This window comes from Anoplophora glabripennis, unplaced genomic scaffold (genome assembly GCF_000390285.2).
Source record: "Anoplophora glabripennis isolate ALB-LARVAE unplaced genomic scaffold, Agla_2.0 scaffold98, whole genome shotgun sequence".
Lineage (NCBI taxonomy): Eukaryota > Metazoa > Arthropoda > Insecta > Coleoptera > Cerambycidae > Anoplophora > Anoplophora glabripennis.
This window is the reverse complement of record NW_019416280.1, coordinates 921646-993734: the sequence shown is the minus strand read 5'-3', so window position 1 is coordinate 993734 and position 72089 is coordinate 921646. Positions and strand designations below refer to the sequence as shown.

At 29.5% G+C, this 72089-nt stretch overlaps 1 protein-coding gene across 1 annotated transcript; it reads left to right on the top strand.

Moving 5' to 3' along the window:
• Nucleotides 1–13808: 13808 nt before the first annotated feature.
• LOC108904953 (protein lin-28 homolog) lies at nucleotides 13809–68007 on the top strand. Its single transcript, XM_018707681.1, has 4 exons — nucleotides 13809–13872; nucleotides 56918–57060; nucleotides 65782–65954; nucleotides 67677–68007. Exons 1-4 carry the CDS (start codon nucleotides 13809–13811, stop codon nucleotides 67909–67911), a joined length of 615 nt encoding a protein of 204 aa, XP_018563197.1. The 3' UTR covers nucleotides 67912–68007.
• The last annotated feature ends 4082 nt before the right edge of the window (nucleotides 68008–72089 follow it).

Genomic DNA, 72089 nt, shown 5'->3' with positions numbered 1-72089 from the left:
TTCGAAAGTACATATTTGGTATTGTAGAATAGTTGTATGTTGTGTGTTGTTCGAGTACTTAAGTAACCAATCAATATTCGGAAAATGCCTGATATTTGGTTAGATATCAGATAAATAAAACACAGTTAGTATCAACAAAAATAAAAAAATAAAAAGTACACCAATCTTCGCATATAATCTAGATATCTCATATATTCTTCTCCATGTGTTATTTCAGCAAACTTTCTTACACAACGGATACAGGTACGGCTATTATTTTTGGTCAATTTTAATATCGGTAACTAATATCAGATATTATCTGAGATTAACCATCCATAGTATAATCCGTACGATATTTGTTGAGATTTCCAAAAAGACCGCTGCGTCACTTTCTTGGAATTAACCGCATTCGACACCTAAAGTAGAAAAACATTGGCACCGTAGCAGCTTGTAGTGCATCTTGTGTTTTGCAGTTATGAAAGCGTGTTTCTTCGGTTCCTTTCTTGGAATTGTATATCAGCATATTATATCGTACGGACTGTATCCGATCTTAAGTGTGGATTTAACCTAATTTTTAAAATACCTGACGTTTTGCTGCTCTTAATTAGTTAACAAGTTGTAAGTGAATTTCATTTCTAATTTAAATGCTAAATTTTTGGCAATAGCTGCACCTTAGTTATTATATTATTTACTTCCTTAATTTTCATCGGAGATAACCATAACATAGACACCTTCCAATTCTGAACTTGTCTAACAATGAAATGTGAATTAGTTAGGGGGATAAACAATATTTGAAGCAGGCAAAAAGGCTTGTGAATGAGGAATTTGGAAACATTTACTTAGATTTATGTAAAAATGTACAAAATATGGGATTTCTTATGGTACACTTAAAGAAATTCACTCATTTCTGATGCAATAGTTTCACTCAGTTGTACTCATACTAACAGAGTGACAGTGTGGACAGAAATTGATATATTATTGAATGAAATTGAGTGAAATTTGAGAGAATTTTTTTTACAGTGTACCATTTCATAAAGATCGTTAACAACATTGTATACTAGTTAGTTATACAATAATTTAATAAATAATATATGTAGTTTATAGTCACTATACAACAAGTATGTTGGCAATATCCAATCCAATATCCAATATCCACCTGTTTATCTGTCACATATAGTATACTTACAATATTCTTGTAATGGCATTTAGAATTCTAATAAAGAATAAAGCACATTTCTTTCAGTGTATGTTTATAATCATCGTTACATTATGTAATTAAATAGTTTTAGTTCAAATACATAGACGAATAAGATTGCAATAATGCTCAATACTAAATGAAAATATACTTAGTTAATAATTTGACTTGGTGGATTTTCTCAGAACTTTTAATGTGTTCACACCAATTAACAATTTATAGCATAAAAGAACAGGTGCAAATTTTGAGTATCCTATTGTATTTTTCACTTTTTTCTCAGATAGTTATTTAATTTCTGACTGAAGAAATTGTACTAAAATATACATACTTAATTTGAACATAAGTAATCATTATTGAAGTGATTCTTCCGAATAGTAGGTACGTACTTATCTAATATTAGTAATGTATTGTCAAAATTGCTCTGTTATTCTTTGAAGGACTTTTTTTATCTTAACCGTGATATGAATAACATCTAGTTCTAGTACATACCTACTAAATATAAAAGTGATAAAAATAAGTTCTTCGAAATTTCAGTGACACACTGTTTTGGAGAAGTGAAACTAACAAGTTAGAAGGCCACCTAAGTTCACATATTACGCTTTTACCGCGTTCCCCCACCGCCACTGAGGCAGCGAGTGGATTAGAATCTCCATTATAAACATCGCTGATTCGCGAATGAGTAAAAAATGACGCGCCATTTTGTCGGGCGCGTTGTTCGTCGCAATTTCGATGTTTATGTGGCGTATCGGAGATCTACGCTTTTGATTTCCGCTGCTGTTTCCTTCATTAATGCTGGAAATTGCGTCAATATTTAGCATATATCTGTAGAAGGAATAATTTTTTTTTAAAATAACGGTACAATCTAGTTTTTAATCAACTTGCTGTTAGTATTAAGTAGATACTATACATTTTCAGGTAAATATAAAATTACAAGTATTTAAAATTATTTATGGAATAATTCAGAATATATTTTTTTTATGTAGGTACCTACTTATGCTCAGGCTGGCACTGAAAATGATAACAGGTTTTTATTTTTTTCCATACCTATACTTAAGTATATAATAGCGTTGTATTGTATATCTAAATCTGGAAGGCAAAATGGTATTGTTGTACTTTAAGAAATTTATATGCTGAGTGCAATAGGGTTGTTGCTACAAACTTAAAAATAATCATAAAATTGATTTGCCAGTATAATTTAATATTTTGCGATTGTAATACCTACTTTGCAATTATACAATACAGAAAGTGTTTTTATAATGTAATTTTTACAATTATTTGTAAAATTCTAAAGTAGATTGTCAATTGTAAAATGTTCTAGTAATTTTTTCTTATATTTTACAAAATAACCACCATGAAGTTTTCCATTTCTTGTACAGTCCGTTTTAACGTTAAAAGATATATCTCGTTTATAATGCTCTAATTTACTAAAAGTTGTTTTGACATACCTACTTAATATATTCCATTTTTTCTGGACATTCCACAACTATGAAAAGCATAAAAGATTTAGTTATTGGACTTTTTTTCACTCAATTTCACTCAATAATGTATCAATTTCTGTCCGCACCCTAATGAGTGAAATTTTCTTATATTAGTATGAGTAGGTACAACTAAAATTTTATGAGTGAAACTATCGGATTTAGTTCAAATATCATCAAAAATGTGTAAAATTATTTAAAATTATCAAAATGTTGACTTAAAATGTACTCAATAATGTTAGTCAATAAATTCACTCCGCACCTTTATTACTTTCAATCAGGTCGATTTATGTCTAATGTAACTTATTTTTATCGAAAAAATATATTTCGTTTTTGTACAAAAATGTTGAAATAATCTAAAATTTATACTTATCAGGGTGGTTTCCCATCTTTAGTAATTTATGTTCCAAAAGATTTGATTAGGAAAGGTATGCAACACTTATTTTGAGATTTCCTGTCTTTGATCATTACTTACGTCTTAAAAAATATATTAGATATTTGCATATTAGCACTATGTTCCTATAGTAAAGCTGTTAAGCAATGGATCTTAGGATTTTGATACAATTTTTTCAGCTTACGATTCGTCAATAGTGAAGTATTTGCACTGGCGTTTCGTTGCGATTAAATACAGCGCTTTGTAGTTTCACATTTATTAAAATACGACGATTTTTCTGGTTATTGTTATGAAGTGACCTGAGTCCTGTGTATCTATTCGCCGCCAGTTGCAGAATAAAATTTCAGTTAGCTTAGCCAGACTTGCCCTTGTTGTTCTCGGACCAGGCTCTGTGGGGGAGCTATTAGAACCCCTGGGTATGCCCAGATGTTCATTTCTGTTCTTATTGGTTTCAACCCTGCAACTAAGCGCATCCAATTCTGCCAAACGTTTCACCGTTCTTCACTGTTGCCATCTTCAGTGGTAACTTTTCTAATTTGGTATGATGAAATGAATTAACCCTGAGAGATTGTTGTAACGTTAGCAGTTGGATATAAAGGCTTATTACTAATAAGGAATGATTAAGAACAAACTTATTTTTACAAAAAATGTTTAGTGCCTGCTTATTTCTGATTTAGATTTGAAGACTAATGAAAATTTAAGTACCTGCAGGAACATCTACTTCATAGTTATTTATTTCTTCATTTGAAAACCAAGTCTAACTAACAGAGCTGTACACTTTGATATCATGTGCATATACTTAAAAGAATACACAAGAAGTTTTCACAAATATTAATAATAATTTTAAAATTAGTAGATATAATTTAGTGTATTAACAAAAACAACTAATTAAATACTAATTCGAAGTAGAGTAAAAGCAGTTTATTAAAAGTGTATATTATATGACCTACTTCTTTGTCTCAACAAATAGATATACTCATGTTATCAAGAATTCTAAAAATTTTATATCTCACATACCTACTATAAATTCTCAAGTAAAATTAACCTGGATATCCTCCCACCTTTGAAATTACAGCGGCAGGTTTCACTTTAGTAGATATCAACTTGATGAGTGTATAAATCAGCAACACAGCGTTGCAATATAGTGCGATCAATAAAGAACTGATGAATAAAAATTTGAAAAAATGTAAAAAAGTGAACAAATTATATCTTTGGTTCATATGAAATCTACAAAATTTTACAGCTAAATCACATTCTCTATTTTATTTAATACCTCGTTGATCTTTAACGTGTTTCTGTATTGCAAAAGTAGAGTAGGGTTTAATTTTTCATAAACATGAACTTAGGTATCTACAGATTTTAGGCTTTTATGAATTCTATGCCACCCCGTTGGGTATATATGAGAAACTGTAGATCTACTACTATGTGTTACTATTACTTAGGTTCTATAGGATTAATATAAAAATTAAAACCATGGGTATAAAAAATCTCATTTCTCTCATTTTTTTCGATTAAAAAAGGTAGGCTTAAAAAAGAAGTCAAATTGGTTTCGATGAGAAATAAAAAAATATAGGAACAGATGGAACTAAGGAACATATAAATTCACAAAATACAATAGGTATAAGCTTGTGATTGTAAGAAAGGAGGAAAGCATTACACAGAGTGTACTAAAAAAGCAAAATTAAAACATGAATTATATATAAGCCATAAGCACAATGTGAAGTTTGTTTTTATTTGTCTAAATTTGAGCACCTTCTCGTGTGGTTGGTTGTTAACTATAAAATAGATCAATGCGTTTCTGTAAAACTTATTTTATAAAAGGTTTTATTGTATAAAAGATTATGTATGTATAAACTATTGACAAAAATTTTGCTATTCACAGATGGCGTGTTATCTGTAATAAGTAGTCATAATTAAATTTGTATGCAATGAAAAAAGTTACGAATTTTGTTAAATTTTTTCCAATTCCATTTGTTTAGGTCAACAGAATTGTAGCACTTATTAGCAGCATTAGCTTGATTCAGGTTTCGTCTCATCATCGAAAGTCAGCTTGGATTTTACAAGCTGAATGTCCAAACTTGGACATTTTTTGCATTACGTTAATGGAACATATGACTCATTACGAATTTTCAAATTGCTGCCTGTAATAGAGGTTTTTCTACTATTTTTTAGAGTCAATAAAGCTATTATAATACATATTACACTTACATAATGTCTATAGCTTCTCATAAGTAGGTATATTCTGAAAACTTTTCGGTGTATATGTAAAACAATTTCATTGTGTCTTGTGCAAAACAGTAAAATATTTTCTTTTTATTTATCTGTCTGATACATCAGAACCAACTTTTGCAAATGGAGTATAGCTATCACATATGGATTAATTATTCAGCTTACGTTGGGCATCAAGGACAGAACCCTAAGGACGTAATGGACGGTAATGAGGATCCTTTTTCATTTTGGCGATAACCGGAATTTTATGATTATAAGGGTTTGGGACAGCTAGGAAAGAAGACGGCTACAAAGCTGAAAGTTTCTTGGTATCTTTTTAGATACCTAAATTATATAGTTATGCTTTGCTTTAAAAAGTGTTAAGACTTCAAGATAATATATCCTTTAAAAAAATGAAATTTTAGTAAGAATTGACACAGTTAACGTTTCAAAAATCCTTCTGTATTCATTTAAAAATTCAAGTTAACAATGTCAAATGTTACAGATAGATATATAAGATATATAACATTTATATTCTGCTCCCTCTTTAGAATACTCGACAAATAACAATCAAATTTTAAAGAATGGAACACTTTTTATTATATAACAAAACAAACGTTTAATAAATTAGTTTTCTTGTTACCGAATTACTTTCTTCTTCTCGAATTCCCGATTTGTCAAATTCCTCATTTCTAATGTAGTACCAGTATTCTCCGATTTGAGCATTTATTTATTTATTTATTTATTTATTTATTTAGCATACACTACTCGACAACCTAAGCCAATTAATTGGTGGAAATAATATTTAAGATTAGTAGAAAGAAAAGAAAAAAACACTTAAATATAACTTGAATATAAATGAAGACAAAAATGTATCCGTAATTATAAAACAAATGAATTGCAGATAATCTTACAAACTAAGAAACCGAATAAATAAAAAAGAAACAAACATATAAATACACAAGTATAAATAACAAGATTTACTAATTTGTAAAGACTTTTCTGTTTGATGCATCTAATAGTATCATGAAAAATATCCACAGAATTTTATATCTGATGATAATTAAGATTCATTAAGCACAAATGTTAAAATTTAAACATATTAGTTTTAGGGGTGGGAAAATAAAAAGGTCTTGAAAAACGGGTGGCATAATGAGTATGACAGTATAATACAGCTACTAAGTCTGGACAATCGATTTTTCCGGTTACAATTTTATGTACAGTGACCAATGAATTTACACATACTCGTACGTCGTTTGCTTAAGTCATTCAAATGGAACCGACTTAGTAAAGTGTTTTGTGGGACCCCTTGACGTGGTCCATTTTGAACCATAGGCATTTAATATATGCATTTACGCTGAATGTCCCCCAACTTTTTAATGTGGACACCAGTGATCCATTTTCCAGGTTCGGCAAAACGAATGCATTGAACAATAAGGAAGTACTTACCAGTTTCAGAAAACTGTCTTGAGTTTCTTAGAAATATTGTATTTCCTAATGAGCTTACTGTCGATGTCATAATAATTAAAAGTAATAGGATTTGCTTTCCTCGTGGAACCCAAGATTGTATTTCGAGAAGTTCAGAGGTAATATATTTTCAGAGCATCAATCAGAACTTATGTCCAAGTTAGATTGAAGCTTGAGACAATCATTAATATCTGACACAGACAGATACAATTTGAGATCATCTGCATAAAGAAGGGCCTCACAATTCAGGTTCCGGATAATGTCATTAATAAAGACTAGAAATAATAGCGGACCGAGAACCGATCCTTGAGGCACCCCAGAGGTGACATTTATTTCTATTGATCGGAAACCACGATACTCCACTGTCAATTTCATTTGAGAGAGGTATGAGACGAAAAAATTAACAAATGGTTTATTTAAGTCGAAGTTTGATAATTTTGACATATACATGTCTGGAAGTTTAGTTGATGAAATGATGATGAAATTCACAGGAAACATTGCAAATGCAGCTCAATAGCTATACCAAGCTCTAGTGAACAATGAAATTGTAACTCAAGAGCGACACAATGTCGTGTGAAATTAATCTCAAAGTGAAAAAGTGTAGCTCTAATTGAAAATTGTAGCTCAAGTGTAAAAATGTTCTCTAATCAATAATCTACGATGAAATGGCTATCAAATAGTGACGTTACTAGTGTAACTCGAGCTAAAGCGGCATTGTAACTCTTGTCTTATATCTTACCAAGTGCGGGAACTTTCCGTTTCTTTGGTCGCGTCCAGAATTCGAACACTTCTTCTAAGGCCAGATTCCAGTGCTTGTCAAATGCTGCCAAGTAACCTATGCAGTAACCACGGATTCCTTTTTGATTTCTGGTAAATACCTGTAAAAAAGTAACTGTTTACGATTACGTTATGGAGAAAATTTACGTGAAAAAAAAAAAAAAAATAAAAATGTGCTTTTATGCTTGCTTATATTCTTACTCTAGCAAAGATTCTGCTGTTGCTAGAATTTTCTGTTATTTTTGACAGTCACAGGTTTGATTGCCCGGTAACAGTTATTAATTCTGTTAAACTTTTGTCAAGGCGTTTCTTTTTTATCCCAATCAGTTAAATTCGATGTGTTAATTGTGTAGTACGTATAGTATAAAACTTTGTATATCATTTTCCGGACGAGTTTTTCATAAAATTGTCTTTAACTTATTACTGATTTAGAAAACTGTCCTTAATGTAAAACTGTTACCAATTCTCATTAATTTTTCAGATAAAGTTTGTTGTCTTTGGGAATTACTTTTATTCAAGGTGACCAACTCCTCAAAGTGATAATCCGGGACACATATGAAACCAAAAAAAAATTGTCAAACATGTTGCTTCATTATATCAGACCACTAAAATAAAACTAGGTACGTAACAGGTAAAGATGTGTACCTGGCCTAGTATAGGTACTTTATTTAAATTTATATTTTGCTTGGGTGTGAATAGCTTTTAACGCTTTTTTGTTTTGTAATAAATATCTATAAAACAGGTAAAATTATTACGACATCTTGTTATAATTATAGACTTTACTGTCTCTACATTAACTTCAGTTTCTGAGATTTATTTCAGGTTATATAGCGAATACTATTGAAAACGTCATTCCGGTACAAATCGGTACGAAACAAATAAATCCGGTACAATTCGGGAACATTTTATTGGCACGCGTTCTAAAAATTGGAACCTGTCCCGGCCAATCCGGTACGATTGATTGGTCACCTTGTTTTATTTTATCAAATATAAATTAATAATTTTGTATATTCATTATCTAATAATAAATATTTTACGAATTGTCACTCATTTTTGTAAATTTGATTTTTCCAGGAAATAAATATTGCATTATCACATACACACTTTACTACACCTCTCTTTCTATGATGATGTATCTATAAATCTGTATGTATATCATATTTAGATAAATGTGGGGATCATGGGATATGAAAATGGAATTTTAAAAAAGCGATTTATTTAACTCGTTTTATTCTTTTAGTGAGGCAAACATTTATTTTGTCCAATTGAGTATTTCCACGGAAAATTAAACTTTCAAAAACCGTTCCAACATTAATTTAGAATAAAAAAGACAGATTCGAAGAATCATTATTTTTATTTGAACCATATGTAAATAAAAGGAACGTAGTGTTTTGAACACATACTTTGTAGGTATTTATACTTAGGTATATGAATAAAATATATTTCCTTCTGTTTGATATGTATATCAAATAAATCGACATTTTTCATTTTAACATGTTTTTATTGCGTTGCTAATGTTCTTTAAAAAAGCGTATATAAATTACTGGAATCGCATTTATATAGTGTTTTGCTAGTATGCATTCCAGTTCTATTGTTTTAATTAAAACAAACGAGCACATAAATGAACACCTGTAGGCTATAAATAAAGGGCGAACTTCGCGTAGACTGTAGGCTGAATATTTCCGAGACTGTACCGGGATAGATCCCTCCAGCTTTCCGGGCGAGAGAACTTGGAACAATTATCGAAATCTACGCTCAGTAAGTCAAAGTATTATGAAGAAGATGTCTAAAACGTGAGGGGCAACATTTCAGATAAAATCTCGGAGTTTTTGAGATTGGGGTTGCCCACCCCCTGCGTGTGGAGGGGAGGGGGCGGTCGCCGGATTAGTGCGTACACCGCGTGTGCCAACTAGCCTCAAGTTTACAGCATGCCCCAGTTGAATGTCGGCGAAGAGTACCGGCAACTTTTCTTTCTTTTTTACCCGCCTCTGCAGATTTGGCGATCTTAATTTTTTCTCTCATCCAAGTGTAGTGTTAACGTAAACTGGATGTGACTGTCACGTAGCTGGGTTTGTTATTCAGTGGTGAGTGGAGAGCCGAAAGAAAAACATTCAAAAGTGGTATATGACATATTTATTTTAAATTATAAATTTTTTCTTGGTAAGAGCTACTTTTACGATCAAAGATATTAAGCTAACTGCTATTTATTCTAAATATTTCCCTAAATTCCCTTCAAGGAAGTGATACAGTGTGTTTATTTTCTCATAACGTCTCTGTTAACAGTTAACATTTACTAGTCAGTTAGATATCAATTTTTCAGCACTTTCTTTTAAAACCAATCGACTATACGGATATTCAGATGCTTCCGTGGAGCACGAGACTTCCATATTTTAAATGGACACCCCATAGATCTTTTGCAGATTTGCAAAGACATTATATTTTGTCAGAGACATGTGCCATACCGCTTTGTGTAAGTTTTAAAATAATATATTAAAGTGTTCTAATTTTTTAATTATGTATATTTCTCAATTTCAAACCGGGAAAAATATCTTTTCAAATAAAGCACTATTTCTTTTTTATGAAATTGGATTTGTCTTTCTCCGGCATGCATATTGTAAGTGATAAAACTATAACTCTTTTTATATACTTTTTAATCAATTAAAGTGACAATTCTTGTTCATAGGTATGAAATGCAAATAATTGTTTTCAATATTTCATGAAAGTATTTTTTCACTAGAACGTACAATTGGGATAGAATTTACCATTTTTAAATAATTATTTACTGTTATTGTATATTTAGTATACTGGGATATTTGATATCAGATGGTGTTATACTTATAACTTCATTAGACGATAATATAAAAAACTTTTTGATTCAAATGGAATTAGATAAACAGATTTGAAGTAATGTAAAAGTAAACATAATCCTGCTTGTTCAAAAATTTAGTTTCCTTAATGTGATTAATTTAGAATTTTTGTATTTCTTATAAAATGCCGGTATGGTACTAGGCTATTTCAAAAATGCCGCCGACCTTGGCAGTTCCTCAGTTCTGGCAAATTATCAGGGATCACTTTGACAGAACCAGGTTCTATTGGATACGCGGGGCTAGCCAGTACCGCATATAGAGAATGCAGAGAACAGTGCACAAGACAAGAAGGGAACTATTTTTACGATTGTTAGATGAATAAGTGTAAACATCTGGCGTGGCGCGAGTAGTCTTCCTCTGGAAATTTGAGAGCAACTCAATGTTCTTTCTTTCTCCTTATAGTAAGTAAGCTGTTGCCAACAAGCTATATTTCAAAAATAACGTACTAGTCGTCAAATATGTAGTCAACAGAATTATACAAAAACGCGTCGCATATTTAAAAATTTTAGAAACGCCTAGCTTTAAACTTTATAATATGACAGTTGACAGACAGGCTAAATGCAAGAAGTAAAGTATTTCATTTTATTAGTTGCTGTTTGGTACCATGCTCATCGTTTTTTAAACTTTACAAATACTTTGCAGTCACCTAAAAATTTCCAGGAGAAAAATCGTAAAAGCTCAGTTTTTTCTCTGTACTATTGAATATGTAATTAAAGAAGGATGCATGGGATATACCTATTTCGCATTTTTAATGTAAAGTGCAATGAAATACATACGTACCTACACATATAATAGCTCCAGAGTAACAGTAGCTCTTGAAATATGTTTTAGTGTGCTGTGATGGATATAGTTTCAGTCAATTTAATTTAAGACGACGTTATTTCTTTCGATGCTTTGAAATAATCTATAGCTCAATTTATATTTCAATTATTATTAATATGCCCATTTTTGTATAGAGTGGTAAATATATTTTGNAAAGTATTTCATTTTATTAGTTGCTGTTTGGTACCATGCTCATCGTTTTTTAAGCTTTACTAATACTTTGCAGTCACCTAAAAATTTCCAGGAGAAAAATCGTAAAAGCTCAGTTTTTTCTCGGTACTATTGAATATGTAATTAATGAAGGATGCATGGGATATTCAATTATTAATATGCCCATTTTTGTATAGAGTGGTAAATATATATTGGGAAATAATTTTTTTCTTGAAAATGATTGAAGGTAATTACTTAAATTGCTGTTTTGATGCGGCTTGAAAGAAGTGTTATTTGTAACTACTGTCTACTTACCAAATTTGATGTTTTTAACTGTTTTCGAAATATTAATAATTGGAAATCAATTTCCTGATATTCAGTGTCTTGGCAATCTTGGCATTCGAAAAAGCGAATGGAGTTACAAGAATGTTATAAATTTAGTTAATTCTGCAAAATAATTTTAGATCATCTCATCGATCGAAGATCGAATAAACACTTTTCTAACCCTGTTTATTATTCATATGTAAAGGTTGAAAATTTTTGGAAAGTGATTTTTAATAAAAGAAAATAGAAAAGTATTACTACTAAGAGTTCGTTTCAGTGGCATCAATACAGGGATGTGTTTCTGATAATACAATTTATTAGAGCACACCACGGGAACAAAAAACAGCATTGATAACAAAAACGATAGCGAAAAAGTTGAATCTTAAAAATAAACTAGCACAAGTTAAAGAAGATAAAAACAAATTCAATGCAAAACTTCGTTTATCCTCCATTGTGGAGGAGAGGTGGATAACTGGTTGGGGAATATTCGTAGTCAATCTACCATCTTGTAGCATGTTTTCGACATAAGTTACAAAAATTTACAAAACTTGTACACCTTTCTTACATCCACTAGCCGGATATATGGTCTTAGTCATTCTATTCTTTTAAGCAACTGACTCATTAGTTTTCATCACCAAGATTCCTTATCTGCTGTGTCATTCAGCATTAAATATTTTTGTCAGATGAGAATTACGAGAAACGCTGGCGCTTTTTTTGTTTTTGATTGTTTAAAAATCATTTATCTTCAACAGGAAGGAGATATGGACGATTGTATTGCTAAATAGTGATACCATTTTCCAAGTTACACACACTCTGTGTTGAGTAAAGGGTTGACTTCTTAAATCTGTATTTTTAAAATACAATACAAAATCTTGCAAAATTTATCTCGCCGCATGTTTTAGCACGTTTTAGCATGTTATAAGTAATACAATCTAAATATGGTTCAAGCAGTGACGTCTTCTGATAAAATATTAATAAACCATCTCTCCTACCTTTCATATGTTCCACTGAAAATATTAGCCTTCAAAATATAATTATCTAAAAAAACACATTTCCTATAATATATAGATCATTCTTTAGTTACTGTGTATTAAAACTTAAAATATTTAAAAGTTAAAAGATGTCACATTTTATTTAGAAACTGAAAAAATATGTCATGGAAATATCAAACACTGACTTATTTCTTTAAAATTAGGAATAGACGAGCCTGTTGTATGACACGTCCAAATTAAAACAACTGCCAATTTTGTATTAATACAAATTTAAAAACATTAACTTTATTTTCGGTCTAAAGCAAATGAATTTAAGACATAAAAGTTTTTGTTTAAAAATGGCGTGGAAAATGCGACACACCGCATGCGCTGCGTGACACGTTCATCAATTCCCGTCCAAATGGGGCAAAGAAATGCAAGAAATATGTTTGATTTTACCTAATGTTTTGTTTGTCCTTGATTTAAGTGTTAATGAAATGAATCCAGGTTAAAATTATATAGAAACAAAGATTTATTATTAGAGTACGGTGTTGATAAATTATTTATTATATTGTGTCCTGATTAAATTCCAGTACCGCTTCTATGTGCCTTTTATCGTTCTAATCCGTTACTGTTCATGAAGCTGACATTTGGAGAGTAACACATTTATTTTAGGACCGTGGTAAATCAAATGTTTCATAACCGAGAGAGATCTGGATTAATCGAGATTGTTCTGACCATTATAGTTAGTTTTAGAAGTTCTTAAAGTCTCCCCAATAGAAAAGATATTTTCGAATTTTCGTTTGTTTACATTGTGAATGTTTCTTTTCTGGATTTATTAAAACAGTTTTAACTAAGACACAGGGCAATGTTTTTATTTCAATAATTGTTCTAATATAGGTTTCTTTATAGGATATTTATCAACGACCTAACATGAAAATGATTTCTTTGAACCAATTTTTCTCTTAGTTCTGAAAGGAAAGTCTATTAGTTCCTTTGCACAATTCCAGTTTGGATATCCCATGTTCACACTTACTATTCCAATTCATTATATTTATTGCAATAAAAAAAAACAACAAGAGCGGAAAATTTGTCATATCCCCTGCGTTAGTTTGATTTTCTTGACAAGATTTTCAGATAAGCCGTTTATTCTAAAACTGAGTTTTGTTTTAGGTACCTATGAGCGTGCTAACTGCAGATGAGGACAGTGGCGTGGAGATGTCTCTTTCTCGTGGTGATAATGGTAAGTTTTCCAAGAAAAATATCTAAAATCTATTTTTTGGGAAACTAATCTAAAGTGGAAAGTAACTAAGTAAAATACTATTTAATGCAGTGATGAAGAATATAATAAGAAGTACTTACTGAAATAGAACATGCGAGGTAACCAAAAATAATGATTGTGTGTTACTCTCAAAATAAAGATGATCACACAGTCCCACAAAAAAAGAAAAGTGGTCTGTTCCAAAGATTAGACCCATGTATTCTTTATGTATCGTGAGACTAAAAATCACTGTAGGACCATATGACCATGTTTATATGTACTTTGGTATAATGAATCCAAATTCGAATTCAGAATTGCTCCATCCCCCCCCCCCTCAGATTCCCCCAGAGGTAGACAGAACTTCAGCCATTTGATGCCCGGAAAGAGAGAAGAGGGCATTCGATCGTTTCCAGATAAAAAATGATGTTTCTTTGCTCCTTCTTCCTTTTGCAAGGAACTCCTATCTTAGAACGATTTATGCATCTTTCTCTTTTCTGTGTTTTTGCGTCGTTTTTCCTTTTAACCATCCAGCAGAAATCTGCCATCATATTAATATACTTATCACCTTCCTTAATACGAACGCTCCATTTCCTTCATATCATGATGAAACCGTTCACCGTGTTCTTCGCTGTAGTCTTCGAGGTTCTCCGGAAAGTAGTCAAGATGAGTGTCTAGTAAATGCAATTTCAAGTTTCCCAATAATTACTCAACTAAATTCTGGTAATCCTCACCCTTGTGATTCCTCAAGAAATTATTTGACTTTCTTGAAACTTAGTCATGCTGCTCTTACAGTATCATTCATTTTTGTGACAAATTTTTCGTCTCTGAATACGGTATGGATTTTAGGATCATTGAAAATACCTTCTTTAAGGTTAACATCACTTATTTCTGGAATCTTCTCTCCTAAATATCTAAAACAGTCGCCATCTGTGTCCAAAGCGTTAACGAACTATTTCATGAGACAAAGTTTAATTAGGAGAGGTGGAAGTAGAATATTTGAAGGATGGAAATTTATCCTTTTCGGCCGTAGTTTCTGTTTATAGTAATTGTTTCTGTTTCTAATATCCCATAAACATAAGAAACAGGGATGAAAGATGAAGTTGGCCTCTTGTTTTGAAAAGTATAATTTTCCATATTTTCTGTATTTATGGGCGGTTTTCCTTTTGGATTTAGAAAAAATGGAGGGTAATAGAGCAATTCCGGGATCAGTGTGTTAAAATACATAAAGATACATGGGTCTAGTCTTTGGAACAGACCATTTTTCTGTCTTTGTGGGATTGCGTTACCAATGTCTATTGTTAATTTTCAACGCAGTCTGACATTTAATTAGCTGAATTCATATACAAGATACTCGCATAAAAAGGAAGAAACAACACTAAATGGTTAATTGGAAGTTTTAAAAATGTCCGTTATTTAAATATATTTCAAGAAGCATGACAACTAAGTAGTAAGAAGTTGTTGGTAAAGAAAGTTGTGAAGTTTGATGTTATTGCACCTTCAAGGGCCAAATAAATATTAAGTTAATTTGAATTAAGGAAAATTTACCAGAGAGCTAACTAAACTATGCTTAAAATTCAGGCTAACTTTTTAAACTGCATTTCGCTGAATACAGTTGTTATGTTCTATCGTTCGTACTGCATCAATTGGAGATGGGATAAAATATAAATGTGGAAGGAGAAACCTTATACGCTGTGTTTACAACATCGCTATAGAATATATGTAATACGTTGAACTGCAAAAATCTTAAGAAAAGTATTGATGGAAATTGATATAAATATAAATCCTGAAGATAACTTCGCATATCATAGTTGTTGTTTTCCAAAATACCATTAGTTAAGCTTAGTTAAGTTTTCTACTCTGAAAGACGGTAAACGATACAGAGATTCCCACTGTATCTACAGTGATAGTGACAATCTCCTGGCACATTAAAATTAAACATTTTTTACAAATAAGTATGTTCAATATAAACTAAAGGAAAGGGATATTCATGATTTCCTTACAATACACCAAACAATCATATAATACATATATTCCTCAATCGGCATATGCCTTATCCACTCCGAAGTAGCGGCTGCCAGCAATAAAAGCTGACAAGTAATATAAAGACTAAAAAGTTATTATCATATAAAAAATAGTTTTTACCGCGTTGTTTATATAATTAGTGGTATGTGGAACTAATTTAATATTAATTAGTAATTTCTATTTAATACATTTTGGTTTTTGTATAGTGTCAATATATTATGCGCATTACTTAGATACATAAATCTGACTACTATGTAGCAATGAATATAAATATATAATCAACCAAGATGAATCTCGTGCTTTGTTGAAAGTATTGTAACTTTATTAAAATTAAACATTTTTTACAAATAAGTATGTTCAATATACAATATAAACTAAAGGAAAGGGATATTGATGATTTCCTTACAATACACCAAACAATCATATAATACATATATTCCTCAATCGGCATATGCCTTATCCACTCCGAAGTAGCGGCTGCCAGCAATAAAAGCTGACAAGTAATATAAAGACTAAAAAGTTATTATCATATAAAAAATAGTTTTTACCGCGTTGTTTATATAATTAGTGGTATGTGGAACTAATTTAATATTAATTAGTAATTTCTATTTAATACATTTTGGTTTTTGTATAGTGTCAATATATTATGCGCATTACTTAGATACATAAATCTGACTACTATGTAGCAATGAATATAAATATATAATCAACCAAGATGAATCTCGTGCTTTGTTGAAAGTATTGTAACTTTATTAAAATTAAACATTTTTTACAAATAAGTATGTTCAATATACAATATAAACTAAAGGAAAGGGATATTGATGATTTCCTTACAATACACCAAACAATCATATAATACATATATTCCTCAATCGGCATATGCCTTATCCACTCCGAAGTAGCGGCTGCCAGCAATAAAAGCTGACAAGTAATATAAAGACTAAAAAGTTATTATCATATAAAAAATAGTTTTTACCGCGTTGTTTATATAATTAGTGGTATGTGGAACTAATTTAATATTAATTAGTAATTTCTAATTATTACATTTTGGTTTTTGTATAGAGTGTTAATATATTATGCGCATTACTTAGATACATAAATCTGACTACTATGTAGCAATGAATATAAATATAATAATCAACCAAGATGAATCTCGTGCTTTGTTGAAAGTATTGTAACTTTATCAAATCTTTTATTGCTATAGTTGTATTTATTTCATATTCAAGCTCATACTACGCATTATTAGTTTGAATAAAACTTCGATCACATTCGAATATGGAAAACAATTTTCAAGTCACTGTTGTGCCTGTTATTGATTTGATTCGAACAAATTCTTAATTGCAGTAACACTTTAATTTTGAAGGTGTTTCTATGATGTTTGAATTTGATATTCAATCAATTTATTCATCACATTAGTTTAGCCTTTCACTATCGTGTATATAGTCAGATTCAATCCAATTTATTTATCATCCTTTTTCAATCAAAAGATGTACTTACAGTACATTTGAAACTTCCAGTCATTCAAGATCAGTTTGTTCCACTACTAGGCATTCTAATTATTGATCTGTTTCTTCATTACCATTTTGTGAATATCTTCAATTTATTCTGGATCAAATATAAAGGTGATTATGCTATATTATTCAATACTGTAATCAAAAATGAAGTGTTAAAAGTGGAAAGTAAGTAAATGTAAAATAATTAACTGATATTGTTAAAAGAATTTATTGAAACCAATGAAAACGTATTTTTAGAAAAGTGCCAACTTATGTATTGCTTTTAGGTTAAGGCATAAAAAATAATTTACTATTCGACAACATCTTCATTAAAATCCTGATTTTAAGATAAAACATTCCGAAATTCTCATAATTAGGTAAGTATAAACATTAAAATATTTATTAATAAGTCAGCAGGAGCAGTTATTAAAAGTAAGAAAATGAAAAAAAATAAAATATGTGTAATGACTACACGCGGAAGGTGTTTCTCTGTTACGCCAATTAATTATTTATTTCAAGAGATTACTTTTATCTGATGTGTTTATATTGGGTGATCAATCGCTTGGATAGGATATAACCTCTTACAGAGTTTTATGTTCCTGATATTCTGGTAGTACTGGAAATTTATTTGTATGTGATAAACACATTATAAAATTCCTTAGCCATAGGTATTTATTATTTTCTACAATAAATGCATTATTTCTTTTCAAGCGTAAAGAAACTACAATTTATTAGAAGGTAAGAAAAAAGGACCAGTTTTATTTATTTTTATAAAAAGAAAAACTTGTATCTAGTTGGTCATTATTCTTCATGATTTTTTTATTGAAACTGATGAACCAGTTATGTAAATGTCTAATTTAATAATGCCCTATTCACGTTGAAACTAATTTAAAAAATGGATAATGCAGTTCGGTTTTACTGGCCAACATTAGAAATATTATTTATAGTATCACCTACTGTACCTAGAAATTATTATCATTGCAAACTCTTTTTATGATGAGGATTAGGTACAACGGATACAATTTTTTTTTACAGAAATCATATTGTGATCTACGATGACATGGTTTTTGTAACCCTTAGATTCTATGTAACTGGTTCTTTTCTTCAAGTGGTAACAGATTTCATAGAAATAGACAAATCTACAGCTACACCAGTTGTATATAAAGTTTCTCGCGCAATTGCACAATTACATAATCTATTTATGATTCCAAATGCCTACTTTAGAAGATGAGTCTATCAACAACAGTAAACAGTTTTCTGAATTACTTCATTCTCTTCGATGTTCTGGAGCAACTGATTGCACGCATGGTGAAAAGAAACCCGAAATATGTCGAAATGGAAAGTGATTTTTTTTAGAAATATCCAAGTCGTCTCTAATGCAAGGTTAGAAATACTAAAAACATTGTTTGCCAAAGGCCAATCATTAAACACATGATATTTACTGATAGTGACTATGGTTCAGGCCACTTTTAATATCACTTATTTAACAAATTCCAGAACACCAGCCTAGCACCTTTTTAACGAATTATAAATAAGAACGAAAAATCTCCTGGAAAGGTATTTGGGAGCACGGAAACGCTGTTTTCCTGTATTAGTGTTTGGTAGTCGACTGCAGCTCAGCAAAGTAGAATCAGTCGCCCTAACAACATCAACGTAATATTGCAAGTTTGTTAAAATTCTTTTACCACCTGTTAATGTAAAGGAAGAAGCAGCTTTCCAGTTGGTAAACAATAATAATATAGAAGTCATTCATAACTTACATTACATTAATGTAAATAATATGTATTAATTTCAACTGCCAATTGAATATTTTACCACACCGTTGTAATTAATACATTATTTTATAAAGTTGTATTATTATTTAAATATATAAACTTGTACTTGTTAATAAAGAAAAATAAATGAAAAAATTGATTATTTTAATGTTTCGCACAGAATAAACAATATTTAAGGAAGTAAGTGTGCTTTTTCCAAGTACCATTCTTTTTGCGTTTTCTTTTAAACTTCCGTTCTATTCCGGCAATCTTTTCGTAATATCTGCTTCAACATCATATTTACTCTAAATAAAGGTTGTTTTAATGACGCTTGCTTTTGTAAATATTTCTTTTTTTTCTGCAACTAAAGATTTTGCGTTTGCCCATTGCGACTCGTTATTTGGTATCATGTCATCAAGTTTACTTTTTTATCTGTAAATAGTTACAAAAAAGAAAATATTTATAATAGCTTAAGCAAAAAAGGACTTACCCGATAACTAAAATCTTGATTTTTTGCACTTCATCACATGTAGTCTAAATTTAGTCCAATTTCCATTTATCACAACTGCAAATCTTTAAATATGTATTTAGGAAATAAATTTAAATACTTTTCTTTTTTTCATTGGATTTCATCTGAATTTCGGCTAGACAAATGAGCCTTTAAAGTATTCTACTACCTTTTTATCATTTAAAATGCACTCACAGTTCTTCTGTTCTAGAAAAAAGAGAAGAATCTGATGTTTTCTATTTAAACCTCTCATTTTTTTACAAATACGAAAAAGTAACGTTAATGGAATTTGATATGTGATGCCTACGTTAATAGTACCAAAATTATAATTATTATTTTCTTTTACGCCGAATCTTGATGGACGTAAACATGTTTTTGAAATTTACGGAATAACAGAAGTAAATAATGAATTTATGTATGACTTTTGGTAGGTACAGTGAACTCCAGAGATAAATTTCTTCAGTTTATTTCGACCAAAAGTCCACTTACTGATAGATTTATCTGTCTAGTCATATCGACCCAAACAAATGTTTATAAATTGAAAAATGTACTGTTTACGGAAAATTGAAATAAATCGAAAAAATATGTAATGCAACGTTTTCAATTTATAATACCTATTTAATTTTCCAAGTAACTGTTTTTGTTCACATATTCACAGTCTGTTAATAAACATCGAAAATAAGGGATGGGAATTTGCCGCTTCACTTTGCTAGTGCTCTTAACTAACATCCCAGAATCAAGCATTTCTTGGAAGACTGTTTTGTGGGGGTGTTAAATGAAAGGAGACCAAGACGTATACATTATAAGAATTGGTCAAAGGTGTTATTCAGGAATTTAGAAGACGAGTTGAAATAAAATTCTACTTCTATTTTAAGGGACTGTTTTATCAATTCATGTGTATTTTTTTTTAAATATTAGTTATTGCAAGTGATTAGATTTATCGTAAGTACATTTTTATGCTTGCCGGAACCGGGTATCCGGCAACCACTATTGGGTATTGTTCGTATAAAAATAATAGGTCTATAATAATACTCTCGTGCTGCGGTTTCAGCAAGTGTGAAAAGGAACTAACGGGTTTAGTAGTCACTCAAAAGTCAGTTTTCTATATGTGTAGAGAGAAACTAGGTAAAACTTCCTCTAATCCAGTGGTATTCAACCAGGGGTATATAAAGACGTCTCTCTTAGGAAAGGCAGGTACATAGACTAAAAAAAAAATTGTGTGTTAATTAACAATTAAACAATTATACTAGTTTCTAGTATTACAGAATATTTTATAATTTTTTATTTGTTCATTTAAAAAATAAAAATCGCAATTACCATTAACTAATATATGTATAAATTCCAATATAAATAAAAACTTAGGCAATGAAATAAATAATAAAAAAATATGCAGGGTGAGTCATTAATAATGGTACACAACTTAATGGCAGATTGTTAACGTCAAAAATATAGTGATTGAACCAAACATGCCATAATCAATTGTTGCTCCTTTTCGTTCTACAGGGTGTTAAAGCTGAAAAAATATTTTCGATTTTTTGCTGTATTTTAAGTACGTATGAACCGATTGTTTTGAAAATTTGTAGATTTACGTTTTTTTGAATTGGCAAATATGAATATGCCAACAGTGTTGGGGTCACGTCTAGGTGGCGCTAGTTATACTGCCCTATCAATGTAAAAATATGTCTAACTTTTTGTATTTTACAATTTAGAATTTTTTAACTAGAAAATATTGAACTATGTGCAATTGTAACAGAAAAAGGTATACTTGTTACAAATCGATAACTCACCCGTTTGCGAGATACAGACATTTTAAGTTTTTGAGATTCGGCGTGAATTAAATTTAAAAAATTATTTTTTCCAAAGTAGTAGGCATTGACATAATAAATTGACAGCACATTATACCCGAGAAGTAAGAGGATACCTTAATAGAAATTTCCCGCACCGTTGGATTGGACGCGGTAGCGATGTACCTTGGCCTGCATCTAACCCTGATTTAAGTCCGCTGGATTTTTCTTTTGAAGCTATCTTAATTCTCTAGTTTACAAAGACATTATTAATAGTCGAGAACAATTGTGGACAAATATTCAAGAATCGGTTCATATTATTAAACAACATAGAACTTTATTTTTTAACATCAGACAAAATTTAAATAAGTGCATTGATGTCGTTGGTAGTTGCTTCGAGAATCTTTTATGATTAATAATTTCAAGTTGCTGTAGGTAATTGTATTAATTCTTAATTCAGGCTTGGTTATCTTATAACCTGCTACTTTTCTAAATTAATTCTCGCCGAATTTCAAAAACTTAAAATGTCTGTATCTCGCAAACGGGTGAGTTATCGATTTGTAACAAGTACACCTTGTTCATTTACAATTGAACGTAGTTAAATAATATCTAGTTGAAATATTCAGTATTCTCGAGAAAAAAGGTTGAATACCACTGCTCCAGTCCAATCATTTATAATATTTCAAATCGAGTTAAAAACAAATATAAAATGTGTATATTTCTGTATGGCAATTTGTATTGTGTCAAAAATAGGTACGATTTAAACTTGTCAACAAATTTATGGTTTTAAAATTCTTTTATACAACGGCAATAGGAGTAAGAAGAACATCATATAAGCATTTGTATTTTTATTATTATTATTTTAATACATACTGCGTTGAAATGATTTAGCCTTGAGCTTGAAAGTTATTCACAGAAAAACACTTTTCAGTAAATATACTTAATTATATTTTAAGAGTTATACTGCATTTGACAAAATTATAATAATTGTTTATTTAATTAAATTACAGGTGTCCGTTCATTTTAATATTAACGCACTTTTAATGTTGAATATAAAAGATTTATACCTACAGTTTATTAATTTTTTAAAATATTTTAATTCTATTTCCTTTTCGTAGCACGTCTATGTCCATAATATGAATTGCAACAATATTTTCTATGCCAGAACATATAGTGCATTTTGTAGGCTACTATCAACATTCCTGTCCTTAACGGTAATTCCTCTAATTGAGAATAAGAGGATGATTACAATATTTATTATTTAACTGAAATAAACGTGTTAAAACAGTTTAACATGTTTTTTGTAAGCACACAGTTGTCCAAAATGTAACAATACGAAATAAAAATCAATAATTAATTGTTCTGTATTTTTTATATCTGCATTTGTGTAGTTCTATAAATGTGCCACATCCCTATAAATTCCTTTTGCATTGCTCTAAAGCTACTGAGATATCCGAAGAATGTAGAAAGTTGGCCTTTACGGAGTACAACAGTCTGAATTAACAGTGAAAGTATATTTTTTTAATACAGTACTGCTTTAAAAACACAGAGCTAAAAAATACATTGCTTGAGAATTGGAACTAATTACCAAAAGCTTACATTGTAATACAGTCAAATAACTAATTCCAAGAACCAGAAATATTATTTGACATGAAATTTTAAACAACAACAAAGATTATTAAATTGAAAAAATAATGATATAGTATTTTAAAAGTGATGATATGCCATTTATTTTCCTATTTCAAAGTAGGCCAACATAAATTCGCTAAAAAAACAACGTTTGACACAAGAGTTCTTTCTTTATTTAAAAAAATTGAAAAAAGTGCATAATGTTAAATTTTAAATTGCAATAACGTTTAGAGTGGTTGTATTTATCCATACTCATGCGTGTAATAATTGTTTTATTCAAAAGTATTATCAAAATATTACAAAAGATCAAAATATTTTTTGAATGGTGGGAAAAGGCTTGTTAAATGACAATTTTGTTAAAATGTCATTTGAAGACGACAGTCTCATGTGTGCTAATAGTAATTGTTAATTTTTTTCAGTATTAATCCTTACATGTACATTTTATCACAACCTGTTTTTTATCGTGTAGGTAGTTTAATTAATTATTTGAATTAGAGGTAAGCAATTTTTTTTTACTTAAAAAAATTAAGACAGTATTACCAAAAAAATATTTTTACGAAAAAACTAGAGGTACATTCTGTTTACCACTTGATTTATATTATTTATGTAAGGAAGAATATACATATATCATTGCATTTGATACGCACATATCAAACACTTCGCATTGGGCATGATAAACTTCTTACAACAAATATTATAATAATTCTCACAACAAACTAGATAAGAGTGATATTCATAAACAGCTCGTACTTTTCCATAGGCCATCTGTACTAATGGTTTACAAAAACATGACTGTATGTTGAAGAAAACATGCATTTCCTGAGTATCAAATTCAAGCTTACGACATTACTGTGATATGTAAATTATATAATTTATCCCTAATCTCTTTTGGAACTAAATATGTTACAGATACACTTTATACGATAGACACATTTTTAATAAACATCTGCATAAGTATATGTATGTTTACCAACTTAAACCACATTTCTTTTTAACATTACAATCACAACGGAAATATTGGGAAGTAAATATATACAGGAAAAAGTGATCAAGTCAAGAATATATTTATTTGGTACCCACAGTCTTAAATGAAGGAATGCGTTCTTCAGTCCAGATTTGTTAGAATAGCGTAGAAATTTTACTTATTGTTAGTTTATATGTTTGATATATATATATATATATATATATAGGGTGCTTTATTTAAGATGAATTCTTTCATAGCTTTGGTAATATCCATAGTATAATAAAATGTTTCAAATAAATGGTGCGAACAATTAATTATTTCTTTATGTGTTATATGTTCAACTTGTTTTTTTAACAAGCTGTATACCATTGCAGGTTTAAATTTCTTTGTTGAATTTAAGGCCTAAGCGATAAATAGATATTGAGTCTAAAACATACCGTTTCCGTGCATGGTACTTAATGTTTGAAAAAAATTGGCGCTCCTCAGAAATTCCAAATATCTCTAAAAGTAAACATGGCAACAAGTTACGGTTTTTACCATTCGTTTAAGTATGAACTTTTTTTTTATAAAATTTTGAATGCAGAGGCAAAATTTTATTTTCTTTCGATTTTATTGGTTATTTTAAAGTCAATGTAAGAATATAAGTTATACAAGTAAAGTTACATTAAGCATATAATTCTACACGTTTTCTCTAATTGACTAAAACTTTGTAGGTATAAATTTACAAATCGATGTGCGTGTAATTACTAAAAAGGGAAACTACATAGTATTTTTAAGAAGAAAACATTTATGTTTATTACATTGGTATTTATATTTTTCCAAGGTGGCAAGGTATGACGTACTTAAATGAAGGGAAAATAACATTAATTCAATTTTAAAAGATTTATTAATGCAGTCAATGATATACAGGGTGATTCACAAATGGTGACCAAAAATGAAACCTATTCACACGTATTCTTTGGTGAATTTTAATTTTTTCCTATAAAGTTTTTATCTAGAACGCTTCATTAAAAAGATGGTGTTGAACTTCAAAAAATATTTTTTTTAAATAATTTAAAAACTATTACCTAAGTGAAATAATTTGAAATTGGGCACATGTATTTATGTAAATATTGTCCAAAATCTGAGGGCTTTTTCTAAAATTTACATGCTCCAGTGGCGGAGTGTATCTCCGCCACTGGTTGGCATATTTTTCTAAATAAAATAGTACGCCACTAAAAACTATTATGTATGCTGCTGATGATACATCTATAATAATCGGTAATAAAAATAAGGAATACCTAAAACAAATGGTGTCCGCCACATTAGATTCCCTGGGGGACTATTACTATAAAAATAATTTTAAATTAAATAAAGAAAAAACACAAATAATCAACTTTACATACCAAAAGGAGGATAATGAGATTATACATACTACTGGCAATGACATCATAACATCTATGAATAGCACCTCCTTTTTGGGGGTAAAGATTGATAACGTTTGAACTGGAAAACCCATGTAGACCATGTTGGTCAAAAGATCGCTAAATACTGTTATGCTCTAAAAGTAATAGCTCAAAATATTAATATTCCTACAGCATTTATGGCATACCATGCATATGTTCAATCTCAAATAAAATATGGAATTGTCTTCTGGGGAAACTCTAGTGATGCTATCGATTTATTTGTACTACAAAAGAGATGTATTAGAAATATTCTAAACATGAAACAGACAGATAGCTGTAAACAAATTTTTATTGAAAAAATAATACTTACCTTAGTGAGCTTATCCATATATGAAGTAATTATATTTGTTAAGCAAAATATAAATTTATTCGCAGAGTTTAACTTATCTCACTTATATGATACCAGAAACAAAAATGCATTAGTGACTGAAAATATAGTAAAATATATTCAAAGGAATGTCCTGTATACCTCTAGGTATAAGAAATTTATCGTGCAATGATATTATGGTTAAATTAAATAAAATTCTTTTAGATAAAGCATATACTTTAAAGGATTTTTTTACTACATATAATTGACGAGTTCAACACCCTAATGGTATTTTGTAATTCTTATGCAAAGTGAACTAATAAAGATTTTACTTACTTACTTACTTACTTACTTCCTTACTTACTTACTTACTTACTTACTGCTTTACGGTAACAGCCACGATATTTTCGGATTCGTCTTTCAATTTTCTACAAATTACCACTTTCTTGTTTTTCGAAAAAAGCCAGATTTTCGAGTAAAACTTAAAAAACGAATTGAGAACGCACTTCGATATTCGAATACTTACATATAATGTTTTTTTAAAATTACATAGTGGGCTGCGATAGCAACTTTGATATTCTGAGCAGTTAGAAGAAAGAATAAATAATGCTTTTCATCAGATTATTTAAACAACAATAAATTTTGAACAAATTACATTTTCCTTACTAAAAAGATGTCGGGCCTGTGTTCGTGGAAATGGAGGTATTTTTGAGCATTTACTCAAATAAAATCATTAAAATGATGACTAATGTTATTAATATCTTTATTCGAACAAACAACCGAATGATTAGTCATGTGATTTCAGTAAAAGTGTTTTCAGTTGGTTTTTTTAAGTTTTACTCGAAAGTTAGCCTTTTTTGAAAAACATAAGAGGGTAGTAATTTGTAGAAAATTAAAAAACGAATCCGAAAATATCATGGTTGTTACCGTAAAGCAGTGGCGTACTATTTTATTTAGAAAAATATAGCCACCCTGTATTTCCGCCACTGGAGCATGTAAATTATACGAAAAGCCCTTAGATTTTGGACAATGTTTACATAACTACATGTGCTCAATTTCAAATTATTTCACTTACTAGTTTTTAAATTATTTAAAAAAATTAAAAATATTTTTTGGAGTTTAACACCCTGTATCTTTTTAACGAAGCGTCCTAGATAAAAACTTTATCAAATTCACCAAAGAATACGAGGTTTCATTATTGATCACAATTTGTGAATCACTCTGTATATTCTTTAGAGTAGCAGAGATAATTAAACAGCTTTTTTTAGTACAACGAAAAACTTGACATAATAGATTTAACTTGTAAGTATATATTATGCAATTTCTGTAAAAAGAATCAAAATATCTTATTTAAGTTACAAAATGCTATATGCAGTACTTGTTAATATTATACTCTATATATTTAACTAAATCTTGATGGAAGAAACTTGAACTTATTTTAAAATTACCTATAGCATTCACGATAACAGTTTTCTCTGAGTATAAAAGCCAATACCTAATAGAATATATATACTACTAAAAAATTTGAAAGGCTATATTTAAAATGCAGCAACAGCGAACTATTTATCGTGGTTGAACTTCCTTTCCGTTTTCGAACTAAACTTGATGATAGCTATATTTTTTTTAATAATCGCCAGTTTCATATACGACTTCTTTGAAGTACAGTGTTATTTTTTTTCAGCAATGTTAGGGGTCCGTTACTTGAGGTAACACAAAATGTTATTTGCCAATTCTGAGTGCATACCCGGCACTGCCATTATATTTTAGAGTTATCAAAACGCTATAAAACAGGGGTACGCCATTGCAAAGTGAGGGCGTCTCTAAGCAACCACCAATCATATGTAGGCGTCTTTTATGACGTCACTAATACCATATATTTTAACGTGGGAGATTTAATCAATACCGTAAAATATTAATAAAGCCGCAAAGTGGAAATCCTTTTAGATGTTTTCCAAACATTGGCGGATAAGCTTATCGATTTAATGCAGCACATCAATATTAAAAAAATTATAAGGGGATGGTTTATTAGTTTATCATTCCTATAATCTTAATAAGGAAACGAAATATGTCAATAATATTTCTACTGTAATATTTAACAAAAGTTTGTGGTTTAAATCGGTACGCATGTCTGCCAACACCAATTTTATTGATTTCTTTATTTCGTGTACTTGCAAGTGAACTAATTGCAATTTTTTTAATTTTTTTAGTGAATTAGTTGGAAAATTATTGTCTTTTACCAATCTTAAGAAAATTATAGTGAAACGAAGGAAAACTGAATTAAAATTAAACCTAAAAAATCCATAATCCTATTGTGGTATTGTGAATGTAATAATATTCTATTCACTTTTAAAAATTCACATTTTTGAAATTTAAATATCTACATAGAGTACTATTTTTTATTTCAAATTAACTTAAATTAATTACAAAAAAATTCCTAGACTCATCAAATTAAGTCGTATATAGTCTTTGATATCATTTAGGTATGCTATAGAAATCACTCCTAGATATTTGGTACCTCTGATGATAGATAATTTAACAAAATATTTAGAATCCATTCATATTTTATAAAAGCTTGCAATAAGATACACATATCTAAACAAATTAAATAAATACATCTTAAAAACTTTTACCACTATTCTTACTTTTTTACACTGAAAATATATGTTTGTTGATCGTATTGCCTTCCTTTAACAATAATTATGGGAATTGGGTTAATACAATTGATTACCTATTTCCAATAAAATTATTGGATTTATTCGTTAACGAATAAAAAGATGTGTTTAAATTTTGATAAAGAATTAATAAGTTGCACTATCTTAGTAATCCGTAATATATTTATTTCAAAAGAATAAAATATGGCAATGAAATTATCAATACGATTTATTGAAAAAATTTAATTTCCTGTAAACTAGAAGGAAGCAACATTTAAACAAATAAAATTTAAACATATCCTGTCCTATCTAAAATTATTATTGTCTCTCTCGCTGTGGTGTCAACTGTTTACATGCGCAATCGAGACATAAACAAAATACACAGAAAACGATGTGACATCATGATTCATGACAGTTTTGATATTTTATAATTTGAGGTTAATATCACAAACCTAGTAGATCTGTGTTATTTATTATTATATAGTGAGTGTGGCAGTGATAACTGATGAGTATATTGTAATTTTTCATACTCTCTATGTTAATTAAAATTATAGTAATCAAAAATAACACACAAAAACACAACCGGTCACCAGCACAACATATAGTAAATGTTAAACGATGGAAAATGTGACTGTTTCAGCAATGTCAGAATAGCCAATTTAACTTGTTATACCAACTTAAATTTAAAGCGTAATGCGCATGCGACATAGTTGACGTCACAACGTCTTATAGAAAATGACGGAAAATGTCCATACTTTAAAGTTGTCAGTTAATATTAGTAAAAACAAAATTCTGAAATATTAATTTTGAAACATGCTGAATTCAAATAAATAAATAGAAATATGTGAAACAACCCTTAACATGTATATCAAGAGACTTTCGTTGTCCTTTTCATCTAGGACCTTGAATTTATCCAGAAAATCCACAACATATATTAAATATAATATTCAGCATTGATTCTCTTTGTTCTTCTTTGTTCATCAAGGGAATAATTCATAAATCTGAGATTCTGTCGATAAAAAAAGTTCTGCCGCTTTTATTGGTTTTGATGGGATATATCATTCCATAAAAAATGATAAAAATCTAACATTTTACTTGAATGTACCGGATTATTGGTCGTACATATACTCCGCACGATATTTGTTGAGATAGAATTCCAAGAATCGAATAAGCCAATAAACTTCTGTTAACTAGTGTAACAATTTACCAATGTATTACCGCCAATGTCTTTCTACCTCGGGTGTCGAATGCGGTTAATTATAAGAAAGTGGACTTCTATCTCAACAAATATCGTACGGACTGTACATACCATTAGATACTGGACCACTACCAAAGTTATTTTAAGGGGGGCATTTATATGCGCAATATTTTGTCCAGCATTTTATAAAATCTAAACAAGTTAGGAACAATATCTTTTCACTATACCAGTTATATAAATTTTCTTTAGGAACTGACAATACATTCAAAATAAGGAAAAAAGTACATTTTTACCTCGTACGTGTATCTTACGTTACCTGAATTTTGCTGAACAAAATTACACCCTGCAGAATGCTTTTAAGAAACTATTAACACATGCATTAATCACAATTATAGAGTATCTTTACAAAGCTGGTCAAAACAAGAAAGGTACATTTTCTGATATTTACATGTTCTCCGTGATCTTTCAATGCAAAAAATTAAAGGAAGTTGCTCTAGTTCAGCGAAGCCACTTCCTGGATATGGATCTATTTGTTCTATCATTGTCTTACTAAAAGTGCGGTTTCTTGTCCATATAACGCCAGTCTTACTATCACATATATATGTTAAGGGCCATATTTCACTTGCAACAAAATTAGACGCTAGTAAATCTATTTTAATATATTTAACAGTTAAATTAATTATCATACTCCAATGGTAGCTTACTTGGAAGAAAATAAACCCATTTAGATAAAGTTACCTTAACACAACTATGTTTTTTTAATATTACGGGACTTCAATTAAAATTGTTTTAATTACATATTTCTTTAAGACGGCTTCTCCCAGTTTTTACAATGATTAAACGGAATTTGGCATGGGAGAGTTTTCGGAGTAGTCAAAAATAAGCAAGTAGCGCTTTGTTTTTCTATTATATTTCTTTATTGTTACAGATTTTGAGGAATCATAGGTATTTTACTTAATTTCACGTTATTTACTGTAAAAAAGGTCGCTGCGTGTCGTTAAAATGCTTCGTCTAATATCTAATGCAACTAAATTCTACACTCTTGCTAAATCTATAGCTATATTAAATACCTTTTTATGAGTTTGACTAATTTAACTGTATTCAAATGTCAACGCCTACCGAGATTTGGACAACTAAATATTGTTTAGCAAGGAATCACATTCTAGGAGTTATATCTCATTAGAAGGTGACATTTAAATGGAGTTAGTCATAATACATGTTCAATAAAACATAAAAAACCATAAAATGTACATTTAGGAAAAAGATTAAGTGTAGCCAATACCCCCAAAAACTCTGTATTTAATTGATAATAACGGCAGAAAATTTTTATTTGAAACAAGTATTTCACTTTTACATAAAAAATTAAATAAAATATTTCCGGTTTCTTAAAATGACTACCAACAAAAAGAAATAACGGAAAATCATTATAAAAAAATAATTTCTTTGAAGACCTTTTCTCCCAAAGCAGTTTCATCTAAATCAGTTATTTTCATCCAGGGAAGCCTTCCTTAAAGCATGACCCATTTGTTTCCGACTACAGTGTACAGTTTCATTTCCTAATAAGTATAAAACTAAAAATTCACACCATTTAAAACAATAATTGATTCATACCATTCGTATGCTGCATTATTTTTAAAAACATTTCAATGACGTCGAGCATTTCACTGATAGTTATTGCCATAACAAGATTTTAATATAAAATTAGGTCAAATGCCTTGAAACACGGCAAACCATTGGCGTACCAAAGCAATAACAATCGGACAACAGTAACAATTAAATCTTTATACATACCTAGGTGCATTAGTCGTACACTTTGCTGTTTTATTTAGTTTAGGTACCTACAATTTCATTATTAATTAGCGAAATATTAATTGACATTGAACATCTATTCCCATATTTTGCAGTTTTTCTAATTTTCCAACTAATAAAAATAAGAAATGAAAAGTGTACAATATCTGAGATCTGAGAAGTTAGATGAAGAAGAAGAATCATTCTATTTCGTCAAATTAATCATCACGTTTCTTCATCAGTTTGTCGAGAAGAAATTTCGTTGGGAGAGGTACTGGACAACAATTTCTAGTTTGGCGAATAATAATTTCACTGTATTTTAAATTTCCTGAATACGCTGTAACTCCTAAAAGCACACCAAGTGGATAAATTTAATGCAAGTAAAAACTCTAGAATGTATGAACACTCAATATCTATCTTGTGGGGATATATTTCATAGAACATATTATACATATTATTGCTATTTTATTTATATCATTTATTCACAATAAGGTTATTTTGCCAACAATGCTGATAAACAAGAAATGGCCTAATAATTTCCAAATTATCAGACCGCATTCTTGACTTAACCCGAATTATCATATTACCTAGTTTAAACGTATCCTTATGCCCACTCAAGTATTTCGACGCCCTTGAATATTTAAAATATGGAACAGTTCTGCCGCAAAGGGTCTATATTAGGGTGACACATTTATAGGCATTACCTGTTTTGTTTACACGCCGTTGAGCCCCGTTTTCTTAGCGAGATAATTACCAGCAAGAACTACTCCGCTTCTAATATTTACATGTCTTCAGAGACTGTTTCTGTTTATTTTAAGACGAATTATAATCATCTTAGCGATGCGCCAGATTTATAATAAATGAACTTAGGAATTTTATGAATGGTAACGCATTCTTTAACCACTATCATAGTAAACTATGAAATGCCAAGGAACGTATCGCGGAGCAGCGAAATCTATGCTCTATTGCACTACAACAGAAGGGAGCCTTGGAATAGTATAGGATGGAACTTTTCATTGGCCCAGGCAATTTTTAAGGTTCCTCAATTCCTAGAGCGGCAGTATGAATCAAGAGGCCCACGAGTTAGGGTATTCCGAAATAATGTAGTTAGTATGATTTAAAATTTTGGTTTTTGTTTGTTTTGTTTTTACATTTTGCTTTAATGGAGAGTGAGAAAAATGGTAGAGGTGAGTCTGATTGTTTAACCTTGTTTTTTGTTGCGTATTAATATCTGCTGGCTACATTGATTTATTTATCATTTGTTACATTTAAAAATGCGATACGCAGTAAAAACGCAGTTAGTTTTTGGCGTTTTTTTTATAAATTCTATTAATCCCAAGGCTTCAGTACATTGTGTTTACTCGGGTCTATGCTTTTGCGCACTTTGACCAGCGTTCGAATTAAATTATTCAGCAGTATATATACCTACAATTCCCTATGCATTTTAAATTGGTGCAAATTTGTTTCTACTGTTACCGGTTCCTCAAAAATTAAATCTATCCACGTGTACCGGTTATTAATTTCGTTGTTGCATAATTGACCCGTAATTAAGCGGTAAAATAATGCTACATGTCAGTTAAATAGACTTGAAATAAAAACAACCCTTGCTTTTTTGGTTCTGAAGCTGTAACATAAATTAACAATTACCTTTAATAAGGTTCACCTGAATATTAATTACTAATAATTACAGAAATTAAATGTATCAATCGGATAAAATTTAGGCCTAGATATGTCGATCCCAATTTCAAAATCATTTTGATGTACCAAACCCATTTTAACATAAAATGACAATAAAAGAAGTTCATCTAATTGCATATTACTTAGATTGTTGAGAAACTAAAGCAGAATTTAGTAGTTTTCATCATAAAGAGGTTCTGCTACACATTGTTTATTTCTGGAGTAAATAATCCTCAAAATTATACTGTAAAATATATTTTAATTATTTTTTATAATAACACATAGGTAGGCAAACATTTCCAGTATTTGTTTAGAATGTATAGCTAGTTGAATTAAAATTTAAAGCATACACCTAAGTAAATAAGTAGATACTTTTTTTGATATTTTGCAACATACAAAAGGAGGAGGAAATCTCATGAAGAAATACCACAATCATATTTACCTATCTACAAAGATGCATCTTTATATATTTTTTAACAGACTTTATTTACAGTGAATTAGTTAATTTAGTAATTTTTTCTAATTCTTTTTGATTAAAATTATTGTGTATACATTTTGTATCAATTATCTAATTTGCCGAGGAAAGAATAAAAAAATCTAATATTTCGTAAAATAGCAAAGCAAAGTAGAGTTAAATAAGATAAAATTTTCTGATACGTTTAAAGCCGTTCTTTCCTATTCTAGCAGCACTTCAAACAAGCTTGCTCGAAAATTTAGTGCTAGTCATTTTATTTATTTAAGGGACAAATAACTACTCAGAACTTCTCTAGGTAGGTAAAAAAACCGACCCTTAATATATTTTGTTACCGCACCCTTTTCTCTGTTAGAGCCTTTCTGAGTAAATCCCTAGCATAGAGTCAGTTTCAACCATCTCAACCTTGGACAGGTGAAATTTTTTACCATTCCCTATCTGACGTTCTTTTATTTGCCTTCCAAATAAAATGTATAGCTATCTGTTTAATTTCAGTATCATTTAGTTCAATTTTCATTCTACAAATAGCTAATTAATGTTTAATTGTTTAAGTTTCTATAAAACCACAATTATTGACAAATTTTATAGTGATCCACATATTTTACTAAACACAAACTTTTTTTTTTCAACTGTGGCTTACAATTTTTGCTTTATTTTTTATTGCTGTACTAGATATGTCCTAAATACATAATTCTATATCATGTATACAAATTCAGTAGACAAAATATAAGCTGCTAGATAGGTACCATTGTTGTGTTGTTGTTTTTGTGTGCATTGTACAGAGTGATTAGATTATCTCTTTATAGATGTATATTTATTATAGTATTTAATGTTGTTTATAGCCCGTTTTAAAAACAAGTTACTCAAAATTTTAAATATCAACAGAAATGTTTCTATTATCTTTTTTTCTGGACGATACCCCAGTAAACTTGACCAAAGTATGACTGATAAAATTAAAGAGAAAACAAAAATAAATAACATGTTATTAGGTAACATAGATCGTATAATAACACAAACATAACTATTATGTTGACTATATATTAGAATAAGAAACACTTTAGTTGGTAAAGATAAATAATTGTAATAATATTAATAGTGATTTAGGCGCTAATGTCACACTAGAGGTAAAAAGGTCTAAATCACAAAAATATATTTGCAGTAGAGAAGTGAAATCTATTTTTCTCCGGAATCTTTGGATCTCTACCAACGAAAAAAAATTCAGAAACGAAACGCTGTTTTGGTATTCTTAGTTTTTAGCAAAAATAAGCTTATGATCATCTTCGACAACAGCAAAAACCTCCTATTTTAAATTTTATTGGTTAGTGTTACTTTTAAATATATATTTTTTTGAATATCCAGGCAATTTCCCTTAATGTACTCATAATAATTTGATTTAAAGCGGTTTATTTTAATCTACAAGCTAACACTTCATAATAAATATATATTTTGCCATAATGTATTGTATATTTATATCATAATATCGTCTTATAAAGACTCAATTTATTGTATTATTACTTCTATTACCATCATAGGTAAAAAAGATTTTAAGATTTTAATCATTAGTCGATGGTTTTGATAAAAGAAAAACTAGAAAAAATCCTCGAAAATGTTATTTATATTAACATTTTTAATTGTTGGAAGGTGGAGTGCATGTATCGTTTAGTCTGAAGACACTACAATTTCAGTAAGCTTCAGTAGTTTTTATAAATGTTATCGATGACTAGAAAACAATAAATATAAAATATGTTCAAGTCGCAAATAATTTAGTTTATCAAACACATCCTAAATACTTTTCGTCATTTGCTTACTATTTTCCTGTTAACAATAACAAATCCATCAACTTCTTGAATTATTGCTTCTCAGATCTACGATTTTGAATACAGTGTGAAAATTTCCATAATAATGATTACTTATTTTGTTGCACCTCAATAATTTCTTCTGAGAAAGCATGGGAACTTAATCTTTGTGCAAGAACGAATATAAATTGAAGAAATTACCGAGAAGAGGTGTCGGCATAAATAAAATTAATGTTTCACAAGGAACTACATAAATTTTTATGGATACTTATATCAAATTAATGGAAGAATTCATTCATAGAATTAATAATAAAAGTTATAGTAAAATAATCCGTAATAGAGAAGAAGAAATAACATTCTTTAAAAGACACTAGCTTAGTATTACCAAGTAAATAAAAGAGGAAGCAGTTGCATATGCATTTTCCGTTCATTCTGATCAGTAATGATCTGCATTAACATTTTTATAAAATTTTCTCACACAGGGGACCATATATTTACATTAATTACTCTAAGGGTTATTAATTTCAGTCTCATTAATTAGTCAGATTTATAATCCAATAAACCCTTAGGTTGCGGTAGGTAATAATTTTTTCAGAAATAAATCCATACCATTTCCGGCAGGTGAAAGAAATAATGGTAATTATGATTCACTTAATTCGGATCTGATTAACAGGCGTTTCACAGAAACAGAACTGTACGCCTAATCTCTAATTGTTTCTGATGGAACCAATTTATATTTATAGGGTGGCAGAATAGTTGCACATAATGATTGATAGTCACTTTAATAGCTGTTCAAACAAAAAATTAATGATATTGTTGCAGGTGATAATTAATTTTCAGTTGTTAAGTTTATAGGGAATATAGTTTTAATTTTCATTTATTTTTTTACTGTGGAATTCCATTTTCAGCAGAACGCTTTCTAACTTTTTCCGTCACTAATTGGACTAAATATTATGTAAATAGGAATTTATATTAAAACTTCTAATTTAGAAATCTAAGTATTCAACTTGTACTATCAAATTTTTACCTCAGAATTTTGATACCATTTCAGATCATTATTACAAAAAAAAAATGTAGTATTTACTTGCAGCTTCACTACATATTATAAAACCTGAAAAAGTGAAATATAAAATTTTAGATGTCATATTTAAAGAGTATAATTTAAGATTTTGACATATTTATTTGTTGTTTATAGGAAACTATCAACCCGCCCCGGCTTGGCACGGGCAAATATAAAATAGCCTATGTTACTCCGAGGAGATGTAGCTTTCGGTAAAATTGGTTGAGTTGTTTTTGAGTTAAATCGTAACAAACAAAAAATCTATCATCTTTCATCTAATGCGACCCTAATATTAATTTTAAAATAATTCACGATATATCTATATACCTAAAGACAACAAACGAACTCAAAACTAAAAATGCAAAACCTTTAAATTTAAAACAATATAGGTAACTACCAACAATGTGAAAACAAAACGAATTAAATTAAAGTACCTATGTTCAGGACTATCAATTTTAATTAATAAGTAAGTAGATAGGTATCTAACTACCTAAAGAAGAAAACAAAAATGCGACTATGAAGTTTTCAATGATTCACAATAAGAAAAAAACAAACAAATTATTAAAACTCAATGAAATAAAAAGTATCTATGTATGTTCCGACTACCTAAAGACAACAAATACAAAACAAAAATGTGACGTTAAAATATCGAACGCAATTATATCTTTCCAACAACACCCAGAAAGAAAACACAGTCGTCAGTCGTCACCTCCATTCGCTCCAAGTCAGTTTATTAAAGGATCTCGCGCTAGCTTATTAGCTAAACAGTAGGCAAGACGGTACGGGGGGAGGGTCGGCGATCGCATCAAGCGAACCGAGGCGCTTGAATTTTATTCTCGCATCCGTAATTTTTTTGCGATTACTCCTAAGATATTTATTTAAATTATATGATGTAAAAGAGTAAAATAATGTGTAAGAAATGCTTAAAGCCTCTAACTTATTTAAAATGATAAGGATTAATACCGTATTTGTGTAAATAGCTTTCCAATTACCGCTTTATAATTGCCCATTTTTTAAAGTATTTAAATGGATATAGTATATTATCCATAAGAGATAGACATATGCCACCGCGGACTTTTCTGTAGACCTATATAAGATACGTAATTCCACCATACATTATTTTGTTATATCTCAAAGGGTTTAGGCAGCGTTTTCGTTGAAAGCTCCCAGACGGCTTATTTTTTTCCGACACCTCCAACAAATATCGTTAATGTATACAAAAACTTAACACATTATATACTACTCTATCCATTGGTAAATACAGCATGAAAATCGGTGCAGTAGTTTTTGAGTTTATCGCGAACAGACAGACAGACAGACGCGGCGGAAGACTTTGTTTTGTAATATGTAGTGATTTTAAATACTCCTTAATATATTTGTATTATTTGAATATGAATTTAGATATGTACAGACTGTTTCATGAAATTTTCACTACCTATATTCATCTTCCAAAGAGCAATGGAGAGAAAAAAATAAGTTATTAAAAAAACAAAAGTGTTGAACGAAAAGTAATTCGCCAATTATTGTAATTTTTTGGTACTCTGCACCTAATTATGCTTATCGTCCATGATTCATTGCCATTATTTTCAATGAATGAATCATGACATATACTGAGAATTGAAGAATTGAAATATTTTGTGTTATTTGGGCTATAGAATCCTGTGTTCGGACGGCCTTGTAGTTAGAAATACTGTAGTGTCAACAAAATTAAGATATGCACTACACGCATTTCTCGGAAATTCTTTTGGAAATTTGTTCTCGGAACGTTAGTGACTACCCCCATTGCGCGTTTTAGGCTTGGTTGTCCTTGAGTTAGTTGGATCCATTTATAGGAGAAATACAGCTAGATGAATTACCTCAGAAATCAATGTAGGAAACAATGTGCCCTCTTAGATGTGAAATATAGAAAAACGTAGTTTTTTAAATAAAAAATTTCCATGATGACATTAATAAAATAGTAATATAAAGTTTTATATCAGCTGTCTAAATATTTACCAGAACTTAAAGAAAAAAATTCGAAGAAATGGACTTGGTTGTTTCTGCAATAAGATAAGAGAAACGTTTTATTTTTGGATTATGTAAGTACAATGAAGTAGTTTCAATGAATTGCTAAAGTGGTTTATTCATCCATTTGAATAATGTTTTTAAATTTTCTTTGTCGATTTTAGCAAAGGATTTTTTTTATTATGTGGAATGAGACAACTGTCAGTTCTATCCTACTAAGCAAGAAGTTAATTCGTTTTGAGATAATAGCATGTTTTCATTATTTTCTTTATCATCCACATTTTCATTGAGAAATTCATGATTTTTTGGATAGTATATAAACATCTCTTGAAAGTTTGTGAAGATTTAATACCAAAAATAGACATGCAATTTGTCATGAAAATAGCTGAAAAACTGCAATGAATAAAAACAGTATTGTGCTAAAACCTTTTATTTAAATTGATTTTAAATTGTTAGTGATGTAGGTCCGTTGCTTCTTGAAAAAAATGGCAAAATCTCAGGAACAATGTTCTTGTTTAACAGAACAGAATTGGTTGTAAAGACAATCCAAATTCTGGACTTAAGTCGTTTAAGCACCAAACCAGACATTTATGGCGTTATATAATCAATGATATATGCGGTTCTTAGGTTCTTTTTTAACCAAATGAACCATTCATGTAATATCATAAAAATGTCAAAATGGCCGATATATTGTTTTTATAGCCATAAGCATATAAAACGCAGATGTTATTCATATTATATCCAATAAGAAACCAATAATAAATTATCTTTCTTTTCTTTATTTTTTGGATATTTTGCCACCTGCGAAAAAATTTAAAAAATTTGTGAAATGAACCCTTGCGCCAAATGGATCAGTCAAGGGTTATTTTTATGAAAATATTTTTACCTAACCAAAAAATCGCACAATGAAAAAAAGCAGACAAATACAAAAACACATCACTTCATATCGCGCACTTTAAAAAGGTCATTGATGTGTCGAATATAAATTATAGTTTATTATTTTGCAAAATTCTAACATGCGTATTGGTCTCTATTCTTTAATATGAATAATAGACCCTTTACCTGCATTTTTTAAGAGAAAATGGTATAAATCTAACAAATTAGTGAAGAGCCTGCAGTAAAATGTTTGTGTTTTCAGCAATACTATAGTATTGCTGAAAACACAAACAAAAGTTTTGAAATTAATAAACTATTAGCTGGAAAGCAAAACTAGTAGTACTATTCAATCTTTCTGTCATTTTTTTTCTGTTCATTTGTATTGAAATTCGATTTGAATACTTCTTCAGTAATAAAAATACATAGTAAGTAGTAAATTATTGATTCGAACATACTTCCGTTTCTGCCTCTTGTTGCTACTTCGAAAGAGTTTACTGGTGATGGTGTATTGATTCTATATTGGTTTCATTAGAAAATTGGAAATGTAATTACTCGAACTTGTGACAAATTCGTTCAAGAAAACCTATTCGAAGAAATTGTTAAAGATGATTTGTTGTCTCAAGTATATATTTTTGTCAAACATTGAACTCATATTTTAGTCTCAACATGGTGAATTTGATTTGTAAAAGTTTGAATTTGATTTGGAAAGAGGTGAATTTTATATGCAAACTCAAATGCAAAGAGTTGGATTTGGAGTATAAGCACTACCAAACGTAGTGTTGAAAAAGACAAATTATTACTGTCTATGAATCATTATGTGATACCTATGACCAATGAGACTATGAGATTTTGTGGAAAAAATATTCGCATCGGGTTGTGAATCACAACCGAGTTGTGAATCAGAATCTGACAAACTTCCAATGAAATTATTTATATCTAAGTGTCTTATTTTTGAACCGGATATGAAAACGATTTTCTAAATATTTTTAAGGTTCATAAGCATCATAAGTAAATATTTATTAAATTTATCATTTACGCGTATAGTAAGCAAATAATAGACGTAATCATAAATCCTCGTGTGATGAAGTTACAGATAAGTGAGATAAGGACTGTACCCACGATTCATTTTTGTTTAGCCGGAAGCGGTTACCTTAAAAATACATAAACCCCACCATTTTATATGTAGCTATTCTTAGTTCAAATTGATGCATTTCATTGAAGATCGTAGTAGGGATTGCGGAGAGAATACGTATTAGCTTGGATAACAATTTGCGCGCACATTTTTTTGTTCGTTTGATACAATAGGGTTGAGTCTCATTTTTTGATAAATGCAATATGATTATTTTTTGTTTTTCTACTGATTTGTGTAAAAAATAGGTACAAAATACATGATTACATAGATTGCAGAAGATTACGAATTAGAATTGCGTTTCTATAGCAACTCTGAAGACAAACACAAGATCATATCAACGGACTGAAACATTTGTGTAGGTTTTTTTACCCTTAAGCAAAGCTAGTTTCTGGTACTGCCAGTTAGACCACAGAGTAAGTGGGCTTAGGGTAATTAACAAAAACTTGTTTTTGCAAAATTTGCCGATATTTAAACAAATCTAATAGCTGTTTTACATTGACAATTTATTGATCAATTAATTCATGAAGTCACTTCGTCAAGAAATTGGACAAGTGTAATGCACCAAGTCAGCTGTCAAATAACTTCATCAATTTATTCATCAAGTTCTTGACGAATTAGAGCATGTTCTAATTTTCGTCAATTTCTTCATGAAGTTCGGAAGTACCAACCCAACAGATTTCCAGCCTCAGATCAGTAATGAGGTTATGTTATTGGAATATGTAAATAATTGTGTGGCGTCGTGCTAGTTTTGCATTGCTTTTACTGATTTATTACTTACAAAAACTAATATTTATATAATATGTGTCAGAACGGTACCGCTGTTGTATCACTACAATTATGAGTGGAAAGGTGACATTTTTGAAATTTATTTGCTTCTTTGATTCGTTGGTAGAACTGATTCATACGTCAAAAAACTTAACAAAGTCTGTAGCAGTGTAAAACCACACTGTTTACCAATAAATTCGTGAATTAATTCATGAAGAACTTCGTCAATTTATTCATCAATAAATTGTCAATGTAAAACAGCTATAAGAAAATTAAATTTGGTCACCTATGATTTAATGAAAGCGGAAGTTTCCTCGGTTACCCCCCCTTTTGCGATGGATATGTTTTATTTTATCTTTACCTACCGATGTAAGACTCTTATTAACAGCCTTAATAAATGATTACAAGCCATGTGACCAGTAATTTTGTTTGGAACAATAATTAAAAATTATTAAAATAAGATAAAGATTACACCACTACACAACATTTTGTTTCACTGGCTGTGATTGGTTTTATTTTTTCATGAGAGCCAGGAAAACATGTAATGATGTTTTTTTGTAATAAAATCAAAGGTAAATCAAAAAACATATATTTCCAATATTAGTCAGTGGCGTAACATTAATTAAAGGTTCAACACAGATGTGACTGTACGTCACTGACTTTTAGTATCCTGCTGGTTCCTCACAGGAGCGTAGTGACATTTACTATACCAAATTTCCAAATAATTTATTAAGCCGTTCCAGAAATATTAAGAAAATACTATCTTTTTAATAAATTTCAACACACTGTAAGGAGACATTTTGTATATTAGAAATGTAGGCATATTTTGTAAAAACGGACTATTACGATTAATGAAGCAACTACTGCAATATCCATTCTATGAAAATTTTTAATTTTACTGTCAATACAGACCAGTCCCCAACTTTAATATTATTTTTAGGATTCATAATGTAACATTATGAACAAAAAAAGAACATAATTTGGTATTTATCATAATAAAGAACACTATCTTTTATGTTCACTGTATTTTAATAGTGCAACAAAATTCAGTGATATATTTACGCACATGATATTACTATTACTTTTTTAACAGCCCTGACAAATTAAAAAAAATGTAGTGAAGCTTTAAGAAGATATCTTATGCCTTTTTGTACATTTTGATGCTAACCTGATCATATTGTAGAAATACTTAGTACATACATAATTATATCCACTTCAGTGTTAATACGTGTAGAATATTTTGAAATTATTTGCAAAATCTGGATTAAACTCAAGATTAACAGTAGTTCCATAACCTGAAAGTTATTTCTTTTTAAATATTTTGCCATTACTTTTTCTCGTTAACTATTTTCTTTTCAAATTTGGCATTCGCTATCATTGGTAACAAGTACATGCATGTACAGGGTATTCACTATATTTTGACCCCCTCTTTTAATTTTTTTGTTGTAAGTTATAAAAAATGTGAAATACAAATGTTGCACGATTTTTTATGAAGTTTTCGGAAATAGTAGTAGAAAAACAAATGAAGTCTAAACAAAATGGCCGCGGATGTTAACTTTGTTAATTTAAATGGAACACTTTGTATATTTTTACATATTTGGATAAAACGTTCCCTGTCGAGCATAGTCTTATAGGGTTTGTTGGGTCCACCTCTAACAATAAACGAGATATTAAAAATAATAATAATGATATTAAAAAATGGAAACAAGGTTTTTTATTAAGAAAATAAGACATTTTGTAATTGTTAGATCTCCTTTAGACATTTCTGCCTTTTTTTCCAATTATATAAGTATTTACAGATTTAGTTGTAATATTTTGACATATCGCACATTGATACGGTTCAAAATGCGTATAGGTATTTTAACTAAATCTCACTAATTAGGCCGTGAGAGGCCTATTTACTCATGGACAATGTTATATGTAGGCCATGACAGTGACAGTTAGTAATGTCATGATAACATTGTTATTGATTGACAGTTTGTATTTTTATTTAATTAAAATGGATTACACAGAAGTAGAAAATTGAAATATTATTAGGAATTAAAATTGAGTATGGAGAATAACTTTCTCTATTTTAAAGAAAGAAGGCAGAAAGACCTGAAAGAGGTCTAACAATTACAAAATGTCTTATTTTCTTGATAAAAAACCTTCTTTTCGTTTTTTTTAAATTATTTCAATTATTGATAGAGATGGACCCAACAAACCCTGTATGAATATGCTCGACAGGGAACGTTCTAGCTAAATATGTAAAAATATACAGAGTGTTTCGTTTAAATGAACAAAGTTAACACTTCCGCGGCCATTTTGTTTGGATTTCATTTGTTTTTCTACTATCATTTTCGAAAACTTGCAATCGCGCAACTTTTGTATTTCACATTTTTTATAACTCTTAAAACAAAAAATTTAATGGGTGGGTCAAAATATAGTGAATCACCCTGTACTGTTTTTTGACCAGGTTTTTTGTAATTTCATCAGTGTAATTAAAGATGAGATTTTAATGTTGAAAATTATATAAAATATAATTTTCTTTTAAAATATAAATTAATTTTACTGTTTTTAAGAGTTTTAACGGTCTTGTATTCTTAATACCTATATTTATTTGATGATTTTTTTGTAAAACCACAAATTAAAATGTGAACAATTTTGTAGCTTTACCACTTTGATTATTTTTATTTCAAGGTACAGTTGTTTTTCTTCAATACTAAGTGAACCAAAAGAAAGTTATGGAATTAGCATAGTAAGTAAAAAATAATTTTGATATTTTGTAACTTCTATCATACCGAGCTTTCGAAAAAGTGTTATTGAACTGCCACTATTTTCGTGAGTTCATTCACCCCTTAAGTTTTTTGCTTATTGTTCCCGGATTCTGTAAATGTTAACGCTATACAGAAACTGGTCATTTTAGAATCCTTAACGTTTCTAGTTGCATACATTGTTTACAATATTACTTTACACGCGGCAGTGACAGTATTACGCAATATCAGGAACACTTCTGAGTGATGCAAGCTAAACATGTGAAATTAATGGAGTAGTACATGACATTGTTTGTGTCCAATTAAAAATGTTTCAGTGTGGGAGGTTAACTATTTAAAAATATAACATGATTATGAACAATTTATTTACCATAAAATGATTACTTCATCAAGAACATTTAAGGGTATTGTCGGTAGATAGTTATTTGTTTGTGGCATTTGTTAGTCATTTTTTGTACTAATTAATTATTTGAATACTGAAAACTTATTTTATCTCCTAACGAAAAATATTTCGCTGTGAAGGTAGATATACAGGGTGTAAGAAGTTTGACTGCCAACACTTCAGCATGAGATAGAGTAATCATAAATGAACAAAAAAGTTGTATATTACAGGGGCGTAAGAATAACAGTTTTCAAAATACAGCGAGTAGTAATACATATAATAATAATAGTAATACTGGGGAGTTTCATGAAAACATGACAACAGCGCTTAACCTGCTGATGCACACCACGTGTACACGCAGTAGACTTGTCCTACGGAAAAAATGTAAACAGCTATTATTGTGAAACATTTAATAAATTTCAAGACAATTGTTTTCCAGTTTTATATGTAAGTAAAATAAAATGTGTCGATTTTGTAGTACGAAGATAGTGTTGTGCTTAAATCTTATTTGAATAATCCCACACCAAACGTGTATTACACTGTGCCATTGAAATTTGACTTCAGTAACATGATGGAGAATTTCAGTAGCCCAGTAATGTAAATTATATACCTAACCCACGTGTGGTAAATGTCGCCTCATCGGTTGATAGTATTTTTCCAAAAAATTTCTAACATTTTCCAAACGTTGCAATATATAACCTGCATACGCTCTTCGAGAATTTATTTGCGTTTTCGATAATTGGGGCACTAGCAAGCACTTAAACTGCTTAAAATATTTGTTTAAAATCCTTACAATTTGTGTCTTAGAAATGTTCATATCACATTCTGTTTCTCTAGTAGACTTTTCGGGATTTTCATGAAAATGTTTTTCGTTCTTCAAATTCTCTAAAAATTCGTGCAAAAATTTTTTGCATGGAACTTCCCTAATATTGCCAAATTCCCGTCTATATTGTCGCTGGACAGTTGCACCATTTTTATTATTTCCAATATATTCACAAATTATGTCAAATTTTTCATGCATTTTGCAGTAACATGCTACAAACAGGCGGAGAAAGAGCAATAAGATATTTGATATAAGTTTTAATTGGCATCACAAGGCATTATACTGTTTTCATTACATTCTCGGTTAAATAAAACTATTGGAGATACTACGTTCAGAATTATTATATGATATATTCATCGAGTATTAATATTGGGGAGTTTCATCACAACGTGACAACAGCGCTTAACCTGCAGATGCACACCACGTGTACACGCAGCAGACTTGTCCTACGGAAAAAATATAAACAGCTACTATTGTGAAATATTTAATAAATTTCAAGACAATTGTTTTCCAGTTTTTAAGTAAATAAAACAAAATGTATCGATTTTGTAGTACGAAGATAGTGTTGTGCTTAAATTTTAGCTCGATTTTTAGTAATTATGAACCTCTTAAAACAGAAACTTTTAATATTAATTAAAAATATGTAATTAAAGTACCCAAAGATTCACGTCGTCCAAATAATCATACGTATTAAAAATAATGTACGTTCTTACCAAAAAGCAAAATTCAGTCATTTTTAAATGCACAAGTACAAAACAATCTACAACATCACCATTTTCGATGCACGCACGACACTTTCGAATCCAATTTTCGCGCACTAGCTGGAAAACAGCTCAAGAAAAGGAAATAGTGGTAAGCAAAAAACACTCCGACACGGTCGAATCCAGATACGAACTGAATTGTGTATTGGTGGTATTAGTGTCTCGTGTTATTATAATCGCCTCGCCGTTGTCACATTGCTCGATATGAATTTTATCGAATTTTAAATTTATTACAACGCTAATTATGTTTTAGAATTAAGCATAAAGAAATTCAAAAAAGTGATAAACATTGTATTTTGTGGTATTCTCTGTACGCAGTTATGTCAATATTCCTTAATTAATCGAACTTTTGTACATCAAGTTGGAGATTTTGATAATTTTTTTCACGGAAATGTTAGAGTTTAGGTCCCCCGTCATAGAAGGTTTTTTTGTATATTTGTATTCTATCCTCTGTTAAAATTAAGGCAGTCAAACTTCTAACACCCTGTATTATTTATGGTTTTACTGAAGAGATCTACAAATAAAAAGTTAACCTTTCAAAATTTGTTCAGTTTTTGTATTTTAAGAATTACTGATATATCAAATGTGACAATTTTAATAATATACATTATTTATTTTATTACTACTTACCTCGTCGTTGAGGATATACAACCTATATAGTGATTGGTAATTGTGAGGCTCATTTATGGATTTATTAAAATAATCACCGTCTCCTTTTTATAAAGTTACTTTCTTTTAATAAGATTTTGTGTTATTCCTAGTGTTGGCTAAATGATGGTCGATTAAAATCGGCAATGTGTAGAATTTCAAAACATTTTTTTTTATTTTCAAATATTTTCAATTATCTGCTCCGGAAAAAAACAAAAAACGATTTTTCCAATTTTTTTAGAATTTTTAAAACTGCATGTGAAACGGCTCCAAAGATGGCAATAAAATAAATACTGCATGTCTAACATTTCTTAGGTCTTTTCATTCGAACATTTTATAAACTAATAAAATATTAAATCAAACATAAATTTATAAATACGTTGGCATCTCGGTTGACATACGTACGAACGTTTTAAGGTAACTTTACTTTTTAGAGGAAAATACTGCATTTTGAATAACATATAAGAAAACAAATTAAGTTAAGGTAATCTGAAGTTTAATATGAACTTGTAAACCTTTATCTGGAAGATAGATAAAAAAATATTACGGTGTAGTTTTAGTCATCCAGATTGAAAATTTTGAAATTGCAAACTGTAAAAATTTTCGAAACGCTAACTGTTTGCATATTTATTTATTGGTGTTGAAAGTCGAAAATTAAAAACATTACAGTGTTAAAACGCAAACATACTACGAAATATTTACAAAAAACATATAATGTGAAATTAATAAAAATTTATAAATACGTACAATACTAAAATCAGTCTGTAAATAAAATAACAAATACTACAAAACAGATAAATATACGTAAAATATGAAAACAGTATTGAAAATAATTAGGTACAAAATTATTTTCCCTAAAGGTATATGTATTATTCATTAAAAATATGCTTCATTAAACAGACTTTTTACTTAAAACATCTTAAAATTGATTTGTTTTTAGTGTCTTTAAAACTGACTGTTATATTTCTTGAGGTACACCTCGGTCCACTCTTTGTTTTACTCAGATTTCTAAACATTCCTGAGTTACTGGAATATTGTCATACTGTTCAAATAAACATTTAAAATTGAAATTAATACAAAGACAAATGTCGATGGCAAAGTTCAAAGGATGTGCCGATGCACTGTCATAGCGTTCGAAACTAGTTAGGCCATAGATTACACTAGTTGGCATGGGAAAAATGTCCCAAACTGGGAAGGGTGGTTTTTAACCTAAACCTCTCTACCAACTATTCCGTTCAATGCACTTTATAATCTATTTTAGTTGTTTGCTAGGTAGGACTGGTAGCCTCTTTCCGATAAACACAAGAATGTTTTGCTCTGAGGGGATTTAAAATTCAAATTCAGAGTTTAAAATTCAAGTAGAATGTTGGATTACAATTGGGCGATACTGGAGTATCCCAGAGGTTTAATTAAAATCAAATCGCTTTCATATCGAAATATGTTTCTTTTGAAAAAGTGTTACATTTTTACAGTTACAGTTTTTTTAGTAGCTCTTATGTTATACTCAATTATATGCAATTATTTCTATTTTCTTGAGGTAAAGTTTTTACATATTAAATACCAAATATATTTTTTTCCACTCATATGTGCGAAGAAAGTGAAAATTTTCTCTTTAAAGACAAAAATAAGTAGGTACTCTCGCCTATAATGACAAAAATGAAAGTGTCAAATTTAGTATTTTCCAATTAGAACACTAAATTTGTTTAAATATATTTAATATCTTTTGATATTATACAGGGTGCTTTCTGAGTCTGTGACATAACTTTGAAAAGTTATTTTTTGTGTCATTATAGCCCTAAAAGCCTTAATGAGAGATGTTGGAATAAAAATGTGTACCACATTTAGTTAAAAATCTTTGAATACATAGATTAATGAAATTTGGGCTAATGATTTGATTAACTAAGCTGAAAAATTCGCTAAACTTGTATACTGTCTAGTATACTACTTGTAATCTGTCAATCAACGGCGGAGATAAGTTCTAAGAAAATTTTTTATTTATTATATTATATTATTATATTTATATTTATTATTTTAGATTTTCCATTTTATTAAAACATTTTTCTATTATGTTGATAAACCAAGACCATCAGTTAAAAATTTATAAAAAATAATTTAATCATATAATTTAACAGAATCTAACTACGAAAATTCCAAATAATCATTAGCGTACTAATTTTAATTTTTTAGATGTGCCTTTTCGCTTCTCATGGAAATTTTTTAGATTTTTGATGGTGTATTTAAATTTGTTATGTACAATTTTAGATTTGTTCAACAGTGTGATAAACTTATTTTAAATTAAAAAAATATCCAAAATGCTTCATTTTTCAGATAAAGTGGAAGACATTTTGTTCCCTTATATAGAAATAGCTGTATGAATAAATCCTATGTGACGTCGAAATTTTGGGGTTCTTAGTTACAATTTCTCTCAGTATCTTCGTCACAGCTTTGTGACATTTACCATTAATTAGATACTTTTAATGAAGGTCTCATCCAACCTATTCATCTTCATAAATATTTCAATAGGTATATATGAAATTTTTTCAACAGTTGTATAGAATGTAGACCTTAGATCCATTAAAGCCTTTTAGTCTAAAACAATCCAGTGAGCAATCTAGTGAGTTGAGACGGATAAAACATCCTGTATATTTAAATAGCTAAATTAAAATGACATTTCCCTCGATAAATGTGTTGCTATATAGGCTACTAATAAATTATTTTGCTATGTAGCATTATTTTGATCACTTTGAGCAATATTATACAGTGAAGTTGAAAAGAGAGAAAAAGTTTTATTTTTCGTTTTATTAAAAACACATTTTTGTTAAAAAATTCTGCTTTTGTTTAAAGGTACAAAATTATTGTTTTAAAAGGGCTAACATGTACAGGGTGTCATCTACAAAGAAATCATTAGGAACATGAGTAGTTGATTTTATGCTTAATTATTTTTATTAGTTAAGGAACACATAAATAACCGATTCTACCCCAATATTTAATATATGCACAGGATGTTCACGTCATCGTGTTTTCGTAGGTGTTAACAACAAGAAATTTTTATGCTGAAAGTTTGGCAATTTGAAATACGACCTTATATGATAAAAAGACAATTTGTTGAAAATTTTAATTTCTGAAAAATTCAGTTCGCCATGTCAGCAGCAAAAATTAATTTTCTGCGTAGGTTATTCTTTCTCATATACCAAAAATTCTGGAAAAAACTATTGTAAATCAAAATTTATATTCATCTACTAAGTTTGAATATAATATGATAAGATAATTTTGATATTTTTTTGGTTTGATAAATCATTAAACTAAAATTAAAACTGAATCTAAAGAATTTCCAATAAAATTTTTCCGGTCTCTTATAAAACATGGCAGGCTAACTACGAAATATGGAAAAATCGAAAAAATCAAAGTAAGTGGATTATTTATAATTATGGTTATTTGATCGCAAGGATTGGCCTAGCTGGTGAAGATTTGTGTGGGTGAGAGTGCGGCATATCATTACTTAGTAGGTTGCATTGCTTCTAAATTAGGAACCTGGAAATAAATTCTAAAAAAATGTTCATAATAATTTCTTTTGATATGTCATATGAAAAACTCACTTTCCCTAAACAGAAAATATTTTTGTTTTGTTTTATCGAGACCAATAGTTAAAACGACGGGTAATATATGTATATTATTTTTTATTTTTTTTTTATTTATAAAGGCGAGTGTTACATACACATAAAAGTGTTTACACGCGTCCAAAAAAAAAAGAAAGTGGTAAATAACAATACACATAATGATAGCAATCAACTAACTGTTATACAAATATACATAAACAACATATAATTAAAATAAATAGGATAAACGACATACTAAGATTAATGATAACATTTCGAGCTACATTACTGTCAATAAAATCTTCAAAACTATAAAAGGCATTTTTTATTAAGTATCTTTTTATCCTCGATTTAAAATTATTTTCATTAAAATTTTGAATTTAGTGAGGTATTATGTTAAAAAATTTGATGGCCCAATAATTAGTACCGACCCACGTTTTACTAAGTCTTAGAAATTTATTACATAAGTATGTGCTCTTTCGGGTATTATAAGAGTGAGTCTCGCTTCTGATTTCAAAGTCATGTATGTGTTTTTTGACATAAATAAGACATTGAAGTATATATGCACAGGGTACAGTTAGAATGTTCAATTTAGAAAACTGCTCTCTACAGTCATCTCTAAAACCAAGGTCAGATATGATTCTAATATTTTTTCTCTGAAGAGTAAAAACTTTTTTCATAGAGGAAGCATGACCCCATACTAAAATAGCATATGTTATGATGGAATGGATATAGCCATGATAAACTATCAGCAAGCTTGATATTGAGACTTAAATAAGTATGTTTTGATATCTTGGAGCGAACATGTTGATCCCATGTCAGTTTAGGGTCAAGATGAACTCCCAAGAATTTTACACGTGCTGGATTATCCCAGTTTTCCATATTCCGGAGACTAAAAATCATAGTTTCGGTCTTCGAAGTATTCAAACTGAGTTGATTACTAGTAAACCAGTTTTCTACCGATGCATGTTGGTCATAAGTTGATGTCATTAACTGTTCAAAGTTTAAGTTGGTTCTAGTTATATTGGTATCATCAGCAAAGAGTATACTTTTAGTATCATAAGGTAAACAATTAGGAAAATTATTTATATATATCAAAAACAGTAACGGACCCAATATGGAACCTTGTGGAACTCCATGTTCAATATTTTTTATGGATAATTTCACATTATTATATACAACATACTGTAATCTATTACTCAAATATGATCTTAATAAATCCGAACTGTACGATGAAAAACCATAATTATGTAGCTTCTGTATAAGAATTTCGTGTGATACACAATCGAAAGCTTTTGTCAGATCTAAAAATTGATTAGCAACGTATTTCCCTTCTTCAAAACTATTGTTTATTGTGGATGTTAGACAATTTATGGCTAGTGTGGTCGATAAATTACTTCGAAAATCGAATTGTTGGGGATTGAAAAGTCCCCGAGTCTCAAAATAATTAGTTATTTGTATTTTTAAGACGTTTAAATGTTGAAAGTAGATTGGCTTATGTTTCTTAACTAGTATAGTGTATTAATTAGTTCAAAAGATAAAGTCGACTGTTATATTTCTAATAAATTCTTAATAGGGATCACCAATTTCCTACACTTAAACACAAACAAAATTTTATAACAAGAAAGTTTTTTTCCATGAATGAAAAACAAAAAAGTTATCCCTCTTTAAAAAAATAGCTATTTACTCGTTAAATAAACAAATACATTTTATTTTTTTAATATCCTAAAAAATATAATAGTAGTATTTTATTTTAAAATAACTCCAAAGTGTGTTTGACACTAAGAACTTACAACCTTCGGTTTCGATATATTAAAAAAATTTAATTTGGATATACAAATCAAATGCAGCTTCTTTAAATTATAAAGTTAAAGAAGTTCATTCAGTCATTATTTTTATGACTCACAAGCGGATAGGAATTTCCCAACAAATAGCTTATCAATAATATCCTGTGATATATTAACCGAAAGATAACATCGCAAGTATGTATATTCTTAATAATATAAAAGTTCGTGATAAAATTAACAATTTTTATTGTATCGCTTATTACCTACTTAGAAAATATTTTCTTCCTCAGTAATCAAAGTCAGTGACGATGATTTTTCTTGACAAATTTTTCAAACGCAAAATTTTGATTTTAAATGAATTCTCTGCGAAGTGTATTGACCTTATATTAGGAAATTTTCGTGTACGTCACTGTCCTAGGCTCGGTTCTAGGTAACTAGATATTAGCGCAGGTATTGTTGAAAACCAACCCCCTGTCAAACAACCCTTGTACTGGCCTGTCTGGCTGCATCCTCAAACGGGCCATTGTAACCGCGGGAAAATATAACGTCTATTTTGCTATTCACCTATTTGCTCCTTAGATTAAGCGAATAATAATGGGAATATTTGGGACAAGAGCAACTGAAACTCAAGGCAGAGACGGAAGGTTTGCATTTCGGAAGAGAAATTAATCAATTTAACCTAAACACAAAGTATAGTAGAAAATATATTTTGTAACAACTATTAGGATTAGTAAATCAGATGAAGATAAAAAAAGACTGAGATTTAATAGAGCTTTAAAACGTTTTATTATTTGAAATCTCCATGATTCTGTATTCCTGTAAAAAGAACATAATTATTATTACATTGTGTCTTTTTTTTGTGCCGTATGTTCATTTCTATTAATATTATAACTAAGTTTCTGTTAATTATTGACAGCAAGTATGACAGCTTTATTAGCAAGTATTGAACCGAATGCTGCAAGTGGCTGGTTAACAAAGAAAATATTTTTACCATTTTATATTTCAATATTCTGAAAATAATGCGGAAAATTTCAATTCACGCCCCTGCCGCGGTAAATTGTTACAGTAGTTCCGGTAACAGAACTTTATTGGCTTTTTCTGTTCTTGGAATTCTATCTCAACAAATATTGTACGGACCTAGGTTGAAGATATCACAAAATAAGTCTCCTGAGTGCATTGATAATGTAGGTACATTGTAAAAATTTTATAATACAGAAATTTATTTAAGAATTTAGTTTATAATATCAAAAATTCCAGCTCCAGACAGAATAAACAACTTTATTATAACCTTTTATCTAACAACCCTCCACCTACAATTTCCTACCGCTCCTGAGCAACGTAAAATTATTTGTTGGTCACAAAATATTGATATTTTTGTCATTAAATGTTTCAGGAATTATAACATTGTATGTACTTATACACCATATTTAGCTACGTCGAACTCTATATTTATTTAGCCTACTTACATATTATGAAATTTAACATTTTCATTGAGTATTACAAGTAGTGATGGAATTTATAGGTATGATTTTTATGTAAATACAGAATTAGATTATAAATCATCATGGCATACTCATACATATTTTTAGTTTTTTATATGTAAATTCTTTCTGAGGATTTTCAAGCTGTAACAAATTTAATGTTCAAGAGTTTGGGCAAAAATGCACCAAGAATGTTTAAAATCTTATCATTCCTATAATTTTGCCTACCCAAAGCATCATTCAAGGGTTCAGATCATGATAATGATCAGCAGACATAAGATTAAGATGATACAAAGAATGATGAAAGATCTGAAATTTCAGTGTTTGAAACAAGATTTGAAAAGCAGAGCGCTTATGATATGATAAAAAAGAATTTCGTTTGGTAAAAATTCTTTATAGTTTAGCTGTCTTCAGTCATCTTGAAAATAATAATCGTTATCAGGCATATTGATTATTGTTTCATTCTTTTCCTAATGTGTTTTAATGTGGGTCCATTCACAATCCACATCTCAGAAAAGATGAACTGTTTTGTTTCAGCAGAAGATTATTATATTTGCTTTAATTAGACAAAGATGTGAGATGTTATTACAAGCCCGTCTGTTTTACAGCGTCACTACTTTATGATAAATCTGCTATAGCACTGTAATAGCATAAGGTATTTTCTTTAGTGTACTCGAATCAGATCAAGTGATGTTGTAACTCTGGTTGTTCTGACAATTGATATAATTTAGAGCAAACTGGGAGATATAAATGAACAAAATTGGACCTTTACTGCTCCTATCTATTTGTACCAATACAAATGAACAGGTCTACAGTATCTTCAGGGCTAGAGGAATCTTCTGTTATCATAATGAGTGGATTATCAATTGCAGTGATTTTCTAATTAAACACCATCACCTTCGCATTCTATTGTTCTTAAAGGATCCATATAAAATTTATAAAAATTTGACTGTAATTTAATGTGCAGCATTCGAAGCATTCGTCTCTTGATTCGATAATGCTTATTAAAGTTTCGATTTTCCTAAGTCACGTATTCTGAAAATTATCTAATACAATATTTGTTAGACCTAGATTTTTTGAACTTATATAAATATAGGGTGGGCTTTTAGTATTAAGTTAAAATGTATGCATTTAACTTTGCTATTTAATATTTGCGATACGAATCTAAGTTACTAAGCTTTGCTGATCTCTAAGTAATTTTTAATTTCAATGCTAATGACGCTATTAGTGTAAATGGATTACATAACAGGGGAAGATTAATGCAAAAGCTTCAATATAATTCAAGCGTGCCCTAATTAAACACCGGAAATTTAAAAATAGATTTTATAGTTATTAATGCAAGTGAATTCCTTTTCGTATTCAAACGTTCTTTGCCCATGATAGTTTTGCGTTACAAGAAGAACCGAAGAGATTTTTAGTTTACCCTGCTGAAAATCGATTGGAATCACATTTTAGCTTATAATTTCGTTTGTAGAAGAAACGAACAAACGGAAGAAGAAATTACATATAAATTAAATTAAAAAAACTTTCCTCTAGATGACTTGCAAGTCGCGTCATCAATTTTATCAACTTTAACATCAAGTAATGTCAGACAGTATCCTAAATTAGTTACCTATCCGGCAGTATCCGATATTATCGGTTTCTTAACCTAACTTTCAAACTATTGTTTTGTCGTTAAAGTGACAATGCTTGTGGATACAGAGAAGATTTACATACCTAATATGTATCTCCCTATGTTGAAGGTGCAACCTTCAACATATATTTCTTGGGATGGCATTATAAAAGTTAAATTTTCGTTCAGTAATTAGAATATAATTAATAATTAAATGGAAATATATATTATGTTCATATCTGAAATAACTCATAGATTTTTTATTCCTTTATACACATATTCTCGGAAGTCTATGGGAAGATGAGTCAAATTATATGCGGATAGCTTTTCATATTTTAAATAGGAACGGAACGCAGGAGTTATTAGTGATCCAAACATGAGCATTTTGTCTGTGAGAATTGTGAAAGAAAGAATGTAAATTAATATGATGATATATACATCTGTCATCCTTCTCTTTGAGAAGTTCTTTGGAATTCGTTAGCCATTCTTTCCTTATGCAGCGTTAACTGGAAGGAAACTTGCTTAAAAGTATCAAAATGAATTAATTGTAATCGCCATCCTACTGTTTGTCCTTAAAAACAATGAACTTAAAATATCTGAAAAGAAGTTGTTTAAATATTTTGATACTCTGTTTTGCTTTTTTTTAATATGATTGACTTCCTTCCTTCATCTACGCCTTTTTTAAGTTAATTTGATATACATCAATTACATATTTCTAACGTAGAAACAGTTGAATTTTGGAGCGGCTCAATTTTTGAATTATCCTAGCTATTTCGAACAATAAATAGCTTTACTCAGTTTCTCTTAAAATTACTAGATTTCAAACAAAAAGAAGGGAAAGAGTTCAATATATGTTAATATGAACTTTTTGTGTCCTTAAAGAAATGAATTGACTGTTACAAAATATCTTTCTGCTGAATACAAGTTGTTTTATAAACAAAAAAGGAGATGATGCCAAAAGATGTATGCTGTATCTAGCTATTTACAATATCCTTTCAAACCTACACAAACGATTTATCTTTTCAATTCATCAAAAAGTTCATAGTGCAAAAACCATTCATTTCTGAGATATACAGTTAATTTGGTATCTTAAATTTATATATCTTTTTGGAAACAACGAATTGAATCATCTCTTTTTGCATGAAATCTTACGAGGAACTAGCAAGAGCAATTTTTGTATAGAATCGATATATACTTCAGAAATTTAGTAGTTTTCCTTCAAAGATCTAAAGGCATCAGGCAGCAAAAACAATACCCTAACGTGTACCAAATTTGATTGAGCCACCTTATGTAATTTGTCACATTTTAAACGTCTGTAATTAATTATCTAGGGCACTGTTTCAGTTACTAAAAAAATAGAACAGTACTTACCCTCGAATGCATTCTAGGCTTCTTGAGGTATTTCCTACTGTTCTAGCAAAATACTCCATTATATTCTCATACACGTAATTAATTAAAAAAAATACCAACAAGATACAACTACGTAACCCATCCAAAATGTGTACCACATTGTAACGTCATTACAATATTATAATAACTTTTCTAGAAATTGTAAATCTGTAATTAAATCTTTATACAAAATTTTCTGCTATATGCACAACACACATCAATAAAACAGCAACTGTTGATGATAGATTGTTATTCACTTGCATGTAAGTATCTTTTACAAAAAAAATTACACTAAACTATTGTATACATAATAAATCCAGTACAAAGATATCAGACACTTGTGTTACCATTTTCGGGCTAATATCACGGCATCTCTGTTCGATTTCCATCCGGGTAGTTTAGATAATTTTTACTTAGTAATATTTACATTGCACTGCGCTTCCTATGGTTTAATGACAGATTTTCTTCAGGTTCCGAAGGCGGAAGTGCAAGCCAAGGAGGATCGGAAGCAGGTTTTGGCCTCAGGAGGGGAAAATGTAAATGGTTTAACGTAGCGAAGGGATGGGGTTTCATCACGCCGGATGACGGGGGACAAGATGTTTTCGTGCATCAGGTAATGAATATCACGGATTCTTATAACTTTACAAAATTGAAGAATTAGATAGAAAGTAGGTAATAGAAACGGTGTTTTGTCGTTTCATGAAGCAAAAATTTTTGTTTTTATAAAATTTTAAATGCAGCAGATCCTCCAATTTCCATGAATGGATCTAACTAAAATTTGTATATTAATTCAATTTCTTAAGTTTTAAAACCAAGAACATTCGCACATCTTGCTTAAAAATCTAATTTCGGGAAATTTGCATAGGTAAAGATCAATTAGTGCTATGTTCTTCCTTGTTTCGATACATTTTTGCATATTCTATTAGAACAATTTGTCAAGATTATAGTGATATAACGTTTAGTGGGTCTGTGTCTAATAGTACGGGAGATATCAAAAGAATGTGATGTAAGCCTATCTTTCATTTCCTACTGATTGCCTTACAAACTAACAATAACCTATAAAATATACGCGTACATAGATTCACCAGACTGAGTCATTCTGAGTAAGAATATGTAAGAATGTAAACACAGAGTTTTGGTTTTACATAAAGAAGGAATTGATGCCAATATCTTTGAAATACGATGCACAGTTGTCTTTTATTATAAAATTAAAGACATTCCTCTTAAAAAATAATAATGAAATCATATTTAACTTTTTTAATATTTTCAAAGGAAATGTATGTCTCATGGATATATTGTAAGGGCCAGTTAATTCCTCTATTGAATATCAACTTGTTATTACATGAAGTCATATTTGTTAGCATTAGCCTTAGTATTTAATATAAAATAAATTTTGATCATAAAAAAAAACAAAGCAAATACAGTCAAAGCAAAACAGGTATGTATAACGAGTTGTGAAAAATACTTTGACAAAAACTTCAAAAAATCACGATTTCAAAAAAGAAAAGCGAAAAAGACTAGCTTCATGATATTTTATTATACCAAAATGTATTAATGAGCTTTAGTAGTAACTTGACACTTTTTATCATTAAAAAATATAAATTGTTTTTCGCTAGGCAATTACATAAATACTGTACAAATATATATTAATAAAATTGTTTGAATATAGCAGTTATTGCCTCATTAACAGCGAACCTTATTTAATGCCTTACATATAATGTGTCCAAGGAATACTGTCCGGAGGAGAAAAATATTTTTGATTTAAATTATCTTTGGTCAGGATGTTCGGAAATAAGAAAATTTTAAATAGTTAAATAGCGAAGTGGCTTTGTTTTTATTTTATATCATAAAAAAAACGCATTAAAAAGTTATTAGCAATGAATTTTAAGTTTGTACCTCATATTCGTAATTTCACGTTTATTAATAATCATTGGAAGCAAATTTAAAATCCAGAGTAACAAGTTTTGCATCTTACCTTGTAAACGTATTTGCTGTTTATTTTTTAGTTTTGAAATAATTTCATATTATTTTGGGAATCACACTTCAAATTGGTACTCCGAAGCAGCACAAAATTAAATGAGTGTTATGGTAATAATATATTTCTTACAGAAATGACATGATTTTGTCCTTCTCACTCGACTTCTCTAATTCGTAATCGGCTACATCACAATGTTGACAATAACATACTGGCCATTTCGGAGTCCCGATTTGACCATATTTATTTATGAAGATACTTGAAGCAACGAGTAAATAAAAGTTAATTTCGGAAATAATGCGGACTTATGTGGAAAACAAAATTGGAGGCAGATAGTGTCATCAGTAGTCCACTAATAATACAAAATTGTTGCAAATAATCTGAAATACCTATGCTTTTTTATTTTGTTTCCAATATTTATAATTATAAATAAATTTATTAATAGGAAGGTTAAACTACTTGAAACTCCCTATTTTTTAATTGCAAACAACTTTTATTGTATTTTTTTGTAAGATATAGATAAAGCCTCTTCCCTCTTCAACTACTTCACAGTTTCTGACTCTTTGAACATGCAAGGAATCATTTTTATGAAGACAACTTTCTCAAAAAACACCAAAAATAAAAAAAAAGCTTTTCCTCTCCGAGAGTATAGACACACTATATATGTATTACTATAATTTAAAATATATAGAAGAGGCGCTTATTAAAATCTTAATAAACACTTCTAACAAAAATATTAACTTACATACTTTTCAGAGTATGTAATTGATCTGTTGGATAATAATAACAGAATACCTGAATTGAATTCTGGAAATTTCAAATTTGACATATGAATGAAATTTTCAATAAAATACTTTAGGTGTCAGTGAATTAACAAGGCTGACTACTATCACACTGAATTATGATTTATGGTAAAACTATTTCCATTTATTTTTCTGACAGGATGTGCATAGGTATGCTCTGAAATGTACGTATGATGCTATTGGATTTAGCGCCTATACAAACAAACAAAATTATTGCTATGCTGGTACTGTTTCCAAGGTAATATTTTGGGCGTTGTAATTGAAATTGTTATTCGGAACATGTTCGCTATTACAGGGAAATAATGAAACACCGTTTATAGAAACGGTTAACAGCACGAACTAATTTTTGTTGTGGTTTAGTGATGTGTATAATTGTAATAGTAAACACACTTTGTTCCATTTTTGGTAACGCATTAAATTAATTCCAAAGTACTGTTAAACAAATAAAAAGAATAGGTGATATAAAAAAATTCGTAAACAGATTAATTGCATGGTATTTTGCATCTTGGAATTATACTGGATGAATACAAAATATTATATTTTTTTTTGACAAAAACCTTGAAATTATGATCATAAAAGCAACTAAAACATTAAATTCCGCATAAAATGTTGGAAAGACACGTCATGTTTCATTTTTCATGAAATCGCTCTCATATTTCAGGTATTTGGAATTGAAACGTTTCGACATTTTAGCAAGAAATAGTTACCTGCAAAAAATAAGTTGGTATTAGGCATTTCTATTACTTAAAATTTAGTATGTTCTACTTTTGGTACCTGTTCCAGAAACCTCTCTCTGAAATGAAATGTACAAATGATTACAAAGTTGGAGATTATATTTGAAGAATAAACTGGAAACTCGAATGGCAAATATGTGTGCAATTTTTTTAATACTTACTAACAACATTAATAGGATGAAAACTTTTATGGGACTGCTGACTCTGATAGCTCTCCCTCTATTTACAAATATTCGTTCATGTCTATTTGAATACACAGAGATGTACAGTTATGTCGTAGTTCTCGTCGTCGTTTCTATACGTTATCACCATCTTCATTAATTTGTTGCTACTGTATTGATGGACCATTTTAGTGTGTATTCGCACTTATTGAGTATTGACATTACAGGTGCACTGTCTTTTCACAAAAAGGAAAAACACAATTAAAATTAAGAATTACAAAAATAAATGACCAATTATATATTCAACTAGCAAATTTTCTGGTTACTTCATAAATACACAAACGGGAATCGGATGACACGGCGCTTTTTGTATAGAAATGGCGATTTTAGAGATTCTCAATAAGTTTTAACAATTTTGATTATTATTAATTTCATGCGCCGTTTTCGTCTATCTACTACAAATTTCCTCCAAGTCTGTAAACTTCCTGTATATTCTATTCTACCATAAAATCTTTTCATAGAATTTTGAATATCTATTATTTTCTCAAAATTTTTGATATACAGAGTGTAAATAAGGGGGGGAGGGTTGCCGAAGTTATTTTATGAGAAAAGTCACATAAACGTAGGTCGAAATATACTTCGTTACCGAGATACAGAATGTTTAAATTTAAATATTGTATTTATTTTTATTCATTATACCTCAAAGAATTTTAAAGATATCGACTTGAAATTAAAGATTAACAAAACCTACAATAAAATATGTTTAATTTTTTTCCTCATAAATGGTGCATCCTGCGAGAAAAATTGATGGCGGATTTCAAAAAAATATCAAACGGGAAAAAGTCCGTGGCGTACCATTTTTCTTATTAAAAAAGGTTGTGGCATTCTCGCGCGAACGCCACTAGTGCGAGTAGAAATATTCGGATCACCCCAAAAAATGCACAATATCTTTAAAACTCTTTGAAATAGTTAATAAAAGTAAATCAAAATTTAAAATTTAAACGCTCTGTATCTCGGAAACGAAGCATATTTCGATCAACGTTTATATGAACCTTTTTTCACAAAATAACCACCACCTCCTAAAATATTTCGCACTTATTTACAAACACCCTGTATATCTGTGTGATGAACTGATTGTAATTTCTGAATCATTTCTTAGAATTTTGCAGTATTTTTTAAATTAGACACATCAAAATTCTTTTACTAATGAACTATTACAGCACCAAAACAGTCCAGTATCGTAACAAGGTCTGGTTGCTAAATTCAACTAAATGAAAATGTTAGGTACCACTGAGATAATGTTGAGGTTTGGTTTCACTCTCAATGCGATATGGACTATACACAAAACTTTGGTTATTCAATTAAGCAAATATATATAAAAAAAGCAAATTGAAAGAATGTATTAAATTAGTAAAATTATTATTATTATGGTAATTGAAAAGTTGTATTTGTATTATAAGTACATTATAGATAAATTATTATGTTCTTGAGGCAAGAAAAGCTTGTTAAAAAATTGTGATCGAGTTGCCTACAAAATAAATTTTCTTTCTCATTTAACAATATTAAATATCTCGAAGAAAGTACACCTACCTTATTCTTAAATTAACCCGTAATTATTTCGAACGTTTTCTAATTTTTTTGCATAAAATATCAGCCAGTAAGTAAACATCACGATCCTAATCAAAATTACTTAATGGTCTGCATTCGAGCTTAGTTTTTTCTCCAGTGCATTGCTTTCTACACTCCATCTAGCGTTACGGTATTTCGGCATACCTAAAGAAATGTTTCCATTTGACCTTTACTGGAAACGTTAGGCCACCATTCTTATACGCAAAGGCTGCCGATACACAAGTATCAATTGCGTGCTCATAGACAAAGTCTAGTTCGTTCAGGAATTGTTAGTTCAAATGTAAATGTATTTAAGGAATCAGTTTAAATAACAATATATCACAGATTCAGCTTAAAACCCGACAGGTCCACAATGGCTGTAAGCAATAATAACAAGGCACGGAATACTTGTTGCGTGGCGTTGAGGACCTGTTCCGATGGTAAAAAAACGGGAAATATGCGAGGGTAACTTACAAAGCCCCTCATGTTTTGTGAAGTACCTGCCTATTATGTTGATATTTTCAATATATGCCGCTATTTTTTACGAATGCCACCTTTTAAACTAGTTTATCATTCAATCAGTTCGACCCGCTAGGGAATGTACAGGGTGACTTGGTGTGGATATTGTTGTTTCGTTGTTGGAAACACAAGGGATCTGGGTATCTGTTACAATCTTGTATGATGGGCTTTATTTAGTTTTTAAGGCAAAGAATGGACGATATTTTTGCACATGATCATTAAATAATGACTAGATGAAATCCAATCGCAACGTACGTTCCATTCAGTCGAATCTGTTGGTTTGTCTTCTGATCATGATTGCGTAAATAATGGTTAGTTATTTCACCGTAAAAAAATATATACCACAATAAAAGAATTAAAAAAAATATATAATGAAATAAAAAATTTCGGGTACCAAACACGTTTACTTCCGCCTGTTCCACTTTGAAATTTAATATTTTTTTATATAAATATTTGCCCCTCGTTTTTGAGATATATTAAGTTAATAATTTGTATAGACCAACGGAATATCTTCCAAATTAATGTTTTTTTTAAACGAAATTGTGAAGTAGATGAAGTATACTGAGGTAGAGGAAAGTTATATTTAAGCCTTTTGTTAATTCTTTTCATCTAAATTTATCAAAATATATTAACAAAATTGTACGGAACCGATAAAAGCTGTAGAAACAATCAAGAGATCAGTTTTATTGCTGGTTTGAATAGAGACTTAATTATTCATAGTAAATTTATATTTACGTTTGTATATTATGACACAAATTTTATTTCAATATCATCCATATGTTCCAAAGATATATAGAAATATACCTATGTATATGACTTTAACATTTTCTATTTTAATAACAGTCTATAACAAAGGAAATGTCTATATAAGAAATATTGTTAATTAATTCCTTCATTTTTGGTGCGTTGTTATGTACAAATGTTATGTATTCACAAATGCAAAAGTTGATTGTTTAATCCATATTTCTGTATGATATACATTATTTTTAATTGTGTGGATTTTGCTTATAATTTCAATACTATCTTCCTATTAATTTAATTATTTAGTTTTATTGTCAAATTAGGTAAAATAATATAACCTATTATTTATCTATTTATTTATTTCAAACATATACTAGAACATAATTGTCTCCAAAGGAAAGAAAAATAATTCGATAAAAAATATAAAATTTACTGATAAAAATATAAATACAAATAAAGATGCAATACGTATTAAAAATGTTATGGAAACGATTTTGAACATAAGCCTCTCTGGAGAATGTATTAATAAGTATATTTCCAATATTCGTTTTAAAACTTTAATTAAACCGTTAATTTCAATTTAAAGTTGAATCCTATTAGTACAGTATTTTTCCACAAATGTAAAAATTACAAGTTGTCACGTTGCCTTTTGTTTTTTATGATTCTATTCTTAGTTTAAAATAGTTTTTCCAAATAAAAAATGATTTGATTCTAAATGGACTAGAATGTCCTTATTTTTGTGTTCCTCTCTTAATCATTCGTACATATACAGACATACTGATATTTTCACATTATTTGAGAAAGCTTGTCGAAAGGTAAACCAAATGGTATAGTATTGATTTGCGATTTTGTTCTTTCATGTACTATCTTTTTTCTAGTTTAAAATTTTTGATGATGAAAAAATAATTCGTCAACGAATCCTTTTGACAAGGGTTCTCTTTCATTACACTTCAACCTTCTCATTGGCATAATTAAAGCTGTATTTCTTGATATTAAATTCAGCTCCTTCCATTTTTAGTGAACTATATTAAAGTATATAAAGTATATAAAGTAGGAGGTGAAATTTTGATCCGTACAGTACTAAAAGTAATATCTTAGTCTATATTTAGCTGGTTTGATTATTATCAACTTAAATGGTATATTTCGTTTCCTTCAATGGAATTTAATGTTGGCTCTTAAGTATTTGCTCTGAACTGAAATATTTCTACACCAATCAAATATTACAACCTTCGTTTCTTAGGAATTTCCAAGAATGGCACATACTAACAACATTATATTTTTCTATAGAATTTAATATGAATCATTCCTCTACTATAAATTATACATATAATTAAAATATGGTGCATAGTTTATTTTTGGGAAAGAAACAGTATCATTAAGGGGAAAATGTTGAGTGAATTAGTGAAACTAACAATTATGACTAAGCTTGAACTAATGATTATCTTCCAAGAAGTATGAAGATGCCGGAAAAAGTCAAATATTTTATTGATATGATTAATCTTGCGTTATCATAACGATTTCTTTAAACCAATAGAATCTTTTCAATGATAAAAGTTGGACTACGAATTCCGTCCTTCAAATTGACTCATTACTGAATTCCAAAATGGTTGCATTACTGTTAGGAATGTATTAAATGTTAATGTGGCTTGAGGTAACTTTTCAATGTAGATTTTTCATTTAGATAATTTATAACAGGCTAAAGAATGTTTTCGGAATCTTAATTATACGGTAAAAAATAAGGATGAATAATATCTTTGTTTATTTGTGTTTTAATTTTTAGAGCATTTGATATACTTTATCGGTACAAGATAGTTGTTGAATTTATTACATATTTTAATTTCATGGGTACAGATTTATATAATAATCATGGGACAATAAACTAAATGAAGTTTTTGTATGAACATGGTTCAATTTTCAAATGAATATGTATTGAATTAAGGTCAGTTTAGTGCTTGCAACATGTAAAAGTAAATCCATTTATATCGTAATATGTAACCCTCTACCTGCGCTAATTTATTGTTGTGCAATATAGAGCATTATTTTTTGTAGAAATTAAACAAAAAATTTCAAGTTTTTCGGATAAGTCGGTTTGGAAAACTTCATTGTTCTTTAAATCGTAAATGGAGTATTTTGGAAGCAAGTCTTTTTATAACGTAATAATCATAGTAATTTTTCAACATGATATAAGGTTTGATAAGTATTAATATTGAAAAAGATGTGGCCAAAATGTCAGGTCAATTTATGGCATGTTTTAATAGCAATACATATCTTCCTCTCCATCAATATAGTTACATCCATCTAACATCATATCATTATAATACTTCTATTTAAAACTCTATACAGGGCGTAAAAAGTCATAAGTTTAACAGTTTGCAATGCATTTTAAGAATAATCTGTAAAAAATTCAATAGGTATAGAGTAAAACTTACTCTGGATTAACAATTCCAAGTCCTACTAGCAACAGAAACACTAAAAATCGTAAAGAATATAAATAATAAGTATGATTTAAAAAATATCAAGCTAAATAAATATCTTGTAACGAAATGTACTGACAAGAAGGCAATCCATTATACCTTCTAAATTACAATTTCTAAAAACGGTGAGTCGTTTTTGCATTGATTATGATCACAAATAAAGAAGCAAATCCAAATATGTATACTTATCCAAAATCATAATTTCTAAAAATGAAAAACAATAAGAATATCCATTTAGTAGATACCTACATCTGTAATCAAAAGTATCATTTGGTCCAAATACATATTCTGAAGATAAATAAAAGGAAACTTTTTTCAGAGTGTTATACAAATGAGCGGTTTTCGTTCATTGGGAGACGAAGAAGAGGTTGAATTCGAATGTCAAGTTTCTGAAAAGGGATTAGAAGCGACGAAAGTTACAGGACCACAGAGTTCTGATTGTAGAGGATCACATAGACGGCCATTGTCAAAGAAACGCTTTAGGAAAATAAGGTAGCTTATTTTTAATTCAACGCTAGAAGACTCTTCAATGGTTTGGTGACTTCCGAACTGGTTGTTACATTGTTAACATGCCTTGAAATTTTCTTTTTTTATTCAGTAGAAGATCTAGAACCAGTTGGAAAATCATCAAACTAATTGTAAGAAAGTTTTTTCGTATAGTAAGACTATTGATTCAAATTTTGTTACGTTATTTTAAAACTGGCTCCTCAAATATTGTTCAATAACCAGAATCCAATTTTTTGATATAATCTCTATTCTTTGATGTCAATTAAAACCAACTTTGTATTACGTTTTCTGTTATTACATTCTTGGTATAACATAAGTGACATTTTTATATTACTACAGTGTACATCCAATTGTTACTATCAAATAAAGTCATTAACTCGTCGCTATTAATCAATATTATTATTGTATTACATTGGTTTAACTAAGAACCTTTAATCAATATTAATTAACAAGGGTTTCATTATTTTTTTCTTGTGTACTGTTAAAACCAGTATTTCATTAAAAAAGAGTATCGTTGCCTTACAACAACGCATGCTCATGGGTTATAAATTTAAAAATTCAAGAAACTGGATTGAATAAATTTTGGATTGGATTGGATTAAATTGGAGATATCCATTGTCTGTTCGAGCTTATCAGACTCTTATTTAAAGTCTGTTTCAAGGGTCATTTGTAGTATCAGAAGATGATACTGAGGCAACTGAAGTGGTTAAAAACTACACCGAAAAGCTTTTTTTTTTAAAAAAAGCACCCACCGTTAAGTTTATGGACAGGTGGACCAAATTTATAATGTAGAAAGACAATAAATTGTGGATAGGTCCTAATGATCATTTTAGAAGAGGACATTTGCATTACAACATTTTATTTACGCTTTACGTCCACACTGACAGGAACCATGTTAGAGAACAGAGCATATAATGGACCTAAGTAATACCATAATTATTCTGTTAGGAGAGAGATTTTGGCCAATATTCTACATAAAGCAATATAAATCCAAAAATTAAGCTAACCTCAGAGAGATAGGTCCTAGAACTATCCTGGAATTTTAAAACGACTCATCTTCGCAATAGGGATAGAAACGTCACAGACCAGTTACTTCAAATCGCGCATCAAATTTTACGCATTCAAAATTGGAAATCTCTTTTAGTCTTTGTAAAAGTAAAATTATTCTCAACAAATGACTGAATTAAGAAAGAAGTGTAGGTATAACTTTTTAGATGCTTGTATTTTGTTAGGTTCAATTTCCATCCTTTGCAGCCAACTTACGTTTCCATTGCTGCTCTCCATGTTATTTCCTAAAAAGTAAGATATCATTTGTTCCACAATGTTATCTTTCTGGATTCGTTTCCGGTCGTTTCTTATTATCCTTGATTGCTCTTGTAGATATTCGTATAAAAACCGTCATTATTCACAATAATAATTAACAGTCGTATCATTTGATTATGTGCATACGATTAGAGTCAAGAGCTACCTCCAAAATATTGAAGCATTTGCTTCGAGTGAAAAGTAGATGCTTGATTTTGTTCAAATGAAATGGAGCATTTACTACTCGAAAGTAACAAATACCTTTTATTTCCTACTTCCAGTACAATATGTTAATTCTATTATTATTCATACAAAGATAAGTAAAAGCTGTAACTTCCGTTTTGTTCATACTTCCCAATAATTTCGATATTTTGTAGTCAGTAATTCAATTAAAACTTTTTACAGATGCTATAATTGTGGGGAGTTTGCTAACCACATTGCCGCAAAGTGTCAACTAGGTCCTCAACCAAAACGCTGCCATAACTGTAAGAGCGAGGATCACTTGATTGCTGATTGCCCGATGCGAACTCAGCCCAAAAAAGGTGGGGAGGGAGACCAGAGCGGGAACGGAAACGCATCCACTTCCCACGAGGGCTCAAGTACCCTCTCTGAGGGTGTGTCGAAATCACAACTCGAGTAGTTGCCGACGATATAGAGAAAATGCCTACAATGTGTTCATTATAGAAAATCCCACTAGGTGTCAGCACGTTTAGGATCGGATAGAATACTGCGGTCTGAATAGAGCAAACTGCTTTATTATTACGGATCTGTAACATGCTGACGAACGGTTTCTTCACATGTAAAAAATTCTTTTTGTACGCTGTTGTTTGAAGAGAATTACTTATGCGAACGGGTTACTTTATTCTAATTTAGCCAGTTTTTATGAGTAGTTAAGGTTTTGGCGCCCAAGATATGTTAATGATATTAAACGTTCTCGACTGGACTGAAATCACTTGTTTATATTTAACAATCCACTGGAGATTAAAACATTTCTTATTTTAGAAATCCTTAAGGTTGGGTTAGATGTATAGAATGCAGTGGCGCACCTAGAAAAGATTGAGGGGGCCAAATTAAAATATAAATGATCTACTAAATACATACTTTTATATCCTTAGGAAATTAGTGTAATGTCTTCCCCCTCCCTCGCCCTTAAGGATACAAGGTATAGTAGCATTAAATTGATAAAATAACTTTCTCTCTAATTTTCTGCGACGGGTTAGAAACTCGGGTCTATCCCTAGGTGTGTCTCTGACAAATTGAATAAAATTGATGATATACATGTTTTAATGAATCTTTTGGATAATTTATTTTTTTTTTAGATGTCAGTATTTGCAGATATCTTTATCTAAGCTAATTTCCCATGCGAGAAAATTGGAACAGAAAAGTTTCAGTTTTATGCAAAAATTTCTCTTCTAGCCTTCCAATAAAGTTACAAGTGTGAAAATCTATTCTATTGGTACAATTGAGTGATTCAGATATGTTATATTTTTCTGCAACACCTGAAATTGTTAGTTTTGGGCAAAAATTTTAGCTGTTGCCGATATTAACTAAATTCCTCATCTTTCGTAAAATTTGCAAAATTCGCAGCAAAGATTTTGCGAACTTTACGATACAATTTCCAGTGCAATGTATAAAGTCACACGTGACTTATACATAAAACTATCGAATTTACATATCGTGCTGTGAGTTAAGGAATTTAATTTTACACTAAATGACAGATAGATCGAAAAACATGAATAAATTTAGGTGAGGGGCAAGCCACTCGTAGAGGGCATTTTGTAAAATAAGTTAAACATTAAAATTTGTATTTTGTAGCAAAAACGTAGATTACTACTTACTTTTAGTCGTTTTTAAAATTGTGCCAAAAATTGTAACTAAACGATACAATTCCTGTTTTAAATTTATAGTTAATGTACGTGCTCTGTTACTTGTAATATTTAACGTGCTCTTTGAAATAAGTTTGAATTAGTTGTGAAGTTCTGTAATCCTTCAAAATATATTTTCTTACGTACTTTTCTCAAATGTGAGCAGGTTACTGTTGTCATTTTAAAAACATTGCAGATTAACTAAAAAATATTAGGTTCTAATTAGTAATATTTATTATTTCTTACCAGATTTAAAAATGTTATTTTAGATATTGCGACGGAATGCATAACTTCTCTGTATGTCTAGAATTATGTAAGGAAAAATTAAACAAGGTATATTTTCTTCTACAATTTCAGAAAGTTTTTAATGTAAATAAATATAAAACCAAACTATCTGCAAGGAGTATTTTCTTGATCTAAAAAATATACTTATGTATGAATTATTCGTATCACAACTGCTGTTCACAAAAGTATTGAAAAGGGTGTATAGAATAATATCCCCATTTTAGGAAATAGAAAATATTTTTATTATAAGAGGATTTAAATTTGCCACATTTCATTACTTTTGTGCTGTATAGTAGGTACCAACATATATATCTGAATCTGTTAAGTTGGTATAAAATAATAGATATATTTTTAATATTCTTGTAGATGTAAATTAAATTTTAAGGAAGATGTAGTACGACACCATTGTTTTGAGTGACGCAAATTCAAAATTTGTCATTATTTATATATTTATTGAGAAACAAAGAAATTTTATTTATTAGTTTTTGTCATTGTTTTAAATTATTTGTTTTGTTTTATTTAAATTATGACAAGATTAGATATGTGGGAAGTGTTTTATTACAAGTTTTATTTTCTAATTTTATTTGTTAATTTTAATTTCAGCAGGAGATATTTTTCGTAGACTGTGGCTGTTTTGCAACATTCTTTCAATATGGCGTCGACTACAACATGGAGTACTTAAAAATGGCACCTACGTAAAATAAGAAATACACCATCTTCTATCTTTAGTCACGTACGGTTCAATTTTTTTGGATTTGATTTTTAGGTTAGGGCCTCTAAGCTACTCACCAAAGTAGCAGGTTATGGACATCGTCTACCTCATTTTGTAAAGATATTATTTTTAGCCTTTTTTACTTCTACGGTTCCTACATCGTGCCACTCGTATTTTAAGAGTTTTTCCATAACTGTACCTGATATGTCAATTTATTTAATTGTATTTAGATAATCTATAACACTATGACTTCTAAGTGTGATCCCAATGCATTGTTGAAAGAATTACTTTTATCTATTTCTAAAATGTTCTATATTGAATAATGAGGCTATTTCATGCATTGAATTTTACATGGGAGACGTTAGAGAGAGACGTACTTATCATAGTGTCTATAGTAATGTAGGAATAACTTGACATTATCATAGCATTTATACTGTATTATTTTTATTTGTATTACAATAGACTGATTATTTTAGCTCAGGGATTTACACAGACAAAAAATATGTTTAATTATAAAACCAAATAATTAAGATTATACGTAATATAAGGTAGTTTGTACAAGGTGTTTTTATATCTTCCCTAGTTCCAGTTTTTTAAATAGCTGTCTGCTGGCGACCACTAGAATTATGAAATGTGATTTCAACAAGTAGTTAATAAATTATCTACATTAATATTAAATCAACGACAAAGCGCATTTCATAATTAAAGAATTATGCGCATTTTCTATAAAAAATATTTTCATTAACATTTCTTCCATTATCATAATATTGTCTAAAGCCGTATCCCAACTGGAACTTTTTTTTATGAAATTTTTATTTTGCATACAAAAAATATATTATTTACTCATTTTCGTTAATTTATAATTTTAATAAATAGTTCTATACAAAAATATTACTTACAAATTATTATGAAACAGTATCATTATATTTAATTTGGTGCTACTGTAATGTATATTTTTGTAATTCAAGAAACCGTAACAGGTTTTCGATTTTAAATTTAAACTTTTCATGTCTCTTCTATAAAAAGTTATAGTGATCGAATACTGAAACGTGCAATTATGGATAATTTTGTAAAAAAATTAAAATTGGACATTTGAATGTTATAGATCTTGTCCAAGAGATGTGACTTTTTTCCGATATATTATTTGATAATAGCGCTTTAATGTGTATTGTGTGTATTTTTGAAACCATGCTAAATAATAATATCTGAAAGTTTTATTCTTTCAAGTTACAATATTTTTAGAAAATATAATATGAACTTTTTGTAACCTATGTTCCATCACTGTCAAAAATAATCATTTAAAGAAATTCCAACTTTTTTCTCACGCTACGTTTTGCACATTTTAAGGAACTTTCCATGGGATTATTTGTTTTAAAGACCTGACATAGATTCAAAACTATAATGAATTTATTTTGGAAGTGTTTGATACACATGCTCCTATAAAAACCTTTCAAATTACTAAGATCTAAGACCTACGCAGGATGATGGAGAATACAATTAAAGCTTTCAGTAATAGGCTATTGACTATGTCAAAAAAAGAGAGTACAAAGGAACTACAGCGTAACAGAAATTTTATTATTTAAAAAATGATAAAACCGCGGAGTGCTACCTTTTAAAGGGGTGCGTTTTGGAGAACGAAGTAAAAAGGTGGTATGTTCAGTTTTTTGAGTTTTACTCGAAAACTATGTATTTTTCACTATATGTACCTAGTTGTCAACAGAAAAGTTGTAGCAAATTGAATTTCCCATCGAAATGAGACCTTCTGAAGTCAAAAAAAAAAATATATTTTTAACAAAAACGCCCAAAAAACGAGTAAAAAAAACGAAAACATGCGTTTTTTTTTTGTTTTTGGCCCACAACTTTTTTCTGAAAGGAGTTAGGTATAGCCATATTCAAATGAAAGCTGGTTTCAAGACCTTTAAAATGGTGCCTGGAAGAAGTTTGTACAATTAAAAT

Coding starts and splice junctions, on each gene's coding strand:
- LOC108904953 (XM_018707681.1), top strand. CDS start 13,809: ATGAGCGTGCTAACTGCAGATGAGGACAGTGGCGTGGAGATGTCTCTT. Junction 13,873..56,917: donor TCTTTCTCGTGGTGATAATG/GTAAGTTTTCCA, acceptor GATTTTCTTCAG/GTTCCGAAGGCGGAAGTGCA. Junction 65,955..67,676: donor AAACGCTTTAGGAAAATAAG/GTAGCTTATTTT, acceptor AACTTTTTACAG/ATGCTATAATTGTGGGGAGT.